The 72,089-nt window shown below is 37.3% G+C and overlaps 2 protein-coding genes and 2 pseudogenes across 2 annotated transcripts; all 4 read left to right on the forward strand.

The window, feature by feature from the left end:
- Nucleotides 1–24,516: 24,516 nt before the first annotated feature.
- On the forward strand, nucleotides 24,517–25,297 carry LOC145004885 (17.9 kDa class II heat shock protein pseudogene; annotated as a pseudogene).
- A 13,080-nt stretch (nucleotides 25,298–38,377) lies between these two features.
- On the forward strand, nucleotides 38,378–39,243 carry LOC145007071 (uncharacterized). The gene is made up of 2 exons (XM_078966070.1): nucleotides 38,378–38,765; nucleotides 38,885–39,243. Exons 1-2 carry the CDS (start codon nucleotides 38,378–38,380, stop codon nucleotides 39,241–39,243), a joined length of 747 nt encoding a protein of 248 aa, XP_078822196.1.
- A 1,409-nt stretch (nucleotides 39,244–40,652) lies between these two features.
- On the forward strand, nucleotides 40,653–41,144 carry LOC145007072 (putative mitochondrial protein AtMg00820). The gene has a single exon (XM_078966071.1). The coding sequence runs from the start codon at nucleotides 40,653–40,655 to the stop codon at nucleotides 41,142–41,144; it is 492 nt and encodes a 163-aa protein (XP_078822197.1).
- A 345-nt stretch (nucleotides 41,145–41,489) lies between these two features.
- On the forward strand, nucleotides 41,490–42,113 carry LOC145007073 (secreted RxLR effector protein 161 pseudogene; annotated as a pseudogene).
- Nucleotides 42,114–72,089: the final 29,976 nt, after the last annotated feature.

Below are 72,089 nucleotides of genomic sequence, written 5' to 3' on the forward strand. Positions count from 1 at the left end.
AACTTCCAAATAGATTGAGATGATTCTCAATCACAATTAGATGTGTCCTCATTATAAATGAAGAGAAGGTTATATAGATAGTGTTTCCATGTAGATTTTAATTACAGTTACACATCGTAGTTGAAGTACATTGTGGTTTTGGGAACAACATACAAAGATGCTTAAGGTATAGTTCATTATGACTATGAGTAATTCCATTACTCAAAATGTGACATCCCCAATTTCTCGGCCAGAAAAGACCGATTTGTTTATGCTTTGTTTTTAAAATCAAAGTCATATTTTAATGGAATATACCTTCCTTCATATTCTAATGTGATATAATCACATTTTTGCGTGTAGCATTTCTAGCTACGAGTTTCCTTAACAATGAACGTGATGCTATCGATCACATTGATTTCAATCTTCTGACTTAAGTCAGATGCTACCTCGAACTTGCTTCTATGAACCACGTAACAAACTCATTGTAGTCGGACTCAATTTGGTATGACCGCTAGGGTCAGAATATCAATCACCTTCTTAGTCGCTACCGAAACAATGGTAACGGCATACTTGAAAAAAAATCAATCACTAGCTTCTTGGTAAGCTTGTGACTTTCCCTGATTCAAGCGTGAGTCCTGTGCTTCCAGTAGTATAGATCTCTACTACCATTCACACCTACTCATACTCGTCCTACGTATTGTCTTGCAGTCCCCAAGTCCTAAAATCACCAAACAATATAACACATACTAATGTGTCCAATTAATCATACAAATTTTACTAGACTCTACTAGGACTTCTTCCATGCGCATCTTCACTCATCAATTATACTTCAACTCGGTTGGTGGAAATTACAGACAATGGGATAACTTCAAGAATTACACCAATCGTTCCATCATCCTGCCAATCGAAGGTGTACTTCAGATGTACTGTACTCCTTTAAACGTTCCATTATTTTATCAGTCATATTCTAAAGGCAAGATACCAATCTTACAATATCTTCATGATATGTGTCATTCACTATCATAATCCTTTCATTTCCTCCATTTACTTAATTCTCTACGAGTCTTCACCATAACGTTCTATACACCAAAGCAGATGTTCGGTGTATCGAGACGAGAATATAGATAGAGGAAGGTTTAGACGTGTAATCCTCCTTATTACTCTGAAAAATTACATGCTAGTTATAATATCGTAATTAAACGTTTAGAACCCTGAGCACATAAAATTTTTAGATCCGGTCGGCAACAGACCATAGATCCAAACAAATAATAGCATATAAGGCAAACATATAGCATTTAGCACATAAAATCATTTTAGACATCTTTCCTAAAATATACTAGCTAAAATATGGTAGACAAGAATCTACAATCATCGCTTAGCATTCTAAGTTTAAGTCTAGAAATCTTACAAATTCCTAGTTCGGTTAAACTAATGCTCTGATACGAACTGTGACATCCCCAATTTCTCGGTTAGAAAATACCGATTTGTTTATGCTTTGTTTTTAAAATCAGAGTCATCTTTTAAAGAAAACAGTTGCGGAATTTTTTCCCAAAACAAAATATGATAAGGATTTGTCAAGACATTTCTCAAAGAGAAAGTACTTTTCATTAAATAAGAAAATCTCGGGATGTCATGTTCCGATACAGACCAAAAGCATAAACAGTATAAAATGGACCTTACAACAGTTATTTACAACTACTGATCTATAATCCAAAATCTCTCGTTAACTCCACCAACTTATAATCTTGTGCCATTATCTGTAATGCAAAGAAAACTAAGTGGGTTAGGCTTGGGAGCCTAGTGAGCGTATAAGGTTTTCAACCCACAATAATATAATTATTATATATAATCATCAAACAATCAACTCAATTACCTATCCCCATTATCTTCTTTATTTCTTAAGTGTTTACCCTAAGAACCAATTATCCATCATTCATTCATTCCTAAGGATTTACCTAAGGAATTGGCACGAAGTCCATTGCTGCCAAAGTTTATTCATCCGGTACTAAATCCATAGCTATCAGGCGATAACTCAATAGTCACCAAGGTTCACTTAACATGCGCTAACTCCATAGTCACCAAGGTTTATCTATACGATACTAAATCCATAGCTACTAAGGTTCATCTATATGATATTAAATCCATAGCTACCAAGGTTCTTCTATACGGTACTAAATCCATAGCTACCAAGGTTCTTCTATACAGTACTAAATCCATAGCTACCAAGGTTCTACTATACGGTACTAAATCCATAGCCACCAAGGTTCTTTGTTAGGAACTAAGACAATAGTTGCCAGGGTTCTTTGTTAGGTACTAAGACAATAGCTTCCAAGGTTCTTTATTAGGCACTAAGACAATAGCTGCCAAGGTTCACTCATACCATCTTTCATCACACACCAACTATATCATCTACCCATGTTCTACCCAACATATTTGTAGATATAAATACATATATAGTTTAACTCATTTAAAAACTATATAAAACATCCATACCACACTCATCTCAAATAAAAAACAATATGTAAACACATAGCACGTATTACATAGCAAATACTTCATATTTATGTGTTAGAAGAAGGTAACTACACACTCACCCAAACATATACTTAATACATTCAAACAATACTTGTATTATACTCGTGTTTATGAAAGGGACTATACACTCACTTGATCAGAAGATGGTCGGACAACACTACGGCTCTAAGAATAGTAACTCTTCGGTGAAACCGGGATATCTTCACACACCGGGTTTCTCGCAGACACAGCTTCGACTCAGAAACTCTTTTCTTCTCGGGATCTTCGGAGCGTCGAGACTCACTTTGGGTCTTGGGATGATATCGGGGCTTCAGGGGTATTTCTTTGCATGTAAATCGATGCAATACGGGTGAGAGATGAGAGAATGAGCAACCAAACTCGGCTGGCCCTTGAATTCTATTTAAAGGGCAAATTTCTCATTTCCTACGTCGTGGGCACTTCTTCCACGCCGTGGGATTAGTCATAATTGCATGAGTCATCGTCCAATTGCTCTGTCAGTCTCCAGAAGGCGTCAAAAGCCATGCCACATCGTGGGCACTATTTCCACGTCGTGGTCTCTAACAGTTTTGGGGTTTCGTGCCCCGAACTTCAGAAATTCATAACTTTCGCATACGAACTCCGTTTTCGACGTTATTTATATTAACGCTTAAGTAAAAACAAGATCTACAACTTTCATTTAGACCTCGTCGGCTAATTTTGACTTTATTTTTATTATATTATTTTTAGTAGATCGGGACAAGAAAACTCCGTTATAAACTCATAACTCCTTCGTCTGACGTCCGTTTTCGTCTGTCTTTCCATCGTTGCACTACTATCGATGAGATATTCAATTCTCATTTAGATTGTTTCGGCTAAATATCTCTCGATCTCGTATTCGAACTTCAGGTTGTACACTGCCAAGCCGAAACTTCGAAAAATCATAACTTCCTTATACGAAGTCAGATTTAGATGTTCGTTTTATGTATGCTCTCGATTTAACATATTCGAAGACTTTCGTTTATATTGCTAAGGCCAAATATCGCTCTAACGTAAATTCAGTATTTACGTCGCGCTGTGTCGTGTCGATTATTTCGCGAAACTTCGACAGGTCATAACTTCTTCGTTATGACTCGGATTTCGATGTTTTTTATATGTACGGAATCCTTGTAACATATACTAAACCTTAGTTAAGATTAATCCTTCTAAATAATCTTCCATCAAATAGTCATTTTTGACGCTTATCGTCTCTAAATTGACTAGCCCTGATCTACGGGTGCTACACAAATATTGGTATCTAAGTCATAGATAAGCTTCTTATACATTCTCGATAGTTTTCTCTATATATGACTTATATATATATATATATATATATATATATATATATATATATATATATATATAACTGAAAATATTTGTATTCACAAAGTTTATACAAATCAAGTTTGTCAAATCTACTTAACAAAGATCCTTCATTAGCAAAAGCATGAAAGTCAAGTTGGTGCTATAGGTCCTTGTTGATATAAGTAGACGTATTTGATTGAAATTTAGTAGTTGTATATTGGAAAAATAAAAGCAACATATATTGTAATGAGTTGAGATATTGGATATAAGTTTATCATTAAATAATTGGTGTGTACTATATTAGCATGTTTAAATCATTGAATAACTAGGCTATTCTAAATGTCCATAGGCGTTCATAGTTGTGGGAGAATCTATGAAGTAAGACTCATATGAGTGGATTGGTTGATTTCATGGAGTTGAAAATTCCAAGAGCTGCTACTAACTTCATAGGTACTTGATTAGGAAAAGTATTGGACTTGACTCACATCAAAATCACTTTATGGATCGTAGTCATAAGTGATGTTTTAATCAAGGTTGTATCTTTGTATTCATAGACTTGAGATACATATTTGGGACTTAACGTGTAGGAATTGTTGTGCTTTGACATGGTTTAATATTGTTCCTGATGAGTTTATAACAAACTTAAAGATCGATTAGATCTATGAAACAGGTAGATAAATGACTAAATAAACAATAAAGAACAAGCTAATGAATCAAAAGGTGTCGAATGATTCAATAAACAATCCTCAGAAGAGCTCGATAAAGAACGTCAACTGTAGAGGATTTTAGGGTTTACAATATTCAATGAGAGTGACGACTGTTACTATACGCATACATGCATGCATATATTTATAATGAAACCCTAACAGTTTTTCTAAGAAAAAGAATGCTAATCTAGCCGAACACGGATTGACAAGCCCAATCCGGTTGTAAAACAAAAGGGCCCAAGACGCAACTCTATTATCTTCAACAATCTCCCCCTTTGCGTCTTTGGCACAGAATCTTCATTCTCTTTTAATAGAAGAAGGCTTCTTTACCGTCTCAAAAATCCTCGGTATTATAGCCAGAATGTGATGCCTGAAGGTGATATACCAACGAAGCATATCAGTGAAGTTCTTCTTGTCTGCTGTTGAGTTCTGCTTGCATCGGTGAATGATATTTATAATATGCTCCAGACAATCTGTTGAAAACAGATGTTTGTCTACCAAAGCAAACAGAAACTTATGCTTGTCGCCTCTTGTGAACATGACCGTCAGATTGGAAGAATCAATTTGCCCTACCTTCATTTTATGAACGTCTCCTGTCTTGGAAGTAGGCTTGACGGTCGGTTTCTTGTTCATAATCTTCACTATTTCCTGATCCATAGTGGTGAGCTCATGGATGTAGGAAGCCAACATTCTTTTGAGATGTTTAAGAATCGGTTCATACTCTCTATGATTGGAGAGAAGAATGTTGTATAGCAGAATCCAATCATGCGGATTCAGACTGGGAAGATCTGCCAGAGAAATGAGATGTTATGTGTTGGCCGTTCCTCTGTTGATTTTGAAATTAATGTTCACAAATTTCCCAGCCTGTGTCGGTTTTAGTACCTTGACTTTAATTATCTTCTGAGCACTCTATGTCAAGTACTGCGGTTGACCATACTTCAGATAGAAATATATTAACTCTCTGTCAACCTTCAAGTTTGGATGAGGGACATCGGCAGTGACATCAAAGCAATGAAATGTAAAAGCTTTTCGCATGATTGGCATGTCAAACTGCGAGTCTTTGGTATTTTCACACTCGAAGGATGCAATCGGTTCCAACCAATATATGGAGGGAAACTCAATCGCTTGATTGATGAGTGTGTCTCTGTCCCATTCTGGGAACAGAGTCTTCTTGGCTTGTATAGCATCCTCATCCTCCTTGATCTTTCTTTCCCTAGCCTCGGCCTCTCGAGCTATTTTAAGAGTTTCATCTAGCTCTTTGTCCCTTTTCTTCCGTTGAAGAGCTTCAGTGATAGTTTCATCTGTATCTGACTCGCTCTCAACAAGGAACTGTTTCCCAGAACCCGAAGCTACATTAACCTTCGGTTCTGTCTTTGATACACCTTCCTCTCCCCCTTGTCGTGGAAGAACAAGCTTCTCCGAGACACCCTTCATTTCGCTCAAGATGTTAATTGCAGGAAGGAGTTTAGCCTGGAGATGCTGTCTGATAGTAAGGGTAAGGAAGGGATCATGAGTGTCAAGAACATTTGTCAACATATTCTTGACATCACCAGCGCAACCTTGAAGAACTGCCCGCTGAGTCTTTAGCAAATAAATTTCTTGTTGTGCCTGGGCCAGTTGTATCTTTTGTAGGTCGATAGTTGCCTGATGCTTGACAAGATCTTCCTTTAGGGTGCTCTCTGCTGCTAGAGAAGAAAAACATGAATCCAAAGATTTGAGAAAGGAGGTGGATTCAGTTTTGAGGTCAGCATGCAGAGCCTCAAACTTGGAGGTTTCACCCTGAAGGGTAGCCGAGAAAGAGTCAACGGACGTCTGAAACTTGGCCGCACTGGAATCAGCATGGGCTTTTAGAGAATCAAGAAAGATCTGAGTTGTGTGAACAACCTCAGAAACTTCCTTTGTGGCTTTGGAGCATGAAGCAGCTGAGTTGTCGATGGCATCAGTTGAACGATCCAGAGCGTCAGTGTACGTCTTGATCGCAGACTCAATGAAGGCTTTTAGCACGACACCCCCGTAGGCTTTATTATCAGCCAGCAGACTATCGAGTTTGTCGTGAATTTCTTGAATCTACTGACTAGTAACAGGGGTATCGGCATCAGTGTCTGTGGGAATCCGGTATGGGCTATAATAAAGAGAGTCGTACTCTTCATCATCACCGCCCAAGGTAGCACCGGAGTTGGAGGATGGAGAAGGAGATGGGGGAATGTTGATGACAGGGGTTTCAACCACAGTAGTAGCCCCTGTATCAGATACATTGACTGTTACTAGTGGTTGGGAAGAGGTGATAGTAACTGATTCGGTGATAATTGGTGTGGGGATAGAGGATGAAGGTTGAGTAACAGAGAGTGGAATGATTGGTTCTGTTGTAGTGGGAGGGATGGTTATAGGAACAGAAAGTGGGACCTCCTGTGTTGGTGATTGGGGTGGGGTAGGAATTTTAGAAGAAGTGGGAGGAGAGGGTGATTTGGTAATTTTGGGAGATGTTGGTGGAGAGGGTGATTTGGGAATTTTGGGAGATGCTGGTGGAGAGGGAAGATGAGTGCCTGCAGGAGAAGATGGTTGTTGAGGAGACTGAGCAATGGTTGTCTCGAGTGGAGAAGCAGCAGCCTCTGTGTCTGTCACACCCCCGAACCAGACAGCGGAAACGTCCGGGGGCTGTTGTGACTCAATTGAATACCATCACAGTGAATATACATGAAACGTAACATCATACATCACCAAGCATTGGAATAATACAACTGGTAGCGTTTACATCCATTTCATTGTTTCAAAATATTACATTCCAAAATACATTGTTCGTTGTTACTTAAACAACCGCAAAACAATCATAGAGTACAGTCCTTTCTTCACTCATCTGTTACCTGAGAATACAAGTATTTTGAAAAACGTCAACATGTGAAATGTTGGTGAGTTCATAAGTAATGTTTGAAATCCAATGTTTGTAATGTTTTGAAAAACCACCAGAAAATCCGATATTTTCTGAAAATAGAATAGCGTAAAAATATGTGAAGATCCGTGAGTATGCTTGTTTGAATTCTATAGATGTAAGCGTAAGAGTTGTGAAATTCGACATGTAGTTCATAAGTGTACTTGTTGAAAACCCTAGGAAAACCCGACGTTTTCCTATCACTTTGCTTTACTTAGTTTGTGTACTGTTATTTCGTTACGTTAGAGGTGTTCGTTGAGCTCCGGAGGCATTGAGTATACAGAGGGTGGTGAATTGTTGTAACGTACGTTAATGAAAACGTCCAGTTGACAACCGTGCTAGCGATCCCTTAGGCGTCATTCGCAGTTATTCACGCAACTCAATCCTCCCGGACTTGTGTAGTCCCACGACCGCGGAGAAAAAGTGAAGGTGCGAAACCCTCGGTATTTCCCTACGTCGTTCAAGACCATTGCAATTGCGAAGGGCCCGGAGCCCAACCCGCAATCGTGAGTTCCCGACTTTACTAGTAGCACTGAAGGACCCTTGGGGACCAGCAGCATGTTTGCCATTGAAAGTCCTTTTACACGCGGTCGAGTCGTATTAGACCCAACTACTTGTAAGCAAGTGTCCTTTGGGCCTAAAGATCATGTCATCGGGCTAGCTAGGCTCGACAAGCATGATTTGCAACTTTTGGGCCTAAGGAGTCTACGTCGACGTATTGAGTAATTCCACGAGAGTAAAGAGTTCCAAGAGTTCCATATGTGTATTGAGCGTTGTAGTGTTAGTAGTTTTGGATTTGTTATTGATTCGAGACCGAATCAATTCGTTTGGTAACGATTGTTGGTGATATTGTGTATTGTAATCCATCGAGAGTCGTAGTGTCAATCTTTGTTCACAACGAGTGTATTGAATTATCATTGAAAATTTTCTGTTTACAACCCCTCTTTATTTTGTAAATTTACTTTTTCACCCCTTTAGGTAAAATAATTTCCGGTTTAGTCCTTAAACCATTTTTCTTGACATTTAACACCAAAAAATTATTGAAATTAATATTTTTCAGCATATTTTTCATTGAAAACAGTTTAAGTCCCTGAAATTGCAGTTTTCTCGGTTGTAACCCCTCTTTTTCGCAATCTTTACATTTTTGGCCCAAATTGGAAAATTTTTGCAACTTTGGTCCTTTTTAAATTTGAAAAGCATTTTAAACCTTTGAAAAGTACTTGTGACACTAGTGGTCCATTGTTTTACAGAAAAACACAGTTTTGGCCCTCCAAAACAGAAAATTTCGCATAATGGGCTCTATTGGGCCGAAATTGTCATTTTTAGCCCATTAAGCTTGAAATTTATGCTTTTAATCCTCCAAATAGTATATTTTCAGAAAATACATTATGGAAACTTTTTTGACTCATCTCACCCATCAGATTTCGAAATATTTCATTTTAGGCCCTTCAACTTTGTATTTTTAACATTTTGTGTCAAAAAAATGAGTTTTTAGCCCAAAATAACTGTTGTCAAGCCATTTGGCTATTTTTCTTGGTATACTTTGCATGTAGTAGTATATTTTATGCTAGTATAAAATATATCTCGGTTTTTAGCAATTCATAACTAGATCTAGCATCAAAATCATACAAAACATACATATAAGCATAGAAATCAACCAAAACATACACATCATGATGGATCTACACCTTTGCTTGTATTCTCCCCCACAAAAACTTATAAAAACCGAAAATAAGGGGGTATGAAGCTCACCTTGGGTGTTGATTCGGTTTTTGAAGAAAGGATGGAAGAAATGAAGTGATTTTTGGCCTTAGCACCCTTTTCTTGAAGATCTCGAGGTTGGTGACTTCTAAGGTGCATGATCACAAGTTGGAATAGATTTAGAAGAGATTTTGATGAAATGAAGTAGCTAGATCATGGATTAGTCATCAACTTACCTTAGATGATGATTTTGGTGATGGATTCTCCTTGAAAGCTCCTTAAATCTCGAAATTATGGAGAAGGAATGAGAGAGTATCTTTGAGAGAAGAATGAGTGAATTTTGTGTGTGTGTTTGAATATGGCCGAGAGCAAGAGAGAGAGAGAGAAGAAGAGAGATGCATGAAAGGATGGTGCATGGAAGTATGGGTCTCTTGCATGGAAGTCCTTTGGTTACTAGTGAGGTGGCAAGCAAATAGTCAACTCTTCCATTTCTACTTGGACTTGGGCCTTGGGCTGAGAGTTTGGAAGGGAAAAGGAAAATTTTGGGATTTTTGCCCCTAAGCCCAATATTAGAGTTTGTTTGGGTATGTTTTAAGCCTAAAAGAATGTGGTGGGATTTTTGCATTTTTGTTGGACTAGTTTAGGTTATTCATGGATCTAAGCTTTTAATTCCTTTCATTCTAGGCCTAATATGGCCCAAAATATTGAAATAAGTAAATGTGGTTCCAACTAGAGCCCATTTAAGGGTTCTAAGCCCATGATAGTCAAATTGGAAGCTTATTGGTCCATTTAGGTCCAATAAGGAAGTCCTAGTCCAAAATGGACCTAATCAAGAACTTCTAGGGTTTCCAATTGCTTGATGTAGTGAATTAGGGTTTAGTTTTCCATTGAGTAAGCATCATACATGCTCTTGAGTTTTTGAATTCCACATTTACTTGAGTGTAGTGATTACAAGACACAAAATTTCTAGTTGTGACAGTGTCGGATGGGTCATTAGGAGCAGAGCCAGGAGAAGGAGACCCTTTGGCTCTTTTAGCCATCTTCTTGACCTTCTTGGATTTGGACTGAGAAGGTTCCTCTGCATCAGATTTGCGTTTGGAGGATCTTCGCTTTCTCTCCTTTTTCGGTTCAGATTCTTTCTTCTCTGGTTTCTCCTTTTTGCTGGCCCTCTTGCCACGGTTGGCAGGTTGATCAAGGGCGTCTAGTGCAACTCTCTGTTCATCGGATAGAACCCTTGGAGGCAAGGGTGTTCTGGTGCTATAGTTAGCCATGATTTTGCTGTGAGGCGTGACACACCTATACATGGATTCAGGGATCAATCCATAATGGAGAAACTTACTTGGATCAGAGACGATGATCTTCTTGGTGTGGTAAGAGGAAATTGAAGCCATAAGAGCATCCTTCATCACCGGAATTTCAAGGGAATCCATGGCCTTTTTTGTGATAAGCGTCCAGAAACGGCCGCATGATATCTCAGAGTACCGTGTAGTGGTGTTAAGACTCTGAACGACTTGAGACCAGATTATGGAGCCATAATCTAGATTGATGCCGTTGTAAAGACCATACAGGATGGTGAGAAACCCTTTACTCGTGGTGTCAGAACCACCACACCTCTCCGCTAAACCCTTAATCAAAAGGGTAAGCAATCCGTTCCACTGAGACGGAAGACAGGATTTCTTGACCTTCGCGATAGTAGTAAGAACATCCGTATACCCCATCTCGTACATCATTGAGAAGAGTTGAGTAGTGGTGATAAAATCCGGTGAGATGACGGAAGAATCAACTGCAATCCCTAGAAGAGAGCAAAACCTTGTTTTGGACACAGAGGTTTTCTTGTCGTGGATGGTGAAGTAGATGCGATCTTTGTGTTTGTCGTAGTTTGCCGTTGTGTAGACTTGAGAGAGCAGGGACATTGGAACGGCTTCCACCTGCATGAGTGCCAACAACAATGGGGAATATTTTAGGCATTCCACCACGTGTAGCATGTATGAATCATATAAGAACGGGGTCATCTCTATAATCATATTTTGATTAGGTTTGATGGAGAGCAAAGATGAAGATGCAGTTTGATCTTGTGCAGAAGAAGAAGTCGCCATTGTTGAGTTGTGGAAGAAGATGAACAGTGGAAACTTTTCAGAGAGAGAGAATTCGTGGGAGGTAAATGCCAAAGAACACGATCACCCCTTATTTATACCGTTCACTGGAGAGAGAAAATCGTGATGATGAGGAAACCAAAACGTCGCCTGAAAAAGCGCGATTGGAAGTTATGGTGTATCCCAGGAATACTTCAGCACACGTGGGTGTGAAACGAATCAATTGCACGCGCCCAAAACATTTTTGTACCGTTTGAAATTCCTTATGCCCTTGTTTGGTTACAACTGAAACTTAAAACCATATCCCAAACATCAAACAGAATGTTGGAAAAAATTAATTTTCGTGCATAAGAGTGTGAAAGATAAAGAAATAAATCAAAGGTGTTTGGGATGTGAGTGTTGTCTATTAAGAAGACAGAAAGCGGAAGATTCCGGGCAAGAATCGCTGCCTTCAAAGCCAAGAGAGACTTGAAGTGCTTATGTGGTTTCCCGGGAAATACGATCAATTGTCTATTAATAAACAATGAAAGGCATCTTTTGATCATGGGCTGAAGGGTGGCTGACCTCTAACCGAACATCAAGTCTTAACATAAAACTGAGTGTTGGCAGAGATACCTGTGAGACCGATGTGATCTGTTGAACAGGTAGGTGGGAATTATCGCGTGACAAGCATGGGATAGACAGAAATCTCAAAGAAAAATAACCTGGACCTCTTTGGGAAGAAATGTCTTAGGTGGAGACGATTTCATAAAAGATCACACAAAAAGAAAATGAGATTTCCAAGTAATAGCTTGAGTATATCACTCACCGTCAATTCATTTCAGGTATTGGATTTTGGGTTTCACTTAGAACGTGGTAATCGAATCCAAGATCATAAACACAGAGGTTGTGTAACCATAAGCTTCAGTGGTAAAGACCGAAAGCATCAAGGGTTACTTTTGGGAATTGCAGGTTAATGTAGAATTTGAGGAGGTGGTTAAGAGACCGAATGTACCTTCTGCTACAGAATAGGGACAAAGCAGAGCAACTCATGTATCAAATGAGTAGAGTAAGGTAGCTCTAGACCGAGTGTTAGAGAATAGCCTGATTGGGAAGAAACGATAGGTATAGATCGAATCATTAAGGCGTACTCAAGGTCATAGAGGCTTGCAACAACATACAGCAACATGCTTCTAGGGACGTCTAACTAGTCTGAGAGAAAGATAAAACATACCTGGATAAACACTACAGAAAGATAAAATGTTTTTGTAATTTTGAGATTTTTCTGAAAAATAAATAAAAACAGAAAGATAAAATGTTTTTGGAATTTTGAGATTTTTCTGAAAAATAAATAAAAACAGAAAGATAAAATGTTTTTGTAAATTTGAGATTTTTCTGAAAAATAAATAAAAATAGAAAGATAAAATTGTACAACATAAAAAATGATGAAGCAGAGATAGACCGAGCGATCTGTGTATTTCGGTGACAATTTCAGAACAGAAATGAACCGAGCGGTCTGTGTAGTTCGGTTCCAGTAAATCATCAGAGCAGAGAGAGACCGAGCGGTCTGTTTGCTTCGGTTCCTTTAAATGTCCAGAGCAGAGAGAGACCGAGCGGTCTGTTTGCTTCGGTTCCTTTAAATGTCCAGAGCAAAGAGAGACCGAGCGGTCTGTTTGCTTCGAGTCCTTTAAATCTCCAGAGCAGAGAGCAACCGAGCGGTCTGTCTCTTTCGGTTCTTGATTCTTAGATGGAGATTTGAGGATTTGGGACCGACTCTCCAACCATCATACCCAAGCCTTGTAGAATTTTGTTGAAAGTCGTTTCAGGAAGAGCTTTGGTAAAGACATCGGCCAATTGATCAGTGGTTCTTACAAAGTGTACTTCAACGTTTCTGTCTTCCACGTGATTTTTGATGAAGTGATACCTCAGTGCGATGTGCTTGGTCTTGGAATGTTGCACTGGGTTATGACAGATCCTAATTGCACTTTCAGAGTCACAATATAGTGGGATCTTTTTCATATTGAGTCCATAGTCGCGGAGTTGACTCTGGATCCAAATCACTTGAGAGGTACAGGAAGCAGCGGCAATGTATTCTGCTTCAACAGTAGACAGAGATACGCAGGTTTGTTTCTTTGACTGCCAGCTAACCAACTTCCCATCGAGGAATTGGCAACCGCCAGTGGTGCTCTTCCTGTCGAGACCACAACCACCAAGGTCTGCATCTAAGTAGGCTTGAACGAAGAAGCCTGAGTTAGAAGGGTACCACAGACCTAAAGAGGTAGTCCGCTTGAGATAACAGAATATGTTTTCCACTGCAAGCATATGAGGTTCCCTTGGATTTGCCTGAAACCGAGCACAGTAACAAACAGAAAACATTATGTCAGGTCTTCTAGCAGTAAGATACATTAGAGAGCCTATCATTTGACGATAAAGTGTAAGATCAACAGCCGGTTTGTCCAGGGATGGAGTGAGCTTAGTGCCGAATGCCATTGGGACTTTGACCTTTGAATCTCCCATCATGCCAAATTTTGCTAAGAGATTCTTTGTGTAAGCTTCCTGGTTGATAAAGATGCCTTCAGGTCCCTGTCTGATATTTAAACCAAGGAAAAAGTTAATGGGACCCATTGAGCTCATTTCAAATTTAGTCTCCATCAGCTTTCTGAATTCAGCTGTTAGGCTTGGATTCGTGGAGCCAAAGATGATATCATCGACATAAATTTGAACTATCATAAGGTGGTTACCTTCCTTTTTGGGAAAGAAGGTTGGGTCAACCGAACCTTGTTTGAATTTGGACATCTTTAAAAATTTAGTCAGCGTTTCATACCAGGCCCTCGGTGCTTGTTTCAGACCATACACGGCTTTATCTAAAATGTAACAGTGATCGGGAAACTTTTCATTCACGAATCCAGGAGGTTGCTCCACATACACAGACTCTTCGAGATCTCCATTGAGAAAGGCACACTTGACGTCCATTTGAAAGACCTCAAAGTTTTTGTGAGCAGCATAAGCAAGAAATATTCTCACTGATTCGAGCCTAGCTACTGGAGCGAAGGTCTCTTCATAGTCAATGCCTTCCTCCTGACAGTATCCTTTGACGACCAGACGAGCTTTGTTTCTGATAACATTCCCTTCCTTGTCGAGTTTGTTCCTAAAGACCCATTTGAGACCAACAACCGAGGCATGAGGAGGAGTTGGAATAAGACGCCAGACCTTGTTCCTTTCAAATTCATTCAGTTCGTCTTGCATTGCTTGAACCCAATCAGAGTGATCAAGAGCAGTTTTAACTGTCTTTGGTTCAACTTTGGATACGAATGAGTTAAACATGCAGAATTCGACTTTTGAGTACAAGGATGCTTGTTTTGCCTTGAGTTGTGATCGGGTCAGAACTGTTTCTGAGATATCACCGACAACTTGAGAAATAGGATGATTTCTGGTCCATTTGGTGAGAGGAGGGAAGTTTGGATCAAAGGATGGATCCAATTCAGCATTTATCATTTCTTCTGGTTCGGACAGACTGTCGAAGTCGGATGACACATCAGCATGCTCCCCCTTGACATGTGATCTTGCAGGAATGTCTTGTGAATCTTGAGCTATAGGGGTTTCTTGAGGTGATGATCTTTCGGGTGTTGATGAACCTACGGTTGGAGGGGCTCTTTCGGTTGGTGAGACACTCTCGGTTGGTGAAGCACTCTCGGTTGGTGAAGCACTCTCGGTTGGAGGTTGAGACTTTAGCTCCCCCTCAACTTGTGAACTTGGCTGGGATGCAGGTGGATCCTCCCCCTCTACTGATGCATTGTGTTGGGGAGGGTCTTGTGAACTCGATTCTTCTTCATTCATTCTTCTTGCAACATCGTCAATAAGTTGCTTCAAGTTATCTACCCTGTTGTCTGCTGCACTGGCTTCAAAAAGAGTGGCCTTCTCTGGTTCATCAAAAAGCTCCATGAATTTCTCGAATAGATTAGCGAACGAGGCTGTGACTTGGCCAGTTTGAGGAAAGATTTCTCCAGTTGTGTCTTCGTTGGCCTGTAGCTTCTTAACATAGCTATCATCAAAAGTCACGTAGTAAGTTTCTTCGATCTTCTTTGAACACTTGTTTAACACTCTGTATGCTTTGGAAGTAAGAGAATAACCCAGAAATATCCCTTCGTCATCTTTGACATCAAACTTGTTGCGGTGTTCTTTGGAATTGAAAATGAAGCATCTGGAACCGAACACATGGAAAAACTTCACATTTGGCTTCCTGTTGTTGATGATCTCATAAGGAGTGAGAGTGAAGCGTTTGTTAAGATACGACCTGTTCTGTGTAAAACAAGCAGCAGAAATAGCATCAGCCCAAAAATATAAAGGTAAGGAAGCAAAACTTAGCATTGTTCGGGCAGCTTCACATAAGGATCGGTTTCGTCTTTCGACAATTCCGTTCTGTTGAGGTGTGTAGGGAGCTGAGAAGTTGTGATTGATCCCCTTTTCTTCCAGGAATTCTTCAAATTCTTTATTTTTGAACTCCAATCCATTGTCACTTCTGATGTTGCGAACTACCTTCTTCAGCTATACTTCAATCTGCTTGATGAACACTTTTAGCTTGTGATTCGCTTCAGATTTAAGCTTCAGAAAGAACACCCATGTAAAACGTGAAAAGTCATCAACAATAACAAGAATATACTTGCTACCACCAATGCTTTCTACAGAAGATGGACCACATAAATCAATATGAAGTAATTCCAGTGGTTCAACGACTTTAGTGTTTATTATGGATGGATGACTTTGACGACTCTGCTTTCCCATTTCACATGCAACACACAGATGATCTCTGTCATATTTGAGCAATGGGAGACCCCTCACATAACTTCCTGTGACAAGTTTGTTGATATCTTTGAAGTTGAGATGAGAGAGTCTTCTGTGCCACAGCCAGCTTTCGTCAGATGGTGCCTTGGATAACAGACATATGGCTGGGTTTCCTTTGATTGGTTTGAGATTTAGGGGAAACATTTCACCTTTGTGCTCTGATTGGAGAATAACTTTGTTCGTCTTCTTCTCAATAATTTCCGAACCTTCATCATCGAATGAGACTTTGAGACCAGTACCTCCAACAAGCTGAGATACACTGATGAGATTGTGTTGTAATCCCTCTACATATGCAACTTTCCTGATTGAGAAATCACCGTTTGTAATCATCCCGTAGCCTTTGATTGTTCCAAAGGAATTGTTCCCAAATTTGACATTTCCACCATTTGAAAGAGATCTGAATTCCCTTAGTTCTTCCTTCCTCCCTGTCATGTGACGCGAGCAGCCACTATCAATGTACCATTCTTCGTCATACTGCTCGTCACTGATAACCTGCAAAAATTAAGCAGATTTAGGAACCCAGAGCTTTTTGGGTCCTCGTGAGTTGTTTACGGGAATAGTAAGAGTGATGTCAACAACATATGTTCTTTTTATCAGTGTTGTATCATCTTTTCTTTTGATGGTGAAAACTTTGATTTTATTTGGATTTAATGGTTTTGGTATTGATTTTGATTCAGTATCTGAAACCTTCTGTTTTCCTTTTTGATCAGCTGATGATTGAGATTTTTGAGAAGAAACAGAGTGGACTTTAGGACGAGAAGAGACAGAGGATTTTGAAGAGTTAGAAGAGTTAGAATGAGATGACTTAGAACGGTATGACTTCTTGATTGAAGATTCCGGGTGACTCTTTTGCTTTTGATTAATGGAAGGACCAACTTTAGAGTTTTGACCTCTTTTAATTCCCGAACCGAACCTGTGCTTTTGGTTGAAATCATTCTCTGAACCGAATCTATACGTTCGGTTGTTGGTCTGCTCAGAACCGAACCTCTGCTTTCGGTTGTTGTTGTGCTCAGAACCGAACCTCTGCGTTCGGTTGTTGTTGTGCTCAGAACCGAGACTCTGCGTTCGGTTGTCGTTTCTCTCCGTCGATCCATCAGGATTTTTCGCTGGTTTTAAATTCCTGTCTTGATGCGAGAAATAGGCATTTTGCGATCGCCAAAACTATTTTCTTTCGGAGAGATTTTTCCTGTATCTCTGATTCCTTTCCCGTTTTTGACTTCTCATCTGCTTCGGTCGATGATGGACGTTAGCTTTATATTTTTGATTTTCATTGGTTGAAACACTCTGAACCGATGTTGTTTTGCTTGGAGATGTGACTTCTTTTGCAGGAATTTCTTTCTCTTGAGGGACATCTTTTGTTCCACTGGTACTTGCCACGTTGAAGCAATCAGGTTTATTTAAAGGTTCTGGAACGTATCTGCCTTTGCTTTTCCATGAAGTCCTTTCAGACAGACCTACCGTTTCATCAGCATTGTCAATGGGAGCCGACTAGAAGAACTCATCACAGCCATCAGCATTGTCTTCGTTCACAATAGCTGTTAGTTCAGCAGTCTGATGTTCGGTTACACCTGTGACTTTGTATACCTGATTCGGAGTGGTCCTAACTTTTTGGTATACAACTGCCTTCTCTACAAGAATCGGGGACTTTTGTTGGGACAACCGAGCGAATTCCACAGAATTTTCTGAGATGAGATTTTTGTGGTTCTCGGGTTCATTTTTGACAAATTCTGAGCAATCAACTGTGTCCTCTACAGAAATTTCACTCATGTTATCGTCCTCATTAAGCTCAGATGCATTTTCAACATCAATTTTATTTTCCGAGCTTAAGTTGACATTCAGTGAGTCGAATTTTTGTATAGTTTCGGTTCTAAGCTTCAGTTTATCATTTTCATCCAAAAGATTTTTGAGCATATTCTTGTGGTCCTTGGATTTTATGAAAGATTCAATTTTGTCCAGTCCATATAAGTATGTTGGATTAACACCCTCAGATGAAATAATACTCTCACAATTATATGCGTCAGCATCAATTTCATCTTCCTTAAACTCAAGAAAGGGTAAAATCATGCGATGAATCTTTTGCCCTATTTCACAATTTAAATGAAGCTGAGTAATATTAGTATAAAGACGTTTGGCAATCAGACAAAAAACATTTCGCTATTTCAAAAGCTTCAAATTGTCTCTTTGCAAATAAATGTTTTCATCTTTTATTTTGATTAACTCTGACTCCTTCAGTTCGATCCACATCCGTCGTTCCTCACTCTTCGAAGACACCCTGCTTAATTGATCAGTTAGGTTAGAGTTGGTGACCCGAGTTTGAGTTAAACTACTATCTAGATGAGAGATTCTTGAATTAACACTTTTTAATTCCTTTTCATATGAGCATTGTGGGACTTTAAATGAGACAAAAACTGATTGTACCTTCTTGATCAGTTCATCAACTTCGCTGAACTGCTCGCTGAGTGGTTTGGCGGTAAAGCATAGATTCTGCTGTTCTTTGTCATCATTCCCACCATCAGTGTTGTATCCTCTCATCTGAGAAACATCGGACACCATCAAGCATCTTCCTCCACTGCTCTCTTCTTTCGCTACATAGGCCTTTCCATGTGAAGGCTTCCTCACTTCATCGTCTTCAGAGTCGGTTGACCAAACCTCCACGCCACCGAACTCATCATTAGCTACCGAGCCCTGCACAATTAAAGCATTCATGGAAGGGTTAGCAGCAGATTTCTTCTTCCTTAACTCATCAAGCTTTTTCATCAACACAACTTCTTCATCATTTTCTTCGTTCTTTTCTGCCATCTTTTTGAGGATGCAATCTTTTGCATAGTGGTTCTTTCCTCCATAATAATAGCAGCTCACTCCAGAATCTCCTTCAGCCTTCTGTTCCTTCTTTGCTTCTTCAGCTTTCGGTTCTTCTTTGACTTTTTCAGTGCTATAGCTTCCTTGCCAGTTTCGGTTCCTATTGGTGGGGAATCTCTTCTTGATGAATCTCTTAGGGTTTGACACCATCATAGCATAGTCTTCAGATGTGAGATCATAATCATCCAAGTCGAGATCTTCGTCCTCTATCACAGCTTTGCTTTTCGACAGGAGTGCTAATGAACCCAAACTTGAAACCACGGTCTTCTCCTGCAGCACGATCTTTTCCTGAGATTTTAGGATGCCCACCAGTTTCGCCAAAGAATAGGATTTGAATTGCTCATGTGCTTTGACTGTGGACACAATTGCTCTCCACTCAGACCTGAGTCCATTTAAAAAAGTAACCTTCTGTTCAATAAGCTTCCTTTCGATGTCATGTTTGATCATCTTGCTAAGAAGATGATTGAAGCGATCAAACGTTTGAGTCACTGTTTCTACTGTTCCTTGCTTGAACTCACCAAACTCAGACAAAAGTAAGGTTTGAATGGAGTGTTCAAGATCTTCATCTGTAGAGTACAATTCACGTAGCATGTCCCATATCTCTTTAGCAGTTGTGCATGAACTTACCAGCCTAAAGGTATCGGATTGAAGAGCAAATCTAATCAATCTTAGCGCTTTGATATTGCACTGAAATTTAACTTTTTCATCTTGCGCTACATCTTTAACATCTTTCAGGAGATCATTATACTCCTTTTGAGTTTTAATAATCCTTGAAGTTGCTGAATGAGAAAATGGTCCAGAGATAATTGCTTCCCAGATGAGGTATCCATTATCCTCAGATCCTATGACATAATATTCAAAGTGATTCGCCCAGACTTCATAATCATGGGTGTACAGGATGGGAATCTTTGTCGTTGATCCAATGCTGTTTGAAATATTGATGGGATTGGATTGTGACTCGTCCATAATTGATCGAATAACCTGTTCAAAGATCAGACTTGTAATATATCGAATTAGGGCAAAGATAATAAATATTGAGATACGTCAATTATGAGATGACGGCTCAATAAATATCAATGAATGCAGAATAACCCTAATCGAAGCTTTTTCACAGAAAAGAAGAGTATGGATTACACAACCTCCTGCTCTGATACCAATTGATGAGTTTATAACAAACTTAAAGATCGATTAGATCTATGAAACAGGTAGATAAATGACTAAATAAACAATAAAGAACAAGCTAAGGAATCAAAAGGTGTCGAATGATTCAATAAACAATCCTTAGAAGAGCTCGATAAAGAACGTCAACTGTAGAGGATTTTAGGGTTTACAATATTCAATGAGAGTGACGACTGTTACTATACGCATACATGTATGCATATATTTATAATGAAACCCTAATAGTTTTTCTAAGAAAAAGAATGCTAATCTAGCCGAACACGGATTGACAAGTCCAATCCGGTTGTAAAACAAAAGGGCCCAAGACGCAACTCTATTATCTTCAACAGTTCCGTAAAAGGTAGTCAAAAGGGCCATCGTTGGGTATGACACAAACTAAATTGATGGGCAATCAAGATGGGATTTGTCCCTCTTATTCGTTGAGAATTAGGCATCTAAGGCCTTACTCATAATTGAACACTAAATTATTGGTCATGATCTATATCTCATGTTCAACATGATAAATGAGACAAAAGAAAAATTGATGTCACACCTTTAGTAACAGTTATAGCTTAGAGATCCTCGAAATGGTTGTTAATGAGATGACACCCTTCATATGTTGTTATGGCAGTAACATGTTTCTAGGTGTCAACCATTGTCTATGTTAGTCTGTAATGAATCTTATGCAAGTAGGAGATTGTTGAATCTAGATGCCCAAAATCATTATCGAGTGACATTGCTAATAATATATGAACATATAGGGTCACACCTTTATCAAGTTAACACATTTTATATACTTATTATTAATGTTATTATTAATAAATAATATCAATTCTTGTATTTTAATTAGGGAATAATTATTGTTTTTATGAAAATAATAGTTATAAGAGAGTATAAATAGTTGTTATTTCATATGGTATGAATTAATAAGTCATGCACAACCTTTTGGACTAGTTGGATTCTTTTGTCTTTTACCTAAAGATAGTTTATATTTTATAAACTTAGATTTTATAAAAGTTAAAGAAATCATCCTCTTTTGAGAGCTATAACCGAAATTAATAAACAAATATGGAGGTTGATTGTCAACCTCCATGTTTTGTCTCCTCATGCTTCTTTTAGGCTCCAAATACTTTAGAGTATTTTATTATAAGACCCTTACTTTGTATGAGATATATAAAAGATGTGTCTTGCATGTTTTTTGGCTAATTTTTGGTCTTAATACTTCACTTAAAGCTAGTGGCCGAAACCACCTTTCTACTCTCTCTTCTTGTTGTCTTTTGAAGATCGTTGCAAGTTTAAAGCTTCATTGAGTTGTCTCCTTTAGTGATTATTTGAATCAAACACTTAAAAGCTTAAGTGAATCAAGAATACAAGAATGAACTAGCACTTAAAGTGTTTTACGCTTTATGGTGGATACACATAGAGAAATCATATTATTTGATTTTTGCTATCTTCATCAACACCCCAAAACCAAGTGGGTTCAAAGGCTTCAAAGCTTGTCATTCTAAAAAGTATTTGGTTGTTTTTATTTCATTCTAACCTCTATAAATAGATCATAAATGGATTGGTTTTGTTATAAACTAAAAATACACTTGTTATTTTAAGAGACTTCCATTGCTAGTTTTTTTTTTTTTTTTTTTTTACAAACAAACTTATATTTTGTATAAAAAAATATTAAAAGTATGGGTTTAACAGTGTAAATGCGAGATTATTCTTTTGTTGTTTGGTGTAGAGACAATTATGTTGGACATATGTGGTTGAGGCGGAGAGGAAGTGATATCAGATAAATAAGAGTTTTTATTAGAATATGTTGTTGAGATGAAAGGCGGTGTTCTTGAGATAAGATGTGACAATGCGATGGAATTTCTTATTGAGATAAAAGGTGAAAATATGGTGGATGATAGTGGTTACCGTAAGGGAGGAGAAATGAAGGAGTGACTTTTTTTTCTTAAATATTACATATTATACCTAAAATTATAAACAAAAATAAGGATGTAGAGGTATTTTTCCATGTATTTAAAAGAGATGAACTAATTTTAAGGACCCAAGAATAATTCTTGTAAAAAATTAAAAAAGTTAAAATATAAATGATGTAAAACATTAATTTATTATTATTTTTTTTTTATTAAAACTAGTATTTTAAGTCACCCCCACCCCGTGTGGTTTGATGGAGAACTCGTTTGCAAATAATATAAACGAAAACAACAAAAAGAAATTATGTAAGGAACCAAAATGTAAATGTGATGCGTTTACATATAGAATGTGATATATAAATATCAATAGTGAATATAACATGGAGACAATTAGACAAAATAAAATGGACCATAAAATGTTAAAATAAAATTTGGATCAACAAATTTATGTATGGAAGGGTGGATAAAAATAAAGTTTAAAATTATATAATAAGGAACTTAATAAAAATGAAAACTATAAAAAATGTGTAAGGGATGAAAATGTTACTTTAACGTACGGGCTAATTTTTTTTTTTTTTTTTCCGATTCATATATTGAATGTAATTTACAAATATCAATAATCTATGTATACTAGATGACGATTATATCGTAACAACCTATCCATAAACATATCAAAATAAAGTTTCGATTTAAAAGATTATGTAAGGAGAAAACGAATAAAATAGTACTTGAAAATATATTTTAAAAAACTATAAATATAATTTTAAAATATAAATTATATTATATGATATAAAAAAAACAAAACTGCAAAAATAATCCCTATGGTATGCATTTTTTTTTTTTTGGTTTTAATCTAAACTCCGACTTTTTTTATTCGTGGTCCTTTTAGCCATGTTTGTACGCAAATTTGGTCCGTCATAAAATTAAAATGACTATAATGCCCTTTTGATGTATTTTTTTTTATGTTTTTTCTATTTAAATTAAATGAAAAGGAAAATTAATAAATAATTTGGATCCACATCTCTTCCTCTCTCTCTCTCATTGACAATCAAAAACACACGCACCCTTCCCCTTGTTCTTGCTCTCTGCAACTAAACCCACCAAGAACCACGATCGTGAGACAACCTATAACCCAAATCATTGTCTGCAACCCTTACCCACTATTTTCGTTTCCATTCTCCTTCTTTTTTGTAAATCCATGGAAGAATATAGATATGGAAAAAGATGAAGCTAGTGAGGAAGAAAATCAATCTCTAGTGCTAATGGTTGGTTGTGTTGAACTTCATCTTCCCTTCCAAATCAAAAAACCTAGAAATAAAAAACGAGCAAATCTGCACATACCTGATCGGAGCTTTGTACCATTCATCATCTTCTACATTGATGATTGCAATGGTTTCAGATTCAAAGGTTTTCTTCTTTTCGTGCAACCATTATCACCTCCAACCACTATGTCAACCACTATAGAAAGATTTCACACCATCGCCGCCACTACGAACGATAGTGTTGGTGACAGATTAAGGTTGTTTTCAAGGTCCGATTCGAAGGTTTCATGGGTTTTCAATGTTTGATTTCAAGGGTTTCATGTCTGATTTTGAGGAAGAAGATGGTGCGTAGTTGTTGGAGCATTGTGTTTTTTTTTTCTACACCAAGAAGTCCAATTTCAGATGCTGATAACAAGCGGTCAGCCATCATCACCCCCATCTCTCACACACAGTAAATATACGATCTATTCTACAAGGTTTTGTTGTGCATATGTGTGATTGTTCATCATTCAGTGTTGAATCTGAACCGCGATTGCTAGGGTTTTCGATGACTTATTGTTAGACAGTAAGTTGTCTTCTCCAGTGGTGGTGGAAGGATACTGGTGAAGGGAAGAAATTTATAAAGGTTAACCATTGCATATGAAGGAGAAGAAAATAATGATTTGAGGGGAAGTTTCGCATTCCTTTAATGTATAGAGAGAGAGAGAGAGAGAGAGAGAGAGAGAGAGAGAGAGAGAGAGAGAGAGAGAGAGAGAGAGAGAGAGAGAGGAAGTTTCGCATTCCTTTGAGAGAGAGAGAGAGATGACCCCACTTTTTTAATTAATAAAATAAATAGAAAACAATTAGATTTTAAAAAAATGAAAAGAAAATGAAAAATAAATACCCCAAGAGCATTACAGTTATTTCAGTTTACTGAAGGACCAAAATCGCAACGAAACTAATTCAAAAGGACCACCAATCCAAAAAAATCATGTTTTGAACTAAAACCTAAAAAAATACATACATAGATCATTTTTGCAATTTTATCTAAAAAAAAAATTTAATCTAAACTTTAACATTTTAGCTCCCAAAATAACAAAACTAAAATGAACAGTCGATCGGGAATTTATGTCTTCCAGATATGGAAAGAAGCTACTAGATGCTTCTGGTTTCTTTTCTGTTTCCCGTTCTTTCCAGAATTATCTCCTTCTTCCTCCTCTTATTATTCTCTCTACCATATAAATCCATCATTGACATGCTCGCTTCGTCATTCCTCGCTCACCGAAGTTCTCGATTCGTACTTGTTTTTGTCAATCGCGCTCGAATTTTAGAAACAGATCGTTAACAAAGATCGGAATGGATATCTGTTTGATGGATTTCGACACGCCGTTCTTCCGCAACCTCCACCACATCCTCGACGCCACCGAAGACAACCACACCAACAGCAAATCAAGCAACGCCGGACCTACTCGCGCTTACGTACGTGACGCCAGAGCAATGGCTGCAACTCCGGCTGATGTGAAAGAGTATCCCAACGCTTACGTCTTCATCGTCGACATGCCTGGTCTGAAATCCGGAGATATCAAGGTCCAGGTGGAGGAAGACAACGTGTTGGTGATAAGTGGAGAGAGAAAAAGGGAACACGATCAGGAAGAGAAGGAAGGAGTGAAGTACGTCAGAATGGAGAGGAGGATCGGTAAGTTTATGAGAAAGTTTGCGTTGCCGGAAAATGCTAATACGGATAAGATATCAGCGATTTGTCAAGATGGAGTGCTTACAGTGACGGTGGAGAAACTGCCGCCGCCGGAGCCCAAGAAGCCGAAGACGATACAGGTGAACGTTGCTTGAAGAACGAAATCGGATCGCTCGTATGTGGTGAATTTCTATAAATAATCTGAATAGGTAGGATATGCTACAGGGAATGTGGGTTTGAATTTGAACAACAGGTTATAATGTGGAAGGGGTTATTGGATATCTGTAATGGTTTGTTTGTTTTGCTCTGTTTTGCTATAATCAATCTGTTGTTGCTGGTTTTTCATTTCAATTTCTTTGGACGTTATTATTTTGTTTCTTACTATTGTAATGGAAGATCGACGGATGTGATGTTATGATACACTCGTACACATGTTTTCTACGAACGTGTTTGGAAACAAATCAGATTTTTAGACATCAATATACAAATCTGGATATATCGAGTAACGCGAATTGACTTGTGGATTTTTATTTCTTCTATAACTTTAGTCTATAAAGACTATAAGTTCAAATCTCTATGACTTAGATTTTAAAGATTGATGAATTAGTTATGATTTACGTTCCGTATTTGGCCATATCACAGGCTTCCAGGATAAAAAACGAAGAGGGTAAAACCTAATGATTTTTACGAAATAGGGGGTAAAACTTAGTGGTTTTATAAGAAATGTTAATGTATTAGAATGCCAACCAACTTTTATATTTGTAGGCATTTGATTTATTATTATTATTGAAACCGCAAATACCATTCTACACAATCATATTATACATCAATCTAATGTTGTCTGCTTCTAACCATTTATTACTGCGTCGTGCAGCACATACACAACACTTGCCCATTCGCAACTGTTTGTTTTTCAGAAGATTTCTAACTTAAAACTTGTTGCGGTTGTGCGGCATGACGCAACACTAGACTATCTGTTTTAAACCTCTTTACACCTTACTTACTGCAGCAGTTTGCAGACGTTAAAAAACAAAGTTTTTATTACATGCTGCAGCCGTTTGATCCACCACTTCTGCTACAGAAGATTGCAGAGATGATCCGCAGACTTCAAACATTTTCGCTTCGAAAAAACAAAAAGCACCTTAGACAATTTAATGACAACCTATCAATCTATGTAAACTAATATATTTTGAGAAATTAAATAACCTCCTACTTTTGTTCATAAAAATCCTCCTACCCAATTAAATGATAACATGCGTTATTTTAGTATACTTAAATATCATTAAATGAACATTAAATATGACATATATCATCATTTGATTGGGTAGGAGATTTGTAAGATCTCGGTGTCCCTGTTGGCGCGAACATGAATCTTATAAAAAACTGGAAACCAATAATCAACAAATTTCATTGCAAACTATCATCATGGAAATCAAAATCCCTCTCCTTTGGTGGTCAACTGGCAATGATCACCTCAGTTCTAGGCAATCTTCCCACTTACTACTTCTCATTGTTCACAGCACCGGTAGCGGTCACCGAGACTCTGGAACAACTTAGATGCAGATTCCTTTGGGGCAGAGATGAAGATAAATGGAAAATACACTGGGTGGCATGGGATAAAGTTATAGCTTCAAAATCTGATGGTGGGCTTGGCATAGGATCAATATGCGCACTAAATGTCAGCCTAATAGTCAAATGGTGGTGGTGTCTGAAAAAAAGGGGGACTCACTATGGGGGCGCACGATAAAAGGTATACACAACTTATACAATAAACCTCACGATTATTTTTCTAGCAGCTACATCAATGGCGTGTGGCATAACATTGCAACAATAAAGAAGGATCTCAAGAGGCGTAACCTGGAAATAAGGGATGTGTTCGAACTACAGCTCAGATCCGGTGACAACACCTAGTTCTGGTATGACAAATGGACCGATGGAGACCAATTGAAGAACAAATACCCCGACCTGTTCAACCTGGAGACAAGGAAAATATGTAAAGTAGCATACATAATCATTGACGACTGTTTTGTAGGTCATTGGAATTCTTGCCCTTTTGAATCTGGACTATTGAGGATTTGGACAACCTAACGAATGAAATGTCCTCGGTAAACTTGGCGAGCGGGTGTGATCAATGGAAAAGTAGACTTGATGTAGATGGTCAATATACAGTTGGGGCACTACAGAGGTTAATTGATAAAAAATCTGGTCCAAGTCAGATACTACTACCTATGCTATGGCACATGGATGAACCGATCAAGGTGAACTTCTTTATTTGGAGAGCATTACAAAATAAAATCCCTTCTATGATGGCTCTAAAGATCACGGGGTGTAGAGCTAGACGCGACATGCTGTGGTGCTTGTTTTACTATTGACGAATGTGCCGATCACATCCTAGTAACATGCCCGTATGCGAGTGCAATAAGAGACAAAATATTTGACTGGTGTGGCATCAAGCACCAAAAATTTCACAATGTCAGGGATATAATATGTTTTGCTACAAGTTGGGGTCAGTGTTCAAAAGTAAAAAAAGGCTCACGGTGCTATACTACGGGCTTATATGGAGCCTCTGGAAATATAGAAATGACCGGACTTTTAATATGAAATTTATCAATACCTTTTGCGGAGCTGAGCAGATAAAATCATTGGTGTATCTCTGGATCAAATGTAGAGGAAAAGGCGGTTTATATGAATGGAACGTGTGGTCATCATCGCCTTTCCATTTTTCCTAGTTTTCCTATGTATTTTTCTTTACTTACCACTACTATCTGTATGTCTTTTTTTCTTTTTCTGTTCCTACTCCCCTCTAGTTTCTTACTAGTTGGGGTGATTTTAATATAATTTTGTTGTTTCTAAAAAAAAGATTTGTAAGAACAAAGTAGAAGAATATTTAATTTCTCATATATTTTTTTTTTCAAAAAAATGGCAACACGCCTTTTTGGGTGCTAAGAAGCGGGCTTTTAAACCTTTTTTTACTTACTAATTATTTAAGATATATCTATCTAATATCCAAATAAATGTGTTTTAACGACATTTATTATTTAAGTAAACATGAAGAAGGAAAGTTAGTGTGTGCACACGTCTTAGAGATGAAGTCACACATTGATAGGTTAAGAATGTTGGGAGTCGTTGTTTGTGTCAAGCTAGCTGTTGTCTGGATTCTTCAGTCGCTTCCTAACTCATATAGTGAGTTCGTAAGTGAGTACTATATGATAGACCACAACGTGACCCTCATTAATCTCACCTATTTGCTTGTTGCTACTGAATCATAAATGATTTGGCGCACTAGAGAAGCAAAGTTGATTGGTGGATCTGCCTTCCAAACCTCTATGGACATAGGCAATGGCAACGAAAGGCATGCCATGGTCAAAAAGTTTGATCATAAGAGAAAGGAAAAGTCTGAAGTAGTTCCGTGTGCTGTTCCAAAAGAGTCAATTTGCTTTTATTATCAAGAGAAAGGGCATTGGAGACGAAGTTGTCCTGTCTACCTGAGAGAGCTAATAGATTGGAGAGTCAAGATGTTTGGCTCTGCTTCAGGTAAAATCTATTAACTAACTCTATAAGTTCCTATTTTTGATTCTTGATACATTATGTGATAAGATGACATTTTTGAATTTTTGTAGAATCGAAGACAAGAAAGGAAACTTAAAGGAAGAAGCGTGCTGAATCTGATCGTAAAGAAATGGATTTCGATCGCATTGATTCGAAGATCGGATTTTTTGAGCTGCTGCTTTAGATTTAGGATAGATTGCTAAGAAATGTAATAACAAAGTTTTTCAATTGAGTTGTGTTGTAAGGACAAATTTTTCCGCAATAAAATAAATTTTGATTTTGTTTTATTTATTTATCTTTGCAATGATATGTATGAAAAAATTGATGTTTGTGTAGTTCTATTATTAGCAATGGATGTGATTCTTAGTTACGTTATTTATGGTAGTGTCATAATTTCTAAGTAAGGAAAGATTCCCATCGCCCAAATTTTAATTGGACAGAAACTTGGAATCATACAACTTGTATTGTATGATGTATGGAAATCTTGGTATTTAAGTAATTAAGACTAATTCCGTGTTCACATAAGTATGTGAGTCAAGTGAAGGACTAAAGGAACTAGTACACAATGTTGCGCACTAGTATGTCCACCATAAATAATAATAATATTATTCGTCATGATTTACTAAAGGTCTAGTAAATGTGGTTATACTTACAAGATTAAGTGTAATTCTGAATCATTGAAAAATGAATGGCAGAACGAATAAGTAGAATCAATGAAGGTCGAAAGATAAACAGTTTCTCCAATCTAAGAAGAAGGGAGAGTACTTTTATATCATGTTTTATGATCGTATTGGTAAACGTAAGAACCATATTACAATTCATCATCTAAGGACACCTTAGTGCACTAGTTTGACTGAGAAGAGGAATTGGAAATTATTGTAGTGGTTAAGTCAATAAGATGTATCGTACTTTGTTCCAAAATCAAGTCTTAGAGTCATACTCCAAGATTGTCACTTGAGTGGCATACTTTTAAGTAGGAATTTTCTTACACTTGCACATTTTGGTAAGTTGTGATGTCTTAAATAAGACAAAGACCAACTAGTACCGAATTGGGTGTAGGTTTGTCTTGATATAAAGACACACTAACTCTTGGATATTTGTTTTTGTCAAGAAATGTTTCTTGATAAGAGAATCTAATATGTCAAGAAGTCAGTGGGAGTCTAAAGATCTTGAAAAATTTCAAGAACAAATCAAGAAGTAAACGTATTAAATGCTAGCACACGACTTGAGGTTTATAACCTATCGTGTTGACAAAATTTTATTTCTATGCCATTCCAGTAAAGTTACTTAAGCATATGAGTTCTACGAGTTCTCAATTGACTACATAAGGGAAAACACCTTGTTCAATGAAAGTACATTAACTAACATAGGTGAGCTGCTAAATAACTTGAAAGCAATGGTGGGACCCTTTATGGAAAGAAATTAAGAATGAACAAGTTCTATCCATAAGAGTTTGAATTTGTCACGTACATTATCTTATGATTATGCTTATGAAAAATTTGTATGGATAGGAACACATGCACCATAAGATCTAAGCGTCATAAGGTTTCTCTCCTTCATGAAAATGATTGTGAGGAAATGTTTTCACTAAGATAGATTTTAAGGAGATAGCGATTATGTAAATTGAATTCTCAAATTCGATTATGATTACGACATCCCTCTTCATAGTTCGAATTGTGAGATTTGACAATTAGTCTGAACATTTGGGACTTAGTAATATAAGTTCTGAATTAGTTTAGACACACATGTGAGCTGTCTAAGGAAAGGTGTGTGAGTTTTAGAAGCTTAGATAAAAGGCTTATCAAAGCACATCGTATTGGAAATATGAACTTTGGAAGTCAATAAGTATTCTCTCTTAGAAGTCCAACTGTTTTCTGAATAGGTGTCAAAGTTAGTGGGAGTATAAATGTTATGTTGGAATGGATATAATCATCATGTTAGTGGTAGCATGATTATTATTTTTTGAAGTATTGCAAGTTGGCAATATTAATTATAGAAAAACAAAAGTTTCACTTTGCAAAGTTGCAGGGGTTGAAAAGTTGTTTTTTCTATAATTAAGGGAGAGAATGTTGTACTTCGTTTCCAAATTAAAAGCTTGGATCGAGAAATTTTAATTGAATTTAGTCAAGGATATATTTATTATTTGCATTCTCAAAGTTTGATTATGATTTCGGCATCCATCTTCATTGTTTGAATTTTGAGAACACAACAAATAGAAATATTATGGCGATATTGTAGCAAGAGACTGGTAAAGTATCATGTTTTTCATTATGAATTGTATCCCATACGCTTTAGGTATAAGATCGATTGCATATGCTGTAATATTCGACCGTTCTAAAATTTTCCAAATTCCTAGGGAATTTAGAGGGAAAAGGAGATAGAACCGGATTTGACTAAAGTAATTAAACAACTGTCAAGGACAATCTAATGTTCGCCAAAGATTGGTTGGTTGTGGACAGTTGGATGTATACTAATGGATGGACCATATTGAATTTATTACGAATAGATAAGACTCTATTTATAATGAGTTGTCATATGGAAAATATGGAAACGTTTCCTTATTGGGAGTTGGACATTAAGGATCTATGTCTAGATTAGAAACTTCTATGCAGGAAGGATGTTCAAAGGAATATACTTTTAATGAGAGACTTCATGACTATGGAATTGTCTTGTAAACAATCTCTAATAGATCACTTTGTAATTTCATTGGCAAAGTCTTGGTGACTTTGGCGCTATGATATTACGAAAGGATCATTGCATAAAATGTTGGAATCTAACATATTCTAGTAGTGGTGAGAATTTTGTATTCATACACTAATGGATTAGGAATTGTGAAATGATTGTGATTGAAAATGGTATTTAATTATACTATTTCACAAAGTAAGGACCATAGGTAAACATAGTGTGCATGCTATGAGCATGTGACAATTGTTGTTATAGTTCAAGTAAGAAGTTGATTACCCGAAACAACAAATAATAAGTAATCAATATGGTGATTAAATAAATGTTTTATTTATACTCAAAGGTTTGGGACCATATAGGATTAGTATTATTCTTGTGTTTCACTTTGCATGTTTTGACTTCACGAATAATAAGATTATTCAAACCCTCCACAGTCGCTCATTCTTTGGAAGTAGGTAAGAAAAAAGACTATCATGAATCCATCTGTAGATTGGCTAAAGCGTTTAGTCATAGTACAAGTTTGCTACAGATTTCATGAGTATTGCTATAAGATTAGAGTATTGGATTAAACACATGCTCACTTGGATCGCTTCATGGATTTTATCACGAGTGATTGGTGAGACGGTAATATCTTATATTCTTGAAACCGAGATGTGTGAGTTGTATTTTGCGAGTCGGTTACACATTGATAATATGTAAAAGCACCAGTAACTTGGTGTTATAAAACGTATTGTTGTGTGTGATTCGTTGAGTGAGGGCAAGTGAGCATTGAGTCGAAGTTGATCCATTTCTTTTACCCAAAGTGGGATAAAAGCGATATCTGTGGTCCCCTCGATGATTTAGTGATGACACCCTAAGCGCTTGGCCAATCCGGGACTAAGTTGATGTGTTCAATTGTAGTCTGTTGTCATTCGTCTTAAATCGGAAATTGGGAAACAACATGTGAACAAAGATTATGATTAAAATCTATGTCTTAGTTCATACGATATCTAGAATGGAGGAATATATGATCGCTTATCTAAAGGACAGGTTACTGATAAGATCAGAGTTCGACAACATCTGTAAGAGCTACGATTGCTAATCATATTGTACTTACATTATAGTTACTAGACTTATCCAAGTGGGAGACTGTTGGATTAGTGTCTAAGCCCGTAACTATATTTGGTATGTACTTGATCCGGTTGTGCATGGTCCTTTTGGGTTGCCTTCACCAAAGCAACTTGATAGGATGATTTATAGAGAAAGAGGATTAATTATGATTTATGAATATATTATATGAATAATATATTAAAGGAGAAATCATATTGTTTAATTAATATTAGTCAAGAATCAATTGATAGTTAGTTTTGTGACTAAAATACATTAATTAAACTTAGGAGACTAGAATCGTAATTATAAGATAATTGAAATTGGGCTATGGATCACCTTGGAATATAGGTTGGGCGAATTCTATGGGAAGTCCATAACGAATTCGTCCAATAGGTGTTCTAAAGGGAGTCTATGGGTTGCTTAGGGCCTAAGAAGTCATATTAGGGTTTCCTAGTTGAAAACCCTAATGGCCTAACTATATAAGGACCCCCTAAGGCCCCAAAAGCATGGTGAAAAATTTTGGAAGAACCCTAGAACGTTTTTGGTGATCCTCTTCTTTCTTATAAGTCATTCTCTTGCTCTTGGTGTTTGTAAACCATTAAAGGAGTGTCATTTGTGACTCTAAGCTCCAAAGAAAGAATATTGATGAGATTCAAGCCATTCTACAAGAGGTAATCATCTAGATTTGATCTTATGTGATAATTTCGAAATGCATATGCTAGATTAGGGTTCTTGAGCCTTGGATGACTTGCATGTACAAGAGCGAAACCTAGATCCAAGCATTAGGGTTCGTATGAGCACATAGGATGTTCTTTTGGCTCAAACTCATCAAGAAAGACATGGTAAACTGGGAAGGAGGTACCACCTCCAAGATATTACTCCCTCTTGAGTGGTTTGGGAGTTGTGGGTTGTTTATGTGGCTTGACTAACCCGCTACATCCAATTTCTCTCTGCTCTCTTATTCTCTCTCCAAATCTTTCTCTTGTTCCATGTGTTTTAAGACTTGTAACTTAGTTGTTTTGTATTTTTTTTAATTGAGTGGGTTGGAAAAGATAAGGTTTCCATGTGTTGTGGGTTGGGTGAGAGAGAGAGAGAGAGAGATGAAAAAGAAAAGTTGTTGTGATAGTAGGTTGAGTGAGTTGGTAGGGAAGGACTCGCTTCTCCCTAGGGAGGAGGTACCATTGATACCTCCAAGACACCACTCACTATTGAGTGGGTTGGGAGGGTTAGGAGTGGTGGTTTGTTTACGTGGTTTCACTAACCCACGTCATCCTCTTTCTCTTTACTCTCTCTCACTCTCTCACTCTCCTTCTCTTTTCTATTGTACTATATGTTTTGCGACTTGTACCTTTTTTTTGTATTTTTTTAATTGAGTAGGTTGGGAAAGATAGGGTTTCCATGTGTTATGGGTTAGAATGATGGAAGATAGAGGAAAGAGAAAAGATGTTATGGAGTCGATGTGGTAGAGGGTTGAGTGTGTTGGTAGAGAATGACTCTCTCCTTCCTAATGGTAAAATTGGGAGGAGGTACCATTACTACCTCCAAGATACCACTCCCTCTTAAATAGGTTGGGAGAGTTGGGAGTGGTGGGTTGTTTATGCAGGTTCACTAATCCACTTCATCATCTTTCTCTCCTTACTCTTTGTTTTTTCTTTTTCTTTTGTACAATATGTTTTAAAACTTGTATATTAGTTGTTTTGTATTTTTTAATTGAGAGAATTGAGAAAGATAGGGCTTCCATATGGAACTGATAAGTGAAATGGTTGGAAAGGACTAGAAACTAATTGTAATGCATTTTACAAAATAAAAGAAAAAGTTTAATAACTTCATATAATATATGGCAAAACTTAGTGGCTTTCGTAAAATGGAGGGCAAACTAATTAAATTATTGTTTTTGTTCCAACCTGCATGTATTCAAATTTGACATTTTTTTTTTCTTGTTTGGCTTATATGATTTTTTCTTCATTCACTTTATAATGTAGAGAGTTTTTTAAACCAAGTCCCATTCACATAAAGATCATAATTAATAATGTCATTTCTAGCATGAAACTTTAAATTATAAATTTCCAATGTATCACAAGCAATGAAAACAAACAACAATAAAATAAAAACAAGTGGTGTAACATTAAAAAACAAGAGGAAGTTAATTGCTTGTCTTTTGTAATATGTCTCAAAATCCTCAAAATTATGTACCTACAGTAATTACAAACCAAAAACGGTCAGTCCGATTCCATTCCTACCTAACCAAGGTTGTTAAAATCATGATATTGATCGTATGACTATATGATCATACGATCCCAGATACTAAAAACAATCCGGATCGTATACAGATCATATCTTGGATAGGACCGTAGGATCGTAGAATCAGGATCCGATTCGATCCTACATCTCCTTGATTTTTTTTGAACAAAATGAAACTACCATTTTATGTCTTTTATCATTTACCAGTTTACCAGATATCATTTTGTGTTGTGAGTTGTGACTAATGTTTTGAAGTTTTTATAGCTTTTGAACTGAAAACTTAATGTTTTAGATATTTTTCATGTTTTAAATTATATATTAAAATTATGTTTTATTTTGTGGGATCTTAGGATCCCGATCCCAATCTTGCAAATCCAAAAGCGATCCTACATTGGATTGATCTTGACAACCTTGCACCTAACAATTTGCATTACCACTAATTATAATACTTACAAAATAAAACACAAGCTTACTTACCAAGAATTTAGTAGTGTAAAAAGAAGTTTAGCTGAAAAAACAAGGGTACTAAAGTTGAACTCTTTCGCTAGAAACTAGCTAGTAAAGAATCCATATATCCTTCATACTTTGCAATAACTATCATATATATGACAAGCTGGACGTTACAAGTTGCTTTTGGTGGTTTAAGTGAATTAGGTGTTTTGTAGTAGATTCCTAATCTTAACCCGGATGATATAATGTTATTATTTGACTATACTTGGTAGATATAAGTTAGTTAACTATTAGGCAGTTTAGGAATATGTGATATATATATGTGTGTGTGTGTGCGTGTGTGTGTATATATATATATATATATATATATATGTGAGTATATATAATTCCATATAAATAATGTCGTGATGCACATTGTAGAGAAGGTCGTGGTGCATGTTGCAGTATCTATTGCAGTGCAAGAGGTGGGGAATGTTGTGAGAAGTGGCGTGGTACAAGCTGTGATGTATGATATATATATATATATATATATATATATATATATATATATATATATATATATATATATATAACTTCATGATAGACGTTACGATGCACGTGCTAATGAACGTTGCACGGTATATTGCAGTACGAGATGCAATGGAATTGCGGTGTATGTTGCAAGATCTTTGTAGTGTGGAAAATTTTAAAATTTATAGCAAAATACGCGGTGTGGTAATTAGAGATGTATGATGTAGTTAGTTGAATAGAATAGTAATTCACTTTTCTAACCACGATGCGAACATGGAGTATCCAAAGAAGGGCTCGTATATACTAGCAAAGAGTTCTTTGAAAACATCATTTGATGAACCCATTATAGTTACTTACAAAATCAAACATATTTTACAAAGAAAATCAAAGAATTTTAAGTAGATAATGTTGGGGCACAAAGTTATCCATGTATGACTTTGTAAATGGTTTGACTCTTGTAGACCCACTTGCATTTGGTAATGTAGCCTTGTGATATGTTACATAGATAGATAGATTGAGAGAGAGATAGATAGATAGATAGATAGATAGATAGATAGATAGAGAGAGAGAGAGAGAGAGATGTAAACACCTCTATATAAGGTGGGTTCATACCACTTGTAGATGTGTGCTTGAAAGATGTAACATTGAGAGTGTTAGTGTAAGCTATTTATTTGTCTAGATCTAGCTTATACTTTTTTTGTAACACCTTTCATGATCGAATGCATCTCTTAACACCCAAATCACCATGTTCTTTGTGTGTTCTTTAATTCCGCATGCCAAATCTATGCTCATGATTCACATCAATTGGTATCAGAGTGGGTCTTCGAACATCAACATGATTTTTTGAAGAAACGATTCTCGATTTGGCAACAATCATCACAATTGGAGTATTTATGGTGAGTCTCTCTGTGATCTCTCTAAATCTCATTGATTCGAGTGATGCGCTCGTGAAATTTTTTATCATTTGATTCATTGGATCAATTTTTTTTTTTTAATACAAAAACCCACTTGTTATGATCCAATAACTTTTTTATTGATCATTGCCCGATCCAATCTCATATTCGTTCGTTCAATTTGATTCTCAAATTGAAATTATTATTTTGAATCAAAATTTGACACAAAATAAAATCAACAATGTTCCTGTTCATTAATTTGTTTTGACTCCAAGTAAATTGGGTATTACTGTTCGGGTATCTATTTGTAAGCCCGAAAGACAATTCATTGTTTGATCTAATTCTTAATCCTTTACTATTCACGAATTGTTTGAGCCCATAAATATTCTTTTTTAATTTGATAAACTAATTGGTTGAAGTCAATAAAAATTTTTTGATGCTAAGGGGGTGTTTGGTATTACTTTTTAAACCCAAATTCTTTTTGTAAAAGTTCTTTTGAGGAAACAAAAGCCAAAAGTAGGTTTCAAAAAGTGTTTGAGTAGTATTTTTTGACTTTTGAGTGTGAGTTAGCTTTAAAAGTCCAAAAGTTACAAACAGTCACACTTTCTTGACTTTTGAAAACCACTATTTTCTTCATTACAAAAAGTTATTTAGAAAAGAACTTTTGTATCTTCCAAACATCTTTATAAGTTTTTAGAAAAGTTAAAAGGAAGAATTCATTTAAAAATTATTCCTAAACACCCTCTAATTCACCGTTCTCAATTGTTCGACATATGCATTCCAGGTTGTACCTGATGATCGCATTACCTTTTGTTTCTAGATCTTGTAATTCGTTTTTCATCACATCTCTTCTAATAATCATTTGTTGTTGATTGGTAATCTAAAACTATGAATCGATTCCATATGATTGGTGTATTAGGAAATCGTTTTATTCATGTCAAGACTTAGAAATCGACAATTGAATCTTTGATCTTGTAAATCTTGGTCAATAACACTTAAGGGTGATGAAGAACAGTGAAACAATCAAGTTTTGATCTGAAATTTGGCATTAGAAGCATCAATTCATGTTTGTTGACAGTTAATTTTGAAAAGTCAAACACAACAAAAAGTCAACTTCGATTTTTAAGTGATGAATCAAAGAATTGAAGGTTGAAATCGTTGGATTTGAGTTGAATACAAGATATGGATGTCAAAATCTAGTCTAATTTCAAATTTTGGTCGATATTGTTGTTCTTGATGTCAAAGTGATGAATTGAAATGAAGGTTGCATCTTCTTTCGTTTTTGCTTCTTGAACATGATTTGAAAGTCGAACTCAGTTATGGAATGGTTAGATGAAGATGATTGGGTTTACCGTTTCGTTATGGGTATATCAGTTATGGATTCGAAATTGGTGTCAAAATCCAAAAAGCATGACTTGGCGTTTGATGTGTTTATATGGAAGAAGTTTGCGAATTTGAGTTGGGTTAATGGTTGATTTGGTTAACAGTTAGATTTCGAACAATTGGAATTTGAGTTGACATCGGCTGGGAATAAAGATGCGAATGGTTGATTTCTTAAAAGCGGAGACATGGATTTATTGGTAGATACTTGGTTTGATAATCGATATTTCGAAAGTTTAGATTCGATGGAATTTGTTGTTGACAGTACCTTCACAAGTTTGGGGTTGATAAAAGATAGAAGATTTTGGGTATGGGAGTTCGAAAGTTGAAGTAGCAAAGAAATTATTCAGTGATTGAAGTGGGCTTGTCTTTTGTTTTGGTCTGTTAAATAATTGGGCTTCAGCACAACTTGTTTGTTAGTTGGTTTTGGTGATCGAATCTTTTGATTTATCTTGGTTTTAAGGAGTCATGAGTTATGTTTGTTTAGCTTCTTCAGTCATCATCTCATGTAAGCTATTTATATCTGCTTTTGTTCATCAAATAAGAGATAAGAAAACTTGAATGATTCATATTCTATGATATTTGCCACTTTACAATTGGTATCAGAGCAACTTGGGAGTAGCTTTGAGAGTAATCAATGGCCCCAGAGAATGCAAACTTCCAAGTCCTTTGCATCCCAAAGTTTGATGGGGATTACGAGCATTGGAGTATGTTGATGAAGATGCTACTGAAAGCAAAAGATTATTGGGTAGTAATTGAGCCAGGGTACACCGAACCTCGAGAAGGAGCAATACTCACAGTAGCTCAACAGACGGATTTAGATGCTCTGCATCTCAAGGATTTGAATGCTCAAAACTACCTGTTTCAGTCGATCGATAAACAGATTTTAAAGACTATGACTCACAAAGAGACTGCCAAACAAATCTGGGATGCTATGAAGAGAAAATATCAAGGCAATGTAAGAGTGAAGAAGGCGCAATTAAAAAGATTACGAAGGGAGTTCCAAATCCTAGAAATGAAAGAAGGTGAAAGTATCACAAATTACTTTGGCCGGGTGAGAAGAGATAACGGATGTAATGATTTTTTTAGAAGATCCTCAGATCTCTAACTAGAAATTTTAATTATGTGGTGTGTTCCATTGAAGAATCTAAGAACACTGATGTGATGTCAGTGGATGAGTTGGAAAGTTCTTTGCTTGTGCATGAGCAAAAACTTTTGAAGAAACCTAGTGATGATCAAGTATTAAGCGCAGAACTTGATCCGAATGGAAGAAGATGCCGTGAGCGTGGTAGAAGCCCATTCAACAGACGACGTGGTCGCAGTCAAGGAAGATCAAGGTCTGATATCGATAAGTCAGCCATAAAGTGTTATAATTGCCATCAACTCGGGCATTTTGCCTACGAATGCACTCACGGAGACAAGCTGGTTAATTACATCGAATTTGATGAAGGAGAAGATTTACTTCTGATGACTCATGTAGAAGTAAAGCAAGAATGCAAATAAGGAATCTGGTTTCTAGATTCGGCTTGTTCGAATCATATGAATGGAACACGAGAATGGTTTGAAAACTTAGATGAAGGATTCAAACACTCCGTTAAACTTGGAAATGATCTTCGACTTACGGTTAAAGGAATCGGTGAGATGAGGTTCGAAGCTGAAGGCATAACTCAGTTTATCAGTCATGTGTACTATATTCCTGAACTCACTTAAAATTTACTAAGCATTGGGCAGCTACAAGAGAAAGATATGACTGTTGTTATTCGAAGAGGTGTGTGCAAGATTCTTCATCCTCAACAGGGTGTGATAACTACTTCAAGAATGACAAGACACATAATGTTCCTAGTGAATGCAAGGATGAAACCCATTGAAGGCCGATGCTTGAAGCTGGAAGGAGATGGTAACGAACATATTTGGCATAAACGACTTGGGCAAGTGAACAACAAGTCATTGAGAACCATGCAATTCAAACAAATGGTGAAGGAGCTTCCTAAATTAGCCAAGTCTAGTAAAGTTTATGAAGTATGCAATCTGGGAAAACAACAAAGAGTCGGCATTCCTAAGAGGAGTAACTGGAGAGCATCAAACCGAGTGGAACTCGTACACACTGATCTATGTGGGCCAATAAAACCTGAATCACCAAGTGGGAAAATGTCGTTTATGGTGTTGATTGATGATATTTCTAGGAAGGGATGGGTATATTTTTTTTTAAAGAAAAGTGAGACTTTTGAAACTTTCAAAAGGTTTAACTCTATGGTTGAAAATGAAACGGGGCTGACCATTAAAGGGCAAAGAAGTGACCAAGGAGGGGAGTTCACTTCATATAAAATTGATGATTTATGTGGGGAGTTCGGAATTAAAAGACAATTAACGATGGCGTATACTATGCATCAAAATGGAGTAGCTGAACATCATAACAGAACTTTAATGAATATGGTTAGATGTCTCTTGCTTGAGAAAAACATGCCCAAATGGTTGTGGTCAGAAGCAGCCAATTGGGCCTGTTTCATCCTGAACACATGTGCTACCAAATCAAAAGCATATAGGATGTATGACCCCATACAACAAAAGGTTATCATAAGCAAGGATGTAGTTTTCTCAGAAAATGAAGCATGGGTCTGGGACGCAGAGGTGTTTGGTAGTGAAGATTTATTAATTCCTTATGATGATGGGGAAGAAAATCAGGAAGAAAAACTTGATGAGTTACAATCCGATGTGACAGGTCCTACATTGGATACTAATGTGAATCAAAGTCCCTCTAGAACTCCAGAGAGTGCAGATGAAGTACAGGTGGATAATACCCCTCAGTCTGTCATACCTCCTTATGTCATGGAGCCTAGGGACTGAAATGAAGGCAACTATTTTGTAGGGCCTAAAGGAACATTTCAAAAGGGACAACTAATGCCCCTATTTAGATGAGAGACTATAAGAGCGGGGAAGGATTGTCAGATGATGAAGCTGACTTATCTATGTACAATTACGATGAGGTTGACTTTGCTATGTATAGTTTATTTGAGGAGCCCACAAGTTATGAAGAAGCAATCAAAGAACCCAAGTGGATTCAAGCGATGGAACAAGAAATGGAGTCTATAAAGAAAAATAAAACTTGGGAATTGGTGGATAGGCCAGAAAGAATAAAACCAATTGGGGTTAAATGGTTATTTAAAACAAAGTTAAATGAGAAAGGGAAAGTGGATAAATATAAGGCTCGATTGGTTGTGAAAGGATATTTACAAAAAAGAGGTATAGACTACACTGAAGTTTATGAAGTAGTGGTAAGATATGATACAGTTCAAAGCATTGTTGCAGTGGCTACTCAAAAGGGATGGAAGATAAACCAACTTGATGTAAAGTGTGCTTTCTTAAATGGGGATTTGAAAGAAACAGTGTTTATAGAGAAACCATAAGGCTTTGTTAAAAATGGAGAAGAACTCAAGGTGTGTAGATTAAAGAGGGCTCTTTATGGTTTAAAATAGGCACCATGTGGCTGGTTTAACCAAATTGAAAACTACTTCATGAGGGATGGTTTTGAGAAGAGTCATTACGATCATACTTTTTTTATTAATAAAACAACAAAAAGAGTGGTGATTGTAAGTTGTATGTTGACGACCTAATTTATACAGGTGATAATGAGGTGATATGTGGAGAGTTTAAAGAGTTAATGATGCAGGAATTCGAAATGATAGACCTAGGTGCTATGAAATATATATTTCTTAGGTGTGGAGGTGATTCAAGACACTACTGGGATAATCATGTGCCAAAAGAAGTATGCCAAAGAACTGCTAGAACGGTTTCACATGTGGGAGTGTAACGCTGTGAAAAACCCTATAGTTCCTAAAACTACAGTTACGAATGCGGGAAAGGGAAGCAAGGTGAACGAAATAGAGTATAAATGCTTGGTGGGAAGTCTCATGTACCTCACAGTCACGAGACCAGACCTTTTGTATGCAATTTGTTTTATTTCCAGATTCATGGCTGATCCTCATGAAGAACACATGGCATTGGCTAAGAGAATTCTAAGATATGTCAAGGGAACCTACAGTTTTGGGTTATTTTATGTTCAAAATCCTATAGCAAAGCTAAAGGTCTATACGGATAGTGACTACGCACGTGATGTAGAAGATAGAAACAACACGTTCGGGTATGCATGCATTCTAAGCAATGCATCAATATGTTGGAGTTCTAGGAAACAAGATATTGTTACACTTTCGTCTACTGAAGCCGATTACGTGGCTGCTACAGCATGTGCATGTCACAGTGTTTGGCTCAAAGGATTTTTGAGATTCATTGTGACAATAGTTCTACTATCAAGCTGTCGAAGAATCTTGTTCTACATAGAAGGACCAAGCACATCGATGTGCAGTTTCATTACTTGAGAAACTTAGTAAATAAAGGAAAGGTGTAGCTGTCATTTTTCCCTTCATCTGACCAGGTGGCTGATGTCATGACCAAACCGGTAAAGTTAGATGTGTTTGAAAAAAATGAGGAAAATGCTTGGAGTAGAAGATTTGAATTGTTAAACTAAAGGGTAAACCCTGTTTCAGTTTAAGGGAAGGATTTGAAGTGGGCTTGTCTTTTGTTTTGGTCTGTTAAATAATTAGGCTTCAGCACAACTTGTTTGTTAGTTGGTTTTGGTGATCGAGTCTTTTGATTTGTCTTGGTTATAAGGAGTCATGAGTTATGTCTATTTAGCTTCTTCAGTTATCATCTCATGTAAGCTATTTATAGTTGCTTTTGTTCATCAAATAAGAGATAAGAAAACTTGATTGATTCATATTCTCTGATATTTGCCACTTTACAGTGATTGAATGGTTAAGATGTTGTTCAGTGATTCGATAGGCTTCATTTTCGATATTCCTTTGATAAAAAAAATTCGTTATCAATGGTGCTGTGAAAATCTTCGTTACCTGGTTCACGAATTGGGGAAGAAGATAACAAAATTTTTCGAAGTTTGCACCTGAACTTTAGAAGATATGGGAAAAGAGGTCCACTTTCAAAATTGTAGCAAAAGTTTTTAAGGATGCAGATTTTTCAAAATAGTCCTTAAAGTTTCGAAACTTTAACTGTTTATACCCATTTTCGAAAGATGAACTGATTTTTGAAAGTTTGAAGAAAAGTGGAAGAAATTTCGAAACTAGTCCCTGAAGTTTCGAAAATTTGGTAGACCATACCCAAATACGAAAATGGACTAATTTTTTGAGAAATTGAAGATTGTACATTTCAGGCCCCTGCAGTTTGTGCGATGTAACGCCCGCAGATTCGTGCTAGTCAATTTAAGGACGATAAGTGTCAAAAATGACTTTTTGATAGAGGATTATTTAGAATAAATAATCTCAACTAAGTTTTAGTATATGTTACAAGGTTTCCGTACATATAAAGAACGCTGAAATCCGAGTTATAACGAAGAAGTTATGACCTGTCGAAGTTTCGCGACAAAACCGACACGACACTGGGAATCATAAAAAGTGAGTTTATGATAGAGTACTTTTTAGCCTTAGGATTGTAAATGAATGTTCTAGAGTATGTCTCTACCTACGCGTGGATATAAAGAACGTTGAAAACGGAGTTTGTATGCAAAAGTTATGACCTTCTGAAGATATAGCTGTCTGAGGGCATGACACGTTGCGCCTGCACCCGAACCTATCATAATGACAGAAGTTCAGGAAATGATTCCAACCATGATAGACTGAGTAAATGGAGGAAATTAGAAGGTTACAATAGTGAATGATACCTATCAGATGATATCATAAGAACAATATCTTGCCTTCAGAATACATATAATAAAATAACAATACGTATAGAGGAGTACGGTACATCGGAATGTAATTCCTGAAATTTTCTTATCGTCTGGCGTTTCCATCACCAACCGAGTTGAAGCACAATTATGTTGAAGATATGCATGGAAGAAGTCCTACTAGAGACTAGGGAAAATTTTAAGATTATTTGGACACATTGGTATGTGTTAAAATGTTTTGTGATTTTAGGAGATAAGAACATGGGGACTGTGAGACAATACTTGGGACAATTATGAGTTGGTGTGAATGGTAGTAGAGGCCTATACTACCGGAAGCACAAGACTCGCACTTGGATCAGGGAAAGTCATAAGGTTACCAAGAAGTTAGTAATTGATTCCGTTTTGCTCAAGTTTGTCGTTACCATTGTTTAGGTAATGACTAAGAGGATGATTTTTATTCTGACCCTAGTGGTCATATCATATCGAGTCTGACTAAGATATGTATTCTACATGGTTCATAGAACCAAGTTAGATGTAGCATCCGACTTAAGCCAAAAGATTGAAGTGAAAGATAATCGAAGCGATAAATAGAAGTATCGCGACCATCATTTAGGTAAGAAAGCCTATAGCTAGAAATTCTACATGATAAAATGTGATTATATCACATTAGAACATGAAGGAAGGTATATTCCATTATGGAATTTGACTCTAAAAGACTTGAGTCTTAGCATTGAGTCTAAGAGTTGTATCATACAATGAGAGGTCATTAAAACATGACCCATCGGTCTGTTATCTTAATCGAAGTAAAGAACTTCTCTTAAATTAAGTCTATTTAAGTAGAAGTAATATTCTCCAATAAGGATCGATTTTGTAACTCGAAGGTTACCATTGAAAGCCCAATATAGGATAAAGAGAGGGTGCAAGATTGAGCACCACTTGCGGTCAAGAAGTCCAAGAGTTAGATACTCATTCGAAGGAACATAGAAGTTATAGTTATTACCTAGGATGAAGAGATAACACATGGAGTCATTATACAAGCCCTGTTTTGTTGATGATTCCGGGACGTAATTATCCTAAGAGGAGATAATTGTAACGTCTGTAGATTCGTGTTAGTCAATTTAGTGATGATAAGCATCAAAAATTACTTTTTGATAGAGGATTATTTAGAATAAATAATCTCTACTAAGTTGTAGTATATGTCACAAGGTTTCCGTACATATAAATAACGTTGAAATCTGAGTTATAACGAAGAAGTTATGACCTGTCGAAGTTTCGCGACAAAACCCGCACGACACCGGGAATCATAAAAAGTGAGTTTATGATAGAATAAGTTTTAGCCTTAGGATACTAAATGAAAGTTGTAGAGTATTTCTCCACCTACGCGTGGATATAAAGAACGTTGAAAACGGAGTTCGTATGCAAAAGTTATGACCTTCTGAAGATGTAGTTGTCTGAGAGCATGACACGTGGCAGAAACCCTAGCCGCCTTAAGTCACGACGTGAACATGAAATTCACGATGTGAAATGTGTCAGGGCCACTAATCAGGGCTAGAAAACACATGTTAAATCTACAGGATGACTCATGGAAGTTCACGACGTGAACCTATCATGTTCACTACGTGAATGGCCCCAGAACACCCTATAAATAGCAAGTTCAGCCATTTCATTCCTTACACCATTTCTTTTTTTTTTTTTCTCTCTCTCTCTCTCTCTCTCTCTCTCGTTTCCGAAGGACGTTTCCGCATCCCAAGCCCGACGATCACGAACCGCCGACCGTTTCTAGTTAGATTCTATCAACTCATGCTACTAATGTGAGTGCATATTACATTCATCTTACACACAGATATGAAGTATTCTTTATAAAATTATGTGCTATATGTGTATATTATCTGAATACATGTTGTCTAGGCTGGATGATCGATTTTATATACATTTTAAATGATTTAAACTGTATATGTATTTTGTATCTACAAATATGTTGGGGTAAAACATGGGTAGATAAAATAGTTGTTGTGTGATGAAAAATGAGTTGGAAGGTGGGATGAAAGGCAATATAGATCATGTGATGAGGGTGAGAGGTGAAAAGTGAGAAAAGCCTTTACCTAAATGGTGACCTTGTCATCTAGGAGAGTATGGATGACAACCACAGACTATTCTAGACAGTCCAGTGGAACACTAGCAGGCTCGCAACCTGTAGGTGTTGTGAACAACGTGTTCACCCGGTGTACTCTAAAAATCCATTGACATGTATTTCGAGTGGATTGCCGAAAATAATACTGTTGATATATGAGCTATTGACTTAGCACTCGCTGGATAAACCCTGGTGACGATGTGACTTCGTGCCTATTCCTTAAGTTGTATAAACCCTAGCGACGATGTGACTTCGTGCCTATTCCTTAAGTTGTATAAACCTTGGCGACAATGTGACTTCGTGCCTATTCCTTAAGTTGTATAAACCCTGATGACGATGTGAATTCGTGCCTATTCCTTAAGTTGTATAAACCGTGGAGACGATCTGACTTCGTTCCTAATCCTTAGGAATGAATGAATGAGAAATAGCTGATTCTTAGGGTAGATCCTTAAGATTAAAGAAGATAATGGGGATGGGTAATTGGGTTGATTGTTTGATGTTTAAACATAATAATTATATTATTGTGGGTTGAAAACCATATGTACTCACCAGGTTTCCCAACCTGACCCACTAAGGTTATTTGTATCACAGGTATCGATATGAAGCTACTTTACACTAAGAGATTAAAGGAGATGTGGATCACTAGTGTAAATAAATGTACGTTCTATTTATGCTTATATTTCCGTATTGACGTTGACATCCCAAAGTTTTAATATGAATAAAATACATTTCTTCAAAAATGCTTTGATAACGTATTTATCATGTTTTTCTGGGAACAAATTCCGCAACATTTTTATTAAAAGAAGTACTCTGATTTTTATAAAGCATAAACAAAATCAGTCTTTTCTGGCCGTGAAATTTGGGGATGTCACATGCGAATTGACGCTTTCTACCCAATTTCGCAAACTGGGGAGAGTTTCACATTTTTGGCTATTTTGGGCGCACCGTGTCACACCCCGCTAAAGCGGAAACGCAAGGTATGACAGCGATAACGGTTTCATTGCAAAAGATAAAGATACATCACCATAGCAGTATTTAAAAGTTTACAACCCATAGCTTCAAAAGAACAAAATACAAGTTTTTCAAAATAACATTGTTCAAAATATAGCTTCATAATAGCTTCAACACGATGCAGCATGCTCTATGATGATGAATCTTTACATCCACTTACTAATTATTTCCTGAAAAAGCATGTAAAACGAGCGTCAACTATGAAAATAGTTGGTGAGTATCACAAGTTTATAAAATCGAGCGTACAATAAGGCTTTTCGTAAATACAAGTACATTGCTTCAATGATAAACAAGTTGATTGCTATTAATGAATACAAGTTTATTGCTATAACGAGAAACGCGTTTGTATGTGTATGAGCAAACAATGAGTCTCAACCAAACCTATGACTGAAGCCCTATCGAGATCTATGCTTATCGTTCCATAGATGAATATGGTATCATGCACTCCAGCGATTCGGGCGAGTGAGGAGTTGTCAATTCCTAATAGCGCTATCCATAACGACCATTGGCTCAAAGAGTTAATGGTTAGAGATAAGGGAAGGGCCTTAGTACGATAAGTTCTCATGTTCCGTGTTGCATAGACATACATAAAGAAACATAGCAATACAATAGCAATCATGTTTGATACAATTCAATTTAAGTACAACATGCAAACAATAGTTTTTCTGGACATGCTTTTCCACCCCAAAACATAAAACTGAAAATAGGGGAGTGCGTGAATACTCACAGTATGCTAAATATAACAACCAAGTTTATACGAGTTAGATAAATACAACGGATATAAATAGTTTAGGACATGCTTTTCCACCCCAAAACATTTAAAAACATAAAATAGGGGATTGGTGAATACTCACGATGTTTTGTGTAGACACAAGCGGTACTTCGGGATGCACCAACGTCTTACTACCGGGATCCTACGACACCAAACACACGCACTAGTGAGTTTCCATGTCGATATCTAATGCTAATATACTAAACTCTACATATAGGGAAATGCCAATTTATGTTTTAGTATTGGATTTATATCATTTTGTTACACTTTTTCTGATGTATTGAAATTTTACAAGTCGTGCGATTAATTACAACCTTGGAAGGTTAATTTTCCAAATTTTAAGTCTCAATAACAACATAAATTCACGAAAAATAGCATTCGAGGGATAAAAATTCTCAAACTTTTTATTTAACTGTTAATACACAATACTAAGCTGGGAAAATTATAAAAATGGATTTCCAAGCTGTTTAATTATATTTTATAATTTTTGAGCATTTATTTCAATAAAAATTGAAATAAATAGTAAACAGTTTCCAAAATTACCCAAACTTTTTATTTAATTGTTATTATACATAAATAGGCTGGGAAAAATATAAAATATATTTTTCAGTGGTTATTTGTATTTTTCCTTGTTTTATTCCTTTAAATAGTCATTAATTAAAGAAATATTATTAAACAGTTAAAATAAATTACCATAAATTTTTGTAACATCATTTACAGTATAAATATCTTGGGAAAAATATCAAAAGTGGTTTTCATAATGTATAAACTGGTTTTGGGTATTTATGTATATTTAAGTGAATTTTAGTGCAATTAACTTTAGAAAATAAGGGAAAAATAGTTTACAGTGGAGAAAAATATTCAAAATTTTTATGTAACCTCCTACTATATAATATGATATCCTGGCAAATTTTCATGAATTTTGGATAATCAGAACTATTTTTCCCATTTTTAAGCCATTATAATTACCAAAAATTGGGAAAAATAGCTAGACATGATGAAAAATCTTGAAATTATTTTCTTGAGTCACCCATCACAAGTAAGGTATGCGAAAATTGTTAGATACAATTTTCACATCCTAAAAAGTGGTTTTGTAATTTATCATGTCCTAAATAAAAGAAAATTAGAAATCATATGAAACAGTAACAAAAATTGCTGAAATTTGGTGAGGGGTCATTATTCCCCATAAGTATCATCCATGAATTTATTTAGGATTTATTGACCTCTGGAAGTATTTTATATGATTTATACCCTTGGTTTTAGCAATAATTCTAATAAATCAAATAAATAACAAAAGCTCTTGAAATTTTCCAGATTATCTCATGCATGCAAGGGCTTTCAAAAGTAAAAATGTTAAGAAGGTATTCAGAAGAGAAATGAGGGTAATGATTCCAAACAATTTAAGAAAAGTTGCATGCAATAATGCATGAAGTGTAGATGTGGCTGAGGTTCATGAATTTTTGTAGCCCATTCAGTGAGGTTTTAAGCCACGAAATTTCAACCATAACTCACTAGATATGTTAAGTTTCTAAGGTATTTTTCCTAAGATTTATGGTTGGGTTTAAGGCCATTGTTTAAGCAAGATAAAAATAGTGATCACAGAAAAAGAGCTGTATGCGCAACCTTTTTGTAAAATCTGCCAAAAATCGGATATTTAATATTTTACAGTAAGACCAGTTGGGTTTGAAAGTTAACTCGTGGAACTAACCAATACAAAAAGAATATCATGATTTGGTTAAAAAATGACTGAGTTATGACTGTTCAAAGTCGAACAAAATAATCTGGCAGATTGCATGTTTGCTTGTGTGCATTTTTAGGGTATTTCAATAAGAACATCATGCATGTCCTTGGTAAGGCCCGATTTCTAACACATGCATGGAATGAATGAGCATCCAAGATGTACTAGAAATGGTTTAATGCTTTCGTTCATGCATGAACACACAAGAAATGGAGAAGAACATGAAATATTATGTTTTGATGTCACATGATCATATGTGCTTCTTTTCCACTCCTTGCATGGGTTTGATCCCGGATTTTCACCATCTTTAACACATGCATTGTGTTATGGTGAGAATCTACAAACCACAAGGGGAGAATAAAGATTTCTAGCCATGGAAAGGCATAGAATCCGAAAAGTAGAGAAGACTAAGAAGAAAAAGAGGTTTAACCATGAAACTATGGAAGAAGATGTTGTTGTTTACCTTGGTTTTGATCTTGAGAGAAGTAAGAACACTTCAAGGGATTCAAAATCTGGAAATTTTGCAGAGGATTGAGAGGATTTTCGTGAGTTTAGAGAGAAGGAAGAAGAGAGTGAAGTGAGAGAGTGAAGTGGAAGAGGTGGAGTAAGGGTTTAGGCTTGATGATTGTGTTTTGGGGAAGAGAGAGGGCATGGGGAGAGGTGATGGCCGGTTTTTGCATGCCTTTTGGCCTCCTCTCTCCTAAATTTTAAACTTTATAAACTTCCCTCCCATATTTTATATAAAAACATTCATTTTTATAAAATGTTTATTAAGCAATTTGATTTATTTAAAAATCTTGTTTTCAACAAATAATTTATGATTAATACTTGTAATTTATATTTCTAGTTCATTGGTATAATCCATAATTTGATTAATATAATTTGATACTAGGAAGTTTATAGCCAAATTTTATAAAGTTTTTAAGCTTTATATTTTATAACTTTGGATTTTTGGCTCTTTAGGGTTTTTGGAACATTGTTTGGTATTCAACAACATGTTGAAGTATAATTAGAGTGTATTAATTTATTTTTAGAGTTTTATACCCTATTTCAATTATAACAAAGTTTGAAGCTTATTCTAATTATAGTATTGGCATTTCCTATTGTAGCTAAGCAACTTACTAGAATTGTAAGTATCAAGTATATTAGTCCTAGACCTTAGTTGGATCCTAGTTTATGCAAGATTTTTGACCTAATTTATACTACTAGGTCATGGCATGTTGTGCATGAATGGTTATTATAAAGATGCATGAGTCCAAGAATGACCTGAATTGACAGTTGTCACAGTATCCCCCACTTAAAAAGAATTTCGTCCCGAAATTCATTCTATATCATCGCTTGTCATCGCATGGGAATAGTTGCGGATACTTTTCCTTTATGTAATCCTCGCGCTCCCAGGTGTACTCCGGCCCGCGTTTTGAGTTCCATCGAACTTTCACAATCGGGATCTTACTCCGCTTAAGTTGTTTTACCTCCCTGTCAAGGATTTCTATCGGTTCCTCAACGAAGCTCAGCTTATCATTGATCTTAATTTCCTCCAGGGGTACTATTAATGTTTCGTCGGCTAGACATTTCTTAAGGTTGGAGACGTGGAATGTGTCGTGAATGGCGCTTAACTCTTGGGGCAATTGGAGTTTATACGCTACTGGACCAATCCTTTCAAGGATTTCAAAGGGTCCAACATATCTCGGGCTTAGTTTTCCTTTCTTACCAAAACGCACAAGCCCTTTCCAAGGCGACACTTTTAAAAGTACCTTGTCTCCTACTTGGAATTCTAATGGTTTTCGACGATTATCCGCATAACTTTTCTGACGATCTCTAGCAGCTTTAAGCTTATCTTTGATGATAGTAATCTTGTCAGATGTTTCCTGGATAAGTTCGACTCTAGTCAACTGTCTGTCACCGATTTCTGTCCAGCATAAGGGCGAACGACACTTGCATCCATACAATGCTTCATATGGAGCACATTGGATACTCGTGTGGTAACTGTTATTGTAGGAAAACTCAATTAGGGGCAAATGAGTATCCCAGTTTCCTTTGAACTCAATGACACACGCTCGTAGCATGTCTTCCAATGTTTGTATTGTTCTCTCTGTTTGCCCATCTGTCTGAGGGTGGTAAGCTGTGCTCAAATCTATCTTGGTTCCTAGTGCCCTCTGTAACATCCACCAAAATCGAGATGTAAAACGACTATCTCTATCAGAAATGATAGATAGGGGTACACCATGCAGAGAAACAATTTTGTCGATGTAGATTTGGGCCAATTTTTCCATCTTGAAATCTTCTCGAATAGGGAGAAAGTGAGCGGATTTCGTCAGTCGATCCACTATGACCCAAATTGAGTCGTGACCTCTAGCAGTTCTAGGGAGTTTGGTAACGAAATCCATAGATATTTGCTCCCATTTCCATTGGGGAATTTCAGGTTGTTAACCCTTGGAATCCAGACCCTGTCTTTAAAATAACGAACTCCATCAGGTTTGGTTTCAAATCTTTCTTCCAAACCATGTAAAGTTTCGCCTGGAAGATTTTCCTTGCATAACGCTTTCTCCTGGGCATTAATGATTTGAGATTTCAAGCTTGTCTGAATTACCATTCCCAAAGCTCTCACACGGGAAGGTTTCACTCTTACTTTCCTACTAAGAGCGTCGGCTACTACGTTAGCCTTTCCTGGGTGGTATCGTATCTCACAATCATAATCACTAAACAACTCTACCCATCTTCTCTGCCGCATGTTTAACATTTTCTGATCCAGGATATGCTGAAGGCTTTTGTGATCGGTATAAATGGTGCATTTGGTTCCGTACAAATAATGCCTCCATATCTTAAGGGCGAAAACTATTGCTCCTAGTTCTAGATCATGGGTGGTATAATTCTTCTCGTGCGGTTTGAGTTGTCTGGAAGCATATGCAATGACCCTATCTTTTTGCATTAGCACACATCCTAATCCTTGATGAGACGCATCACAATACACCACAAAGTTCTCTGATCCTTCTGGTAAAGCCAGAATTGGTGCATTGCACAGCTTGTTTTTCAGGATTTGAAACGCCTCTTCGTGTTTCTCTTCCCAGAGAAATTTTCTATCCTTTTGGGTCAAAGATGTTAATGGTTGAGCAATCCTAGAGAAATTCTCAATGAAGCGTCTGTAGTACCCAGCTAATCCTAGGAATTGTCGTATTTCTGTCGGGGTTTTGGGGGCCTCCCATTTCTTGATTGCCTCTATCTTAGCTGGATCTACATGGATTCCTCTTTCACCGATCACATGACCAAGAAAATGTACTTCCCGAATCCAAAATTCACACTTAGTGAACTTGGCATACAATTTTTGTTCCTTCAACAGCTCCAACACTAGCTTTAGATGTCTATTGTGATCTTCTTTGGTCCGCGAGTAAACAAGTATGTCATCGATAAAGACAATTATAAACCTGTCTAGGTATGGTCTACAGACCCTATTCATCAAATCCATGAATACAGCGGGTGCGTTCGTTAGTCCAAAAGGCATGACTAAGAATTCATAATGTCCATAACGGGTTCTAAACGCTGTCTTGTGAATGTCCTCTTCGTGAATTCTTAGCTGATGATACCCTGACCGAAGGTCGATTTTTGAGAAGTAGGAAGCGCCCTGCAACTGATCGAACAAGTCATCTATTCTAGGGAGGGGATATCGATTCTTGATTGTCAACTTGTTCAATTCTCTGTAATCAATGCACATTCGGAACGAACCATCTTTCTTTTTGACGAATAACACTGGGGCTCCCCAAGGTGAAGAACTTGGTCGAATAAACCCTTTGTCTAGAAGCTCTTGAAGTTGTCCGGATAGTTCTTGCATCTCGGATGGTGCAAGGCGATATGGTGCTTTTGCTACCGGTGCCGCTCCGGGAACTAAGTCTATCCGAAATTCGACCTGTCTATAAGGGGGTAGACCGGGCAATTCCTCCGGAAATACTTCGGGATAGTTTTGAACCACTGGAATCTCCTTGAGTTGCTTAGCTTCAGGTTCTCTTTCTAGCACATGGGCCATGCATGCAATACAATTCTTCTTCAGGTACTTGTGAACCTTCACGCTTGATACTATGTTTAAACTTCTTCCTGGCTTCTCACCGTGTATGATAAGGGTTTCTCCATTAGGGAGAGGCACTCTGATGACTTTCTCATAACAACCAATGTCTGCTCTATTTTTGGATAACCAATCCATCCCTACTATCACATCAAAACTACCTAGCTCTATAGGAATTAGGTCAATGCTAAAGAGTTTATCAGCTAAATTCAGAGTACAACCAGGAATTATATCACTAGCCCTAATTTCATACCCATCAGCAAGTTCAATAGCATATGCAATCCTCATCTTTACCGATTTCAAGCCAATTAACGGTCTAAATGCTAAAGAAACAAAACTCCTATCTGCTCCCGCATCGAATATTACTGATGCAAAGTGGTTGTTCAGGAGGAACGTACCTGTTATCACTTCAGGGTTCTGACGAGCTTCTTCTGCACCAATCACAAAGGCTACACCTCTTGGTTGTCTAACTTGATTTCCTTGAAAGTTTTGCCTGGCTTGGCCTTGTCCATGGTTACCAGGTCCATTGTTCAGTTTAGGACATGCTCTACGGAGATGATCAATACTCCCGCACTCGTAACATGTCCTTTTTCCCTCCTTATTCACCTTACAATACTTCGAGTAATGGCCTGTTTGCTTACAGTTTTGGCACACCGGGCAAGCTCCCTTGTGATGGAAGTTACACTTATTGCACTTCGGAAGCGGCCCTGAGTACTGCTTTCGCTCCTGCACTTCTTGTCCTTGAGTTTTCACTGGTTCTTGCTCCTGGGCTCTTACCATAAAGTTTCTTGAGACTTTCTGCTTCCTCCCTGACTTGCCTCCATACTTCTTCTCTCCCTGATCTGCTGGCTTCCTCTTGCTACTAGAGCTTTCCATTGTCGATGCTCCCATCCTTATCACATCACAATCAATAATAGCCAACCAAACATATAATATGCTGTCATCGCATGACCTGCCTCTCGTCTAGCAGCACTAGCAGTGTCAGCAGTCTCCATCGAATGCTGATACAGGATTTCCATTCCTGCCAAGACTTCATCCAAAACTTCTCGATGCCCAGCTGTCACAGCGAGACTGTGACGTTGGCCTGCTGCTATCGACTGCAATCTCCGGGACTCCTCCGGGGTCATACCTGGCTGTCGGACAGGTATCCCTATGACTTGCTGAGGTGAGGATGCTCTTGGTCCTGCATCGCTGGGTCCTACCCCGCTAGGTCCTGCCGTGCCATGTCCTGCTGTGCTGGCGGGTATCCTTCCTGGAATGGGGACACTCTTCCTCGCTGTCCTCCGAATGCGAAGTCCATAGAGCGGTGGCTGTGGCAACACCGATGTCGGTGATGCCTCGCGTCGTTGACTCGGGGCGTTGTCATTGCTGATCTCCACCGAGTTCCCAGTATCTTCCGTATCCTCTGATGGGTCTTCTTCTATCGAGGCGGGGGGATTACGTCGAGGGATAACGGTGACGTAGCCGGATTCATCGGCTGAGGCGGTAGCGCGGGAAGATGACGATCTTGACATAGTGGACTGTGACATAGTTTCAATGAGATATGAAATAAATGACAATGCATGCCTATAATATGCAATGCTTACACACACCAAAATTAACCTTTTGAAATTTTTAAATAAGGTTTTCTCAAATATTTTTGTTGAACATATTCCCATTATAATTAGCTCAAGCTTTGTATAAATCTTTTCTTAATTAAACATAGGTGATCAGGCTATGTTTAATCAAGGTCCAATAATACAACTCCCGACCTAATTAGACTAGTAATATGTTTGATGTAAAAAGAATTTCTTTGTAAGTTTTAGTTATAGGTTGTGTTTTCTTAAAGAAAAACCGATGTTCTCTATAACTTTAGCTCTGATACCACTTCTGTCACACCCCGCTAAAGCGGAAACGCAAGGTATGACAGCGATAACGGTTTCATTGCAAAAGATAAAGATACATCACCATAGCAGTATTTAAAAGTTTACAACCCATAGCTTCAAAAGAACAAAATACAAGTTTTTCAAAATAACATTGTTCAAAATATAGCTTCATAATAGCTTCAACACGATGCAGCATGCTCTATGATGATGAATCTTTACATCCACTTACTAATTATTTCCTGAAAAAGCATGTAAAACGAGCGTCAACTATGAAAATAGTTGGTGAGTATCACAAGTTTATAAAATCGAGCGTACAATAAGGCTTTTCGTAAATACAAGTACATTGCTTCAATGATAAACAAGTTGATTGCTATTAATGAATACAAGTTTATTGCTATAACGAGAAACGCGTTTGTATGTGTATGAGCAAACAATGAGTCTCAACCAAACCTATGACTGAAGCCCTATCGAGATCTATGCTTATCGTTCCATAGATGAATATGGTATCATGCACTCCAGCGATTCGGGCGAGTGAGGAGTTGTCAATTCCTAATAGCGCTATCCATAACGACCATTGGCTCAAAGAGTTAATGGTTAGAGATAAGGGAAGGGCCTTAGTACGATAAGTTCTCATGTTCCGTGTTGCATAGACATACATAAAGAAACATAGCAATACAATAGCAATCATGTTTGATACAATTCAATTTAAGTACAACATGCAAACAATAGTTTTTCTGGACATGCTTTTCCACCCCAAAACATAAAACTGAAAATAGGGGAGTGCGTGAATACTCACAGTATGCTAAATATAACAACCAAGTTTATACGAGTTAGATAAATACAACGGATATAAATAGTTTAGGACATGCTTTTCCACCCCAAAACATTTAAAAACATAAAATAGGGGATTGGTGAATACTCACGATGTTTTGTGTAGACACAAGCGGTACTTCGGGATGCACCAACGTCTTACTACCGGGATCCTACGACACCAAACACACGCACTAGTGAGTTTCCATGTCGATATCTAATGCTAATATACTAAACTCTACATATAGGGAAATGCCAATTTATGTTTTAGTATTGGATTTATATCATTTTGTTACACTTTTTCTGATGTATTGAAATTTTACAAGTCGTGCGATTAATTACAACCTTGGAAGGTTAATTTTCCAAATTTTAAGTCTCAATAACAACATAAATTCACGAAAAATAGCATTCGAGGGATAAAAATTCTCAAACTTTTTATTTAACTGTTAATACACAATACTAAGCTGGGAAAATTATAAAAATGGATTTCCAAGCTGTTTAATTATATTTTATAATTTTTGAGCATTTATTTCAATAAAAATTGAAATAAATAGTAAACAGTTTCCAAAATTACCCAAACTTTTTATTTAATTGTTATTATACATAAATAGGCTGGGAAAAATATAAAATATATTTTTCAGTGGTTATTTGTATTTTTCCTTGTTTTATTCCTTTAAATAGTCATTAATTAAAGAAATATTATTAAACAGTTAAAATAAATTACCATAAATTTTTGTAACATCATTTACAGTATAAATATCTTGGGAAAAATATCAAAAGTGGTTTTCATAATGTATAAACTGGTTTTGGGTATTTATGTATATTTAAGTGAATTTTAGTGCAATTAACTTTAGAAAATAAGGGAAAAATAGTTTACAGTGGAGAAAAATATTCAAAATTTTTATGTAACCTCCTACTATATAATATGATATCCTGGCAAATTTTCATGAATTTTGGATAATCAGAACTATTTTTCCCATTTTTAAGCCATTATAATTACCAAAAATTGGGAAAAATAGCTAGACATGATGAAAAATCTTGAAATTATTTTCTTGAGTCACCCATCACAAGTAAGGTATGCGAAAATTGTTAGATACAATTTTCACATCCTAAAAAGTGGTTTTGTAATTTATCATGTCCTAAATAAAAGAAAATTAGAAATCATATGAAACAGTAACAAAAATTGCTGAAATTTGGTGAGGGGTCATTATTCCCCATAAGTATCATCCATGAATTTATTTAGGATTTATTGACCTCTGGAAGTATTTTATATGATTTATACCCTTGGTTTTAGCAATAATTCTAATAAATCAAATAAATAACAAAAGCTCTTGAAATTTTCCAGATTATCTCATGCATGCAAGGGCTTTCAAAAGTAAAAATGTTAAGAAGGTATTCAGAAGAGAAATGAGGGTAATGATTCCAAACAATTTAAGAAAAGTTGCATGCAATAATGCATGAAGTGTAGATGTGGCTGAGGTTCATGAATTTTTGTAGCCCATTCAGTGAGGTTTTAAGCCACGAAATTTCAACCATAACTCACTAGATATGTTAAGTTTCTAAGGTATTTTTCCTAAGATTTATGGTTGGGTTTAAGGCCATTGTTTAAGCAAGATAAAAATAGTGATCACAGAAAAAGAGCTGTATGCGCAACCTTTTTGTAAAATCTGCCAAAAATCGGATATTTAATATTTTACAGTAAGACCAGTTGGGTTTGAAAGTTAACTCGTGGAACTAACCAATACAAAAAGAATATCATGATTTGGTTAAAAAATGACTGAGTTATGACTGTTCAAAGTCGAACAAAATAATCTGGCAGATTGCATGTTTGCTTGTGTGCATTTTTAGGGTATTTCAATAAGAACATCATGCATGTCCTTGGTAAGGCCCGATTTCTAACACATGCATGGAATGAATGAGCATCCAAGATGTACTAGAAATGGTTTAATGCTTTCGTTCATGCATGAACACACAAGAAATGGAGAAGAACATGAAATATTATGTTTTGATGTCACATGATCATATGTGCTTCTTTTCCACTCCTTGCATGGGTTTGATCCCGGATTTTCACCATCTTTAACACATGCATTGTGTTATGGTGAGAATCTACAAACCACAAGGGGAGAATAAAGATTTCTAGCCATGGAAAGGCATAGAATCCGAAAAGTAGAGAAGACTAAGAAGAAAAAGAGGTTTAACCATGAAACTATGGAAGAAGATGTTGTTGTTTACCTTGGTTTTGATCTTGAGAGAAGTAAGAACACTTCAAGGGATTCAAAATCTGGAAATTTTGCAGAGGATTGAGAGGATTTTCGTGAGTTTAGAGAGAAGGAAGAAGAGAGTGAAGTGAGAGAGTGAAGTGGAAGAGGTGGAGTAAGGGTTTAGGCTTGATGATTGTGTTTTGGGGAAGAGAGAGGGCATGGGGAGAGGTGATGGCCGGTTTTTGCATGCCTTTTGGCCTCCTCTCTCCTAAATTTTAAACTTTATAAACTTCCCTCCCATATTTTATATAAAAACATTCATTTTTATAAAATGTTTATTAAGCAATTTGATTTATTTAAAAATCTTGTTTTCAACAAATAATTTATGATTAATACTTGTAATTTATATTTCTAGTTCATTGGTATAATCCATAATTTGATTAATATAATTTGATACTAGGAAGTTTATAGCCAAATTTTATAAAGTTTTTAAGCTTTATATTTTATAACTTTGGATTTTTGGCTCTTTAGGGGTTTTGGAACATTGTTTGGTATTCAACAACATGTTGAAGTATAATTAGAGTGTTTTAATTTATTTTTAGAGTTTTATACCCTATTTCAATTATAACAAAGTTTGAAGCTTATTCTAATTATAGTATTGGCATTTCCTATTGTAGCTAAGCAACTTACTAGAATTGTAAGTATCAAGTATATTAGTCCTAGACCTTAGTTGGATCCTAGTTTATGCAAGATTTTTGACCTAATTTATACTACTAGGTCATGGCATGTTGTGCATGAATGGTTATTATAAAGATGCATGAGTCCAAGAATGACCTGAATTGACAGTTGTCACACACCGGGTCACTGCAGAATAATGAAATTGATAATTTCTACCCAATTTTGAGAAATTTTGTCAAAGGCGGTCCGTGAATGAAGCTAAAAATTGAAGATTTTTTTGGATTTTCTTGATTGAAGCAAAATGTTTATGCCATGTGTTAAGGGGGGGGGGGGGGTTGGCTACAAATTTTTTGAATAAAGAACTTTCTCATTTCTTTTTGGTTTTATAATCATTTTTTGATTATAAAAAGGGGGAGAGATTTATATGGAAATTTGAAAGTTGAATTTTTAATATTATGCAGACTTGAAGACCGAAGTGATGTTGATTATTTGAAGCTTATGAAATGACTCGATTGGAAATTCGGAAATGATTTCCGTTCATGATGGGTTTGGACTTATTGAAGACTATTGGGGTGTGCTTTTATGCTCAACTTGAGGGTGATTATTTGGAGGTTGAGAAACTCCTAATTATCCGTTGATGCTCGGTTTGTATGGTCTCACATTCTAGATCTTGGATCGAAAAATCATTGAAGAATTGAAGATTTGAACTTCATCTCTACGTGTGTCACGCTTGAGGCTCGATTCGCGTAGTTTCCTGATTTTGGAAGATTTGAAGCGAGTCATCCATTCCTAACTTTGAGGGGGAGAATGTTGGGGTACAAAGTTATCCATGTATGACTTTGTAAATTATAACACCCCAAAAATCATGACCAAAAATTTCTTTTTAAAACATTACTAAACCATAAATATTAAATCATTTCAATCATACTAAAAGGGTTATATAACAAATCCGAGTATCTTTTCAAAACACTTGTTTATTTTATCAGAGTAAACATCCCAGGCTAAACTTCTTGGTGTGTTCCATACAATCATCCCAAACTCTTCCCTCTGCTACCGGAAGTACTTGAAACCAAAACTGAAAACCGTAAGCATAAAGCTTAGTGAGTTCCCTAACCTAGCACATACCATATATGCATAACCACATACACATAACCAAGTACTGGGCCCCCCGCCCGCTGCATTGGGACTTGCTCGGCATCAAGCCACGCCTGGCATCAGGTCCCACCTAGCATCGAGCCCCGCTTAGTATACAGATCTATCTCCCTTAGGCCCCGCCTGTCTCCGTGCCTCGCCCACTACATGCATACATACAGTCGAATAACATACTAAGACATACATGAACATACTCTAACAGTACCCTGATCTAAGGCCTCGCCTAACTTGGGCCCTCCCCTGGTCTGCTAGTGGAACCCCATCCATACTCCTACTAGTAGTGAGATACGGGCCCCCGCCCACACTCACATCCTTTCTATCACGGGCCTCACCCCTACTCTGCTAATATCGAGATATGGAACCCCATCCATAATCAACTAGTGATGAGATACGGGACCTCGCCCACACTCACCTCCTTACCAGTCACATACAAGTATCATAGATACACAAGTATAATCTGTTGGGATTAAAACCCTAATTGAGATTTGATGAACAAGATGCGGAAAATAAGAACAAACACAAATATGATGATTATGTCGAATGATCACTCGATTTATTCAAATATGAGGAATAAATTACACTTTCAGCATAGACCAAAGAATCTAACACTACATAAGAAACCTCACGTGGCAGCTACATTTTGCCTCTCTCTTAAGCCTAATAATGAATAATACATGACTATTTATAGGGAAAAGACAAGTCTTGGGCTTTTAACCTAAAATTCATCAAAGGGGCCCATTTCCATCATTCATGGAGTGCTTTGAAACCCTACAATCTCCCCCTCAAAGTATGGAATGGATGACAATGCTTTAACTTCCAAAACAAGCATCTAGCAAATAAAAAGATCTGCAACGAGGAATATATGAAGCAATCCACGAATCTTGATTCTTCAATAGTCTTCAAACACGGGCTCTAGGATATATAAATCAAGCACTGAAGTAATGTCTTTAAACTTCATTTTCAAATGTAATCCCAAAGAAGCTTCATGAAACCAAACCCGCCATAAAAACCCATTTCAGAACAAAGAAACCGAATCACTTCTTGTCTTTGAAGAGCTCCCTCTCCAAGTCACAATGATCTTCAAATAAGATAATGATATAAGCCATCAAAAAATATCATGTAACAACCCAAACTTTAAGATTCGTAATGCCACTTGATCGAGAAAATACTAGAAGTCGGAGATATAACAAGTCCTTAGCAGAGCTCGATAAAGAACTTCCGCTGTAAAGGATACTTCTCTGTAAAAGCTTTAGCAGAGCTCGATGTAGAACTTCGGCTGTAAAAGCTACCTACATAATTCTACCATAAGCTTTATAAAAAAATCTTCAACTTTGAAAAGTCACAAATCCAATTTCGAATGGCCATACCAAATTCTCCCCCGATTTATAATCGAAAACGTGATTATAAAGCCTTCTTATGGTCATGAGAATGATCTTGAATGGATAAAATCTACTGTGCTCCCCTGCGACAAATGATATATACAATGAAGTATAAAATCCAAAAAAAGTTGTGAAAATTTGTCGTTATCACGAAAAACAACTTTCCGAACTGCCAAGACTTGATGGAATCCATAATTTTCTATTCACGCAAAAAATATGTGCGTTAAGAAATCCAAAACTGTTCACCAGCCCCAAATTTGTAAACTCTTCAAAAATGGGTTGAAATTGTCACTGTGTAGAAATTTAGGGAACTAAATTAATAATTATGCACCATATTCCCCTTCATTTGTAACAAATTCTGGAAATGGTTTAAAACTGCCAAGTTGTGAAAACAACACGGACCAAAAGTGTCAGTTTGCTAAAGTTGCGGGGACCAATAGTGAATCTTTAACATCTTCTTCCCAATTTATCACCCAGATGCAAATTGGCAAATAACCACTCGTGTGAACTACGAATCTAAAAAATAAAATAAAAAATAACTCCCATGAATCACTCGTTACGAGTCCAACAGATACGAATCGAGAATCAGGTTCGCTACGAATCAATCATCAACAGACGTTCGTAAGAAGACATTCGCATTTGTTCACCCTGATTTTGATTCAGATTTCATTCGATCGCACACGAAAATGATTAAGATGCAATCTCAATTTTGAATTTCGCATTGACCACCAAGAACAACTTTAAACCATTCCAGTTCGATTTCATTTGTTCACAGGTAACTCATCATTCTTTTTTTTTCCGGGTGTTTAATTTCACCATTTTTCCAGAAACAAACATTCACTTGATATCGATATTCAAAACAGATCATTCACATCGAGTTCCGATCTCAAAAAAATTTCACACTTTCGATTTTGACAGTCTTCATTTTACATCACAATCTTTCTCGTTTCGATTACATTAAGCTTTGATGAGGTGAGACCCATATGGCAATTTGACTGTAACTCCAAGTCATTGAATACTTCTTCATTGATTACCACATCCCGATTTCAACTTGATTTTGAATTTTGACTTTTCTTGATTGACCAACCAAATCGAGATACAAGCTATGTTCATATGTTCTTCAACGGTTCATCTCAGGTGTCAAAATTTCAATTTAACAAACACCAATTGCCACATCAAAAAAAAATACAATTTCCAGATTATATGATCAATATTCACCATCAATTTCTTATTCTTGATGATTGACGCAGCCCACAAAATCATAGATTCACAGAAATTTGTACTTAATCTACTCGATTTAAACAGATCACATATCGGTTATTCAACCAATTGAGAGGATTGTAATCAAAACTATGAAAAACCCAAACATAATTTTGAATCGATTAAAATACAGGAATACTCAATCAACATAAGATTGAACGAACAAGGGATTTTGAATTGCGACTAGAATGAATAATTGATTGTTGGGTTAAACGATGAATAGACACTTTTTGGGTTCATTAACAATAGATCGACAAAAAAATAGGGCTTAATCAAGTGAACAAAATCGGGGAAGAAATCGAATAACCTTGAATTGAACGATACATAACATACCCAGATAAACAGTGATGAACAGTAACACAATTTTCCATGAACATTTGCTTGAAGAGAATTCTGATTCCCAGACGCCAAAACACTAATAATCTTCAATAACTTGTGCAGAAAATCATCAAATCAAGAACCGATACTTCAAAAATCAATAGATCATCAAAGACCCGCTCTGATACCACTTGTTGGGATTAAAACCCTAATTGAGATTTGATGAACAAGATGCGGAAAATAAGAACAAACACAAATATGAAGATTATCTCGAATGATCACTCGATTTATTCAAATATGAGGAATAAATTACACTTTCAGCTTAGACTAAAGAATCTAACACTACATAAAAAACCTCACGTGGCGGCTACATTTTGCCTCTCTCTTAACCCTAATAATGAATAATACATGACTATTTATTGGGAAAAGACAAGTCTGGGGTTTTTAACCTCGAATTCATCAAAGGGGCTCATTGCCATCATCCATGGAGTGCTTTGAAACCCTACATAATCTAACATACAACATAAGAATCTTCCTCGGGATTTTCCCAGCATCGGACCCCCGATCCGGAGACATACTATTATCTAAGATACCTCAGGCTTACCTCGACATCTGATCCTCGGTTCGAAACCTATCTTACCGAAACATGAAAGAATCACAAAGACCTCTTGCATCCTAACATTCCTCTGGCCTCGCCCGACATCAGGTCATAACCCAGAACATATAACAATAAGTGCCTAAGGCTAACCCCTGGGTAAAAGGGTTCTATACATAAACATAAACATAAACATAATCATAATGGGCTAGGATTGTGGCCGTTAACCCATGCACACAGTGAGGAGACCCACCTTGCACTGCTGAAGACTAGCTGAACACTTCTGACTGCTTTTCGACAACTCCTGAATTGTTGATCCTTCGGCTCCCCGAACTATCAATACCCAAAATAACACTTAGACCACAATACCCTCAAAAGTCAAACCTGGTCATAGTCAACGCTCTGAGTTGACCCAACTCGCCGAGTTGACCCACTAACTCGTCGAGTCCCACAATCCACACAAAACTCTGGACTTCGATCCCACTCGTCGAGTGTACCTTCAACACATCGGGACCCTCCTTCATCTGACTCGCCGAGTTTCCCTTTGAACTCGCCGAGTCCACCTTCATAAATTAAGGAGATTGCCTTAGACTCGCCGAGTTCCTCCTTGAACTCGTCGAGTATGATGATCTTCATGTACACTATGGACCCAGACTGGCTGAGTCCCTTACTAACTCAACTCACATCCTTTAATAGAAGGGTTTTGGGGCAAGAAAACGGTCCAACTCGCCGAGTCCCGCAGGTGACTTGTCGAGTCCCTCTACGTCCCAATCTATTCAGACGATTTTTAAGGATCTCAAAGCTTGCAAAACATAGATCTAGACCCAACCACCTCATGACCATGCAAAGCTACTGCCTTTTTCCTCCATTCATGGCCTTTTGAGCTAAAAAGGCCAAAAGAACACTTCATATGCTTACATGGGGGTTCCTATGGCATAAAGATTGCACCTTTATGCCATAACAACCCTTATTGATGCTAGATCTGAAAACACAAGCCGTTGAGACGTCCATTCCTCTCATGCTAGGGTTCTTGGACCAAAAACCCCCAAAGGTGACAAAGAAGAGATCTACATGCATAATGATCGAGGTGGAAGCTTTCTTACCAAAAAATGGAGGAGAATGCAAGAGGTTTATGGATCTACCAATCTCTTATTATATCCCCAAGGCTTCACCTTCTTCTTCAAGCTTCACAACACTCAAAAATGCTAACAATGGCTCACAAACTCATGGAAGGCACTAGGGTTTCATTCTGGTCTTAAGAGAGCATCCAGGAGGCTGAGGAAATGAGAATGAGATTCTTAAATAGGGCACCAAGTCCCGGAATTAGGGTTTCCTAACCCAGGCCAGACTCAACGAGTTAGTCCCCCGATTCGCCGAGTCAGCCACTTAATCCGCGACATGGAACTCGCTCGTACTCATCGAGTTCTTCCTTAGACTTAAGGAGTTGACTCCTTGACTTAGGTTTTCCTTTCCTTTCTTGGTCTTCTGAATTCGTGGTGTTACAACTCTCCCTCACTTAAACTAGACTTCATCCTCGAAGTCCGCCACGGTCAACTACCTTACAACCCGCTTACAACTTTACCACTAGATACACTCTTCGCCCATTCAGTCCAACCCTCGGGGGACCGCTCCGGCTAACAACTCCGAAATTTCCCACGCCATTTCTAAATGTTGCAAAGTTTGCCTGCTCGGCCCAATCCTTGAAAATATCATCTTCAGAATAATCCGATCATTACTACCCTTGAGTACAACACTCTTACTCAACCGGTAACCCCACAGGTACTTCCCAAGCACTAACAATTGGCATACAAGGGGGTCCACCCCTTTTTACCTACGCTGCCACTGGCCTTACCAAGGCGACTTGCCATAAGAAACAAACCTTTCCAAAATCCATCAAGAAAAAATTCTCTGCAGAAGCTGCAATCCCGACACTTTCAGTGCCGAACATCACACCATTTCCCACTGAATGATTCACTTACGATGCTTCAATACTGAAAGCTCCACCCAACGTGAGTGACTTAGCATTACTTGATCAACTCACTACTCTATGCAAAAATTTCCCCTTATCATCACTCCTACCTAAAATCCTGCTGACTCCCATTCGCCTTGTGGATGAATCGAGACAACCCGGGTCCCAACTGATCTACCATTACCCAAAAGACCGGTCCCCCACCGGTTACCGAATGCAAGAATAGTCCTTCAGTCGCTCTCAACGACTTCTGAAGACACTACGTCTACCTGAACTGCTCTACCAATCTAGCCACTCCGACTCTAGAAGAATTGGGATCCTCGATCCCGTACCTTAACCCTAAGGTATCTACTAGGACCCACCTGCTGCTATAAGTACACGAGCCTCGAACACAGGTCTCAACCAAACTATACTTCGGAGCGGCCTGTCCCACAGGTCTTACCTATCCAGGGCTATACATGCCCACTCCTCCTCTAATCTCAACTTACTATCCTTTCCTAGCTCTTATCATGCTAAATCGGAGGTACGGGACCCCCGCCCATACTCCGCGAACTAGGATACACCCCCCGCCCATACTCCGCTAGCTAGGAGATACGGCCCCCCGCCCATACTCCACTAGTTAAGTTGCTAATGAATGCTACGATTTATGCGCAGTCTTACAACACTTCCCTCACTGACTCATTGTTGGGGAATGTTGCGGCTAACCCGCAGTCTTATATCCTGACTAATCTCTCACCTTGTCGGAAGCTCTCCGACCTGGTTTCCCTAAACCAGTCATCAACTTATGGCGAATACATGAACTCAAGGTTGGAAAGTTTCCCCAACTCCCAACTTAAATGCTCCTCAATCCAAACAGCTACTTGAGCTATTTTATTCCACACCAAGACTATGAAACCATCCCAGTCTTGCACTTACCTCTGCCCTTTGCCACTCGAGTTCCTCTCCCCTAGTTCAACATGACTAGCGGCTCACAACTGACAGCTTGAAAGAATTCCCAATTCTCCCTACCATCCCTTGGCCACTCTGCTGAAACCTATGCTTACCACAGTTGGTGATCTAACTGATCTATTCCTACACGATACCTTCCCTGAAAACTAGCCAGACACTACCGAGTCCCACACCTGCATGCTACAGTTACTACATCCTGAGTAACCTGCTCTAAAAAAGGAACGACCTCAAACTATCATTCTAAAATCCATGGTATGCAGATGGCATATAACTCAATCACAAGCAGACCATAATATTCGAAATATCATTATCATTACCGATGCAAAACCATAACAATAAAATCATAACATAAGATGATAGATAAATGAAAGGTAAGCACCTGACGCATCGAGCTGCTCATGCATCCTCTGAAACCAACTGATACGCCTTGCTCCTCGCTGCAGGCGCCTCTGCCCGGCCCTAACGGCCGTCGGTGATCCTCAAGGTTTCAGGGGCAGGTGCTATCACCAATCCTGCTAAATGCAAACTCCGACATTGGGCCTTCTTGTGGCTCCTCTGACTGTAATGGAAACATATCAGGTCTGATCCCTAGGTGGTGGTAGAAGTACCATCCCTGCTAAAATGACCAATTCGGCCGCACTTGAAGCAGCCAAAATCTCCACCGCTGCCACTCCTACACGCACTCTCGTGTGTCTTTCCGCACTTGGCATAGCGGCCCCGGTCCTAAGGACCTCTTAATCTAGAATTTGATGTCTTGGGCCTCTTACCCGATCCCATAGATATTTGAACCTCTACCAACTTTCTCTTCTTTTCTATCTGAAGATCAATCTCTCTTTCTCTGGCTCGAGCGATCATGTCTTCTAATGTCTTGCAGCTGGACCAACTCACAAACTGACTGATATCGCTCCTCAATATCTCATGGTATCGAGCCTTCTTCATCTCCTCGTCCGCCATATATTGCGGAACTAGAAGGGATCTCTCCCTGAACTTGGCGGTGATCTCCGCCACTATCTCTGTACTCTGCCGTCGATCCTGAAAATCTCGGGCTAACTGCTGCACCTCAATTATCGATGCAAACTCGGCCTTGAACCTGGCCGAGAAATCGTTCCATGTCATTGCGTCCAACGTGACATCATCCCCGATAGCATGACCAACCTCCTCCCACCAATCCTGTGCTCTGTCCTTCAGAAGATAGGAGTGGAGCCAAACCTTGTCCCCCTCAGGACACCGGCTAGAACGAAACGTGTTGGTGACATCAGCCAACCATTTGCTTCTAGTAATGGCGGCCTTAGCCCCATGGTAATCTGGAGCTCCACAAGCTCTAAACTCTCGAAATGTCAATCTACGCGCACCCATCATGGTTATCATCTCAATACGGAAGGCTCCAAGCCTCTCATCCATAATCTCCCGTATGCCCTCCTTAACTGTGCCAAAGATCAAAGGAGTCTGATCTAGAATACTACACGTAATCTCATCTGATACAAACTTTAGTGATTATAGAACATGGTTTGGCATGCGGAATTAAAGATTTCACAATGAACATGGTAATTTTGGTGTTTAAGAGATGTATTAAATATGTATGGTTGTACAAAAAGGGACATAGATCTACATCTAAATAAATAACACACACTTACACACTCAACTTTTACACCTCTCAATCACACCTCTACAAGTGGACTAAACCCACCTTATATAGAGATGTTTACATGCCTCTCTCTCTCTCTCACTCTCTATCTCATGAGTCAAAAGGCTAATGCACCACATGCAAGTGGGTTTTACAAAAGTCAACACATTACAAAGTCAAACATGGATAACTTTGCACCCCAACATTCTCCCCCTCAAAGTTAGGAATGGTTGGCCCACTTTAATTCTTCCAAAATCAAGCAACTACGCGATCCGAGCCTCAAGGGTGACACATATCAAAATGAACTTCAAATCTTCAGTTCTTCCATAATTCTTCAATTTGGGTTCTAGGATGTGAGACCATACGAACCTAGCATCAATGAATGATCATGAGCTTCTCAAACTCCAAACTGATCACCCAAAAGTTGATCATAAAAACACACACCACATAAATCTTCAATAAAACCAAACTCATTTCATAACGAAATCACTTCAAAATTTCCAATTGCATCATTTCGTGTACTTCAAAAATTCAAGGTCACTTCGGTTTTCAAATCTGCGTGATATGAAAAATTCAAGTTTGAATTTCCATATAAATTTCTCCCCCTTTTTATAATCGAAAATTGATTATAAAACCTTCAAGGAAAGAGAACGTGCTCTATTCGGAATTTTTCGTGTCAAAACTCCCCCTAAAGATGTGGCATAAACTTTGTGCTTCAATCCGGAAAATCGAAAAAATCTTCATTTTTTTAGCTTTATTCACGGACCGCCTTTCACAAATATTCTCAAAAATGGGTAGAAATTGTCAATTTCAAAATCATGCAGTGACCCGGTGCGCCCAAAAACAACCAAAAATGCGAAACTCCCCCCCCCCCCCCCCCTTTTCTCAAGCTGGATAGAAAGCGTCAATTTGCATAAACTGCAGGAGCCTGAAATGCGTTTTCTTTAATTTTTCAGCAAAATCAGTCCATTTTCGAATTTGGGCAAAAACTGCCGAATTTCCGAAACTCCAGGGACTAATTTCAAAAGTTCTGCCTTTTATCCTCCAAACATTCAAAAATATCCCAATTGTCGAAGTTGGGTATAAGCTGCCAAATTTTCGAAATTCCAGGGACCAAATACTAAAATTCTGCGCACTTCTTCAAAATATACGAAGATTTTAAAATGTGTCAAACTGTCGAAATTTCAAGGGCTATATAGGAAAGTTTTAAGCTTTCTTCTTCTCAATTCGTATGAATCCACCTTCATCACTAGGAATGGCAATGGGGCGGGTTCGGGGCGAGGCATGGATTCCCAAACCCGTCCCGATAACTTTCGGGCATCTTATCGGGGCGTCCCATTGGGTTTCGGGTTTTCCCGTCGGGTTTTGGGTATCTTATCGGGTTTACAACAACTGAAAACGAAATCTTTATTCTCTTTTAGGGTACCCCAATGTCTTATAAAATATACATGTTCTAGCAACTCTTTTAAATTAAAAACATGATGCATCACTTTAATAAAATAAACTGGATGTTATATAAAAAATTATTTGATTTAAGTTTTGTTTAATACGTCAAAACATATAAAAATGATCATTAACACCAGATTGTTAATAAATAAAAAATTTGTCCACGATAAGTATTTTATATTTGAACGTGTACAATTAACAGCAAAATTTTTTGAACATATATATATATATATATATATATATATATATATATATATATATATATATATATATATATATATATATATATATATATATATAATCGGGGCGGGGCGGGTCGGGGCGAGCATAACCCACTCCCTGCCCCGAACCCGATAAAAAACCGATAACGACCCGTTACCCGACCCGAAATGATCGGGTTTCGGGTTTCCCGTCGGGTTCGGGTTTTTTTGCCATCCCTATTCATCACCCATTTGAACGAATTTTTGTTCTTCATCACTTCGGTAGAAGTCCATAGCATCATTGTAATGAAAAATTTTCCATCCTTTTTAACGAAAGTTTTGCACTACCAATGGCTTAACGAAAATTTGTCCTTCTTCACTTCGTTAATTCTTCTTCAATTTTGTTTCACAGGAAAGTTCCCTTCGTACGAAATAATACCAATGTTAACGAAACTTCATCTTTACTTTTTAACGAAAATCTTTGCTCTGCTTCACTTTTTTTTCGGTAAATCAGAGCACCAAATTAACAAAAATTTTCAATCCATTTTAACGAAAACGAAGGCATGTGAAGCCTCTCAATCTAGTCTAAACCATTTGCATTTACTCACTGAATCAAAATTTCGTTATAACCAGTTCTTCGATTCCAGTCCATCGATTCCGAAAATTCGTTCTTACAGTTCTTCCCAAATTCATCAATCCCTTCATTATCAGTTACTCAACCACATCTATATGCTTAAAAACGAAGCACGAATAGAACTTGATAACGAACTTATTGACCATCTCAACTTGACATCGACATCAAATACTGACTTCAAATATGTTCTTATGCCATCAAATCCTAATCGAAACTCCAAATCAAGACAATTTTGTCATCAGTAAGCCAATGCAAAACTTATTTTGTTTTCTAGTTCCAAAACAGAATCATTGACTCCAAACGTTCTTTGACTTTCGAAAGTCAAATATCCAAAATCAACAATTTTAACTTCAAAACAATTTCAATAGTTCATCATTAGGATAACAAATCTTTTTATTAAACCCATTGCATATCAGAATCATCAGACTTTGCTATCGGTTTCTCCCAATCGATTGAAAGCTAACCAATTCGCATCTAACGATCCCAATAAACTATTTTTCCCAGATTATCATCGACCTTAGTTTTTCGAATCCAAAATCATATATCGACGAGATGAACAATCGATCACTGTTCTTCAATCTAACCATCAATCATCAGCCTTCACCGTCGCTTTTCACAATCGATCAAAAACCTCATCGATTCAATAATCCCAATCAATTTTTGCTCCAAAACTGATTTAGATCATATAGTCGATGTCGACTACGCCACTTAGCAATCATTTATGAATCAAAATACTCGATCGATTCACAATGATAGATTCACAGCGAAAGATTGCAAATATACAAGAACTCCGATCTTGAAGAAATTTAAGAATGTACAAACCTTTATGCATATGGTGCTAAAATAAACTGTGATTGAGTTAAACTGTTTATGGACTCAATATAGACCAGTTATTGGGCTTAATTCTAATGAATAATAACATATTCGTAAATTGGATCAAGATAAACTTTCTTTTGGGCTCAACAAAATGGATCGAGAACAGTAAACAAATTTTGATTTTTATTTATGAACTTTTGATCTAAGAAACAAAAAAATGCATCAATCAATGGGGTGAAAATAAATTTTGATCCATTGAGACAAAACGATCAAACAATCAAGAATGCAACGCACGAATTCAATGAAATTAAGAGAGATCATTGAGAGAGACTCACCAAAAATGCTCCAATTGTGATAAATTTTGCCAAACCGAGAGTCGTTCTTCAACAAATCACGTTGATCATTGAAGACCCGCTCTGATACCAATTATAGTGATTATAGAACATGGTTTGGCATGAGGAATTAAAGATTGTGCAATGAACATGGTGATTTCGGTGTTTAAGAGATGTATTGAATATGTATGGCGTCACAAAAAGGGACATAGATCTACATCTACATAAATAACACACACTTACACACTCAACTTTTACACCTCTCAAGTACACCTCTACAAGTGGACTAAACCCACCGTATATAGAGAAGTTTACATGTCTCTCACTCACTCTCTATCTCATGAGTCAAAAGGCTAATGCACCACATGCAAGTGGGTTTTACAAAAGTCAACACATTACAAAGTCAAACATGGATAAATTTGCACGCCAACAACTCCCTCATCCGCTCCTCAAGCAGCTCAGTTCCTGAACCTGAGCCTGATCCCTATTCAGCACCTGATGCATCCACTGATCTCTCACGCAAAGTCACCATGCCAAAAACATGCCATAACAACCATCAAAATACACATCACTGCTGAGGGATCACACACACACACACACACACACACTACACGTTCCCTGATTTTATCTCGGCCCTTCTTGAATCGAGTACGGATCCTCTGCTTTCAGTAGTACGGACCCATAC

The sequence above is a fragment of the Lactuca saligna genome, chromosome 7, assembly GCF_052625555.1.
Source record: "Lactuca saligna cultivar CGN05327 chromosome 7, ASM5262555v1, whole genome shotgun sequence".
NCBI classification, from domain to species: Eukaryota; Viridiplantae; Streptophyta; class Magnoliopsida; order Asterales; family Asteraceae; genus Lactuca; species Lactuca saligna.

Bases quoted from the DNA above. Each gene is read 5' to 3' on its own strand.
- LOC145007071 (XM_078966070.1), top strand. From the start codon at position 38,378: ATGGCCCCAGAGAATGCAAACTTCCAAGTCCTTTGCATCCCAAAGTTT. The intron at 38,766-38,884 runs GTGAAAGTATCA...GTTCCATTGAAG, and splicing joins AATCCTAGAAATGAAAGAAG to AATCTAAGAACACTGATGTG.
- LOC145007072 (XM_078966071.1), top strand. From the start codon at position 40,653: ATGAGAGACTATAAGAGCGGGGAAGGATTGTCAGATGATGAAGCTGAC.